At 39.2% G+C, this 71,872-nt stretch overlaps 2 protein-coding genes across 3 annotated transcripts; both read left to right on the forward strand.

Moving 5' to 3' along the window:
* The first annotated feature begins 727 nt into the window (after window positions 1-727).
* On the forward strand, window positions 728-43,479 carry NUP107 (nucleoporin 107). 2 transcript variants are annotated; one of them, XM_060657024.3, is made up of 28 exons: window positions 728-912; window positions 2,914-3,005; window positions 3,438-3,524; window positions 4,580-4,695; window positions 7,070-7,214; window positions 10,091-10,194; window positions 12,629-12,756; window positions 13,764-13,812; window positions 15,756-15,827; window positions 16,231-16,319; window positions 18,123-18,201; window positions 20,072-20,185; window positions 24,496-24,586; window positions 24,745-24,821; window positions 26,780-26,839; window positions 27,698-27,843; window positions 27,967-28,015; window positions 31,280-31,349; window positions 31,669-31,787; window positions 32,559-32,597; window positions 32,905-33,055; window positions 33,390-33,502; window positions 34,809-34,911; window positions 35,369-35,529; window positions 36,302-36,427; window positions 38,984-39,097; window positions 42,541-42,708; window positions 43,077-43,479. In XM_060657024.3, the coding sequence occupies exons 1-28, from the start codon at window positions 905-907 to the stop codon at window positions 43,182-43,184; spliced, it is 2,778 nt and encodes a 925-aa protein (XP_060513007.2). In that variant the 5' UTR covers window positions 728-904; the 3' UTR covers window positions 43,185-43,479. The 2 variants fall into 2 exon arrangements, with proteins under 2 accessions (XP_060513007.2, XP_081652336.1); XM_081796210.1 differs by lacking the exon at window positions 728-912 and adding an exon at window positions 2,498-2,667.
* A 6,378-nt stretch (window positions 43,480-49,857) lies between these two features.
* Window positions 49,858-66,169, forward strand: SLC35E3 (solute carrier family 35 member E3). Its single transcript, XM_060657028.3, has 5 exons — window positions 49,858-50,478; window positions 51,346-51,456; window positions 55,306-55,464; window positions 58,454-58,536; window positions 63,705-66,169. Exons 1-5 carry the CDS (start codon window positions 50,077-50,079, stop codon window positions 63,889-63,891), a joined length of 942 nt encoding a protein of 313 aa, XP_060513011.1. The 5' UTR covers window positions 49,858-50,076; the 3' UTR covers window positions 63,892-66,169.
* Window positions 66,170-71,872: the final 5,703 nt, after the last annotated feature.

Genomic DNA, 71,872 nt, shown 5'->3' on the forward strand with positions numbered 1-71,872 from the left:
GCGGAAGTCGGATGCTTAACCCACTGAGCCACCCTGGTGCCCCTTTTAATGTTTATTGTTGAGAGAGAGAGCGAGAGAACGAGAGGCTGAGCCAGCAGGGGAGGGGCAGAGAGAGAGAGGGAGTCAGAGGATCCGAAACCGGCTCAAACTTACAACACAGGAGATCATGCCCTGAGCCAAAGTTCAATGCTTAACCGACTGAGCCACCCAGGCACCCCACTCTTTATGGTTTCTAAGGCAAATGATCCTTTTCTCCTTAATAGGGAAAAATACCAAGTTAAAGAAAAACAAAGAGCCATTACGGAAAACAATATCAAGAACTGTAGGGGGTTTACGCTACAGTTCAAACAAGATTGAGTTGAGTGAGACTGGCAGGGACCCCGGAGGTGGAGGGGAGAGCCTGCATGTCTGAATTCAGGGTCCAGGTTCCTTCTCAGTCCCGGCCTCCTGAGAATACCAGGAAATGACCGCACACTTCTCTAGACTATCAATACAAGCCAAGTTTCCCTCTAGGATAACCTGGCGCCTGGACCACGCCCACAAATGCCAGTCAGGCAAAGCGGCAGCGTCGCCACACCGCTAAACCCACCGGCCCCGTCCTTGCCCCGCCCCCTGCTCCGCCCCCTCAGCCCTGCCCGGCTCAGCCCGGTCCCGTCAGACGCCATCACACTGAAGCACCGCCTTCGCGCCTGCGCAGACCGGACCTGCGGCAGGAAGGCGGAAGTCGTCGCGCGTGCGCTCAAGGGGAAAGGTGTTTCTTCCTCCCTCCCCTTTTTTTCTAAGACGGCTTAGCTAGGACATGCTTCCGGGTCGAAGGGTTTGCTTCCGGAGAGCGGGAAGGCTGAAACGCGGTGGTTAAGCTGGAGTCGAGTTGGCGAGCTTCTCGGTGGAGAAGGCCGTGGCCATGGACAGGTCAGTTGAGGTGGTAATGGTTAAGCTAGGACACTTGCCCTTCCTGCTTGTAGGGCGGAACTAAACAGTCGAAGCCCGACTCCCACAGGAAGCCGAGGAAGGCCCGGGTGCTAACCCTAGGACTCCTTCCCCGGGCTGGGAGTCTCTGCAGATGATGGAAGAAAGGCAGCTTGGGTCGGGAATGGATACGGACAGTGATCGTCCCTTGCGTTTTCGCGGCAGCTCTGCCATCTGTTCTGCGTTTGGGGGCAACGTTTTTCATTGCTGGGGTGGGCGGAATAGGAGGTGGTCTGGCTTTCGACATGCCGACTGACCTGACCGAGATCACAAAGCCAGACAGTGACGGAACTGGGATCTCAGCCCAGACTTTCTGATACAAGTTCCAGCATCAGGTAGTTACAGTATTAAAGTCTTTCTATGACCCTGGCACTATGCTAGCCTCCTGCTATACAGGTGAGTTTTTCGTGTTCTTGGCCTCTGGGAATTAGTTGTAGTGGAGGAGACAATGGAGCAGTGCAAAATGATGTGTTTTAACTTTTCTGTGGGAAGAGAAAATGAGGATGCGATAAAAGTCTCTCTGCCACGGGATCTATCAGGAAGACTTCTCAAAGGAGGTAACTCTCTAGTTGGCCTGAATAATAGCTAACATTGAGTGCCTTAAATGCTTTGTTATTACCATATATATTGTATTAGCTAATTTAGTCTTCCTACAATCCTATGAAGATAGGTACTCTGATCCTCTTTTCATAGATTACACTGGGGCTAAAAGAGTTTAAGAACTTAGTGACAGTTAGGAAGCTAATAAGTAGAAGAACCAAGTTGCCCACCTGATATATGTGTCTCCAGACTCCAGGAGGCTCTTTGGTGAGTAAGTGTTCACCAGGTGGATGAGAGGGGCAAATGTAGGCTTCTGTGGAAGAAACATCTACAGGGTGCAAGAATATGAAAAGGAAGGCATTGTGTAGCTGAATGGTCACATGCAATGTATGTTTGTATGGGGATGTTTGTGGTTGAGTATAAGACTGAACTGGTAAGTCGGGGGTTAGATTGTAAAAATAAAGGAAATTTGGACTTGATTCTGTAGGCTTCAGAGCTATCTTAAGATTTTGAGTGGAGGAAAAAGCATGTGAGATTCTTGTCTCAAAATACAGGTCTTTTTTTTTGTTTTTAATGTTTATTCTTTTGTTAGAGAGAGAGACAGAGCATGAGTGGGGGAGGGTCAGAGAGAAAGGGAGACACAGAATCTGAAGCAGGCTCCTAGCTCTGAGCTGTCAGCGCAGAGCTGGACACGGGGCTCAAACTCATGAACCATGAGACCGTGACCTGAGCCGAAGTCAGATGCTTAATTGACTGAGCCACCCGGGCGCCCCTCAAAATATAGGTCTTTTAATTCACACGATTTATTTTCTAGACCTTGAGCTGAGAACAACGGGAGATCAGGGCAACTGCAACAGTACTGAGACAGGAGATGCCATTAGTGTACTTTGTGGAGAAATGACTTGAAGAGTCATTTCTCCAATTTATTAGAATTCTTTTTTAGTTAGCTCCCCATCTCACCAGTCCCAACAACAGATTTTATTTTTCGTAGTACCCATGGTTTGAAGAATTTTGGAAACTGCGGAAGATTCTTTTAAGAGATGGTTCCTGCAATTTCAGGGAACTCCTCAATTCAACCAAGGAAAGACCTGCCTTCATGAAGCAATTATGTAAAACAGTGCTATGATATAGATGCCAAGTGTTGAAATCATTCCATAGGTGAGAATAACATAGTGAGTGCTAGAAACTCAAAGATGCCTGTGCAGGAAAAATTTGAGAAGTGGGCTTTGAGGGATAAGCAGGGTTTGGAATCAAAGAGCGCTGTTAACCAAAAGGTCAAAGACTTGGCTACTGGGATGATCTATGCTTTGACTGACCCAGGGTCTTTTGCTCCAGTCATGATAGAATTCTTTGCAAATGGTACATTGTCATTTCACTCACATGAACTTAATTATACTGTTTTAGGAGCGGCTATGGAGAGATGTCATCTCCTGTGATCCGAGAGGCAGAAGTGACTCGGACTGCACGGAAACAGAGTGCTCAAAAAAGAGTTTTAAGTATCCTTTACGTTGTAAGCATCATTATTCAAATTACAGCATGCTTGGAATCAGAATTATAGAATTGTCTTTTTATGAGAGATATTAGACATTCAGTATTATAATAAAATGATAGGGAAATTGTTAAAATTTGTGTTACCCTGAAAATAAGGACGTTCTTGCTATCCTGTTGTAGCTAGCTTCTGCTGAGATGAGGTATCCTTTTTTTATTTGAAATCTAAGTACTCTTAGTTCAGTGTGTAGTAATACAAGACTGATATCTGAGAAATTAAGCAGTAGAGGGAGTGATTTACTCTTTGCATAGAAAAAGTGGTAGCCATCAAAATCTTGTTGAAAAGTGTATTCAGATATTTTATGTATTCAGAATATGGTTGATTCTAACTTTAATGGTGTCTTTTTTGTATGGAAAACTTTTCTTAACTCTTCCTATAGTTCGGCCATCCCAAGATGAAATTTTTGCTAATACTACACCAAGAAACCAGGTTATCCCTCGAACTCCCAGTTCGTTTCGACCACCTTGTAAGATTTTTTTTTTTTTTTTTTTTTTTTTTACTGTTTTATTTATTTTCGAGAGACAGTGTGAGCCGGGGAAGGGCAGAAAGAAAGGGAGATAAAGGATCCAAATTGGGCTCTGCGCTGACAGCAGCAAGCCTGATGCGGGGCTCTGACTCATGAACTGTGAGATCATGACCTGAGCTGAAGTGTGATGCTCAAATGACTGAGCCACCCAGGTGCCTCATAAGAATTTTTGCTTTTAAAGCATTTAAGAATATAGTAATGTATATTAATATGTACAAATATATAACAAGTATTTGTTGTATATATAAATATTATGTACAATATATAATATATATATTTATATATAACAAGTATTTGTTATATATATTTGTATATGTTACATATACATAATATTTAATAACATTAATATAATATTTAATAATAGTAATAGCTATATGTTAAAGCTTACAGTACACATGATAATCTTTGGTTACAATATCAATAGTTAAGAACAAATAATAATGATTGCATTACTATTTGTTGAACCCTTACCATGTGTGAGGCACTATACTTTACATAAATACACAATAACTGTGATGTAGGTATTCTATCTCTATTTTACCAAAACTGAAATCGAGACGTGGAGAAGTTACTCAATGAGGATAGCATGGCTAAGCATATATGTAAGTGATGGAACCAAAATTCAGACAATGATCTGTTTACTTCAAAGCCTGTGCCCTTTACACTAAACTACCTCTTCAGTATTTGTAAAATTGGAATATGAATAATCCATGGACTCATTAGTGTCTTTCTTTTTTTTACTACTTAGTTATGTTATAATGAAAGCATCTGTGTTTGCAGTAAAAGATTTTCCTGCTGGGCTCACTAGTACCAAAAGATCAAATTTACAAAAATAAGTTAAATCTTCATATCATGGAAATGTTAATATTTAAAGGATTTACTTGGTTAGAATCTAAATAATTAGAAACAAAGTTATTTATTGGTTGTTTGATTGTTTTGTTTTCATGATCAATGTTCATGCACTTTGGATTCTTTTTCTAACCTCTTGTTTGTAGTTACTCCACCCAGCCGAAGCTTACTGAGGCATCCAGATGTTTCCTGCATTCTTGGAACAGGAGGGAGGTCTCCCCGGCTTACACAGTCTTCAGGGTTCTTGGGAAATCTGTCTATGGTATGTGGAAAAATGGGGTAAAAATTTCCCCCTTTTCATATAAGTAAGATATGGAGCTTAAAAGCCTTTAGTGAGGTTTGAAGTCATAGTCCTCAAAAGAGTTAACTAGGTTACGTAGATTGAAATTGTTTTTTGGTTAGGCTTTCAGAAAACTGAAAACCTTATGCATCTCCTGTCACAGTTGGAAACTGTAATACCAGCAACATTTGGGTGCAGGTAGAATGTGTTAATCTGACAGTCTGCTCCTCTGAAGAAATACTTGATTGGTTGCTGATGATCCCTGTTTTGAAGCATAGAAGAGTAGGAAGCCAAGAGAAATGGATGAAGAGTATCATAAGGAAGAGAGACAATGTATTAAAGGAAAGAAAAGAGAAAATGTTGGAAAAAGTAGATGAGACACTCTTTAGAAATCACTGTGTGGTACAGTATTGAAAATAGAAGAAATGTCGTATAAACATACAGAATGACTTGACCTAGGTGTTCAAAATACCCTATAAAAAAGAAAGGATTCAATCTAATAAGAGAAGGAAACAGAAGAGTTCTGTTGGAGTAGTAGAGGATGATGGAAAATTTAGTGCTAAAAACAAAATAAAAACAGTTCTGTGTTTGGCTCTGTGCTTATTAAAAGGGCACAGCGATTTTTTTTTTTAAGTTTATTTACATTGAGAGAGCAAGCAGAGGAGGGGCAGAGAAAGAATCCCAAGCAGGCTCCACACTTGTGAGTGCAGAGCCCGACATGGGCTCCATCTCACAAACCGCAGATCATGACCTGAGCCGAAATCAAGTCAAACACTTAACTGACTGAGCCACCCAGGCGCCCCAGAAAAGTCACAGGGATTTTTGCACACATTTGAAATTGTCTAGATTAGGTGTTTTCTGAAGAATGGTTTAGCTTGTTAAACCTCTCCTTGAAAGGATAAATTGATTTGTTAAATACTTCTTATTGTCTTACGGATTTTTAGAATGTTAATGTTTAACAATGATATAGTCATTGAATAATTTTACGCTGCTTTTGAATCTGGTTATGTTAGCAGCATTTATCTTATTTTGCTTAAAAACATGAGTGAATTGACTGCATCTGGGGTTAAACAAAAGAAGATGACTTATTATTTATTGCTTCAGAACTGCAAGATTAATAGTAAGATTTCTAGTCTCATAAAGCCCAAGACAGAGTAAATTATTAATAATATGGGCATTATTATAAAATGTTTGGGTTTAAATAAACATTTTTATTGTTGCTTGTGCCTGGATTTTAATAAAGACAAATTTTTAAACCTTCAGACAGCTTTCTCTGGCTTTCAGAAGATCTTAAATAAAGGTGATTTTAAGTAAAGGTGAATTTAAAAAAATGTGGGGGCGCCTGGGTGGCTCAGTCGGTTGTGCGACTGACTTCGGCTCGGGTCATGATCTCACGGTTTGTGAGTTCGAGCCCCACGTCGGGCTCTGCTGACAGCTCAGAGCCTGGAGCCTGCTTCGGATTCTGTGTCTCCCTCTCTCTTTGCCCCTCCCCCCCTTCATGCTCTGTCTCTCTCTGTCTCAGAAATAAATAAACATAAAAAAAATTTTTTTTTAAATGTGTGTGCACACACTTCAGACACGTCCGGAAATAGAATAAGCCCTCATGTGCTCTTTGCCCAGTTATTAATATATGGCTGATCCTATTTCATCTACACCCACAAGTGTTTCCCCTTTGTTACTTTACACCTCCCAGATTTCATACCATTTTACCCATAAATATTTTTGTGCATATCTCTGAGACATAAGACAATTCTTTCTTTAACACGATGCCATTAACACATCTAACATTCCACACACGCACATACGTACACACAGAGTAATTTGTTTATCATCTTAAATATCCATTTTGTGTATATATATGTTTTCATTATTGTATATATGTTACTAAGTGTTCACATTTCCTCGGCTGTGTCAAATTTTAAGTTGGTTTGTTTAAAATTTCCTCAGTTGTGTCATGTTTTCTTAAGTCAGTTTGTTTAAATCAGGATTCAAATAAGGTAAACACACTGCATTTGCTTGATGTGGCTCATCTTTTAATCTGTAAGTTCTTCCATCACCCTTTTTGTTAGCGTTTATATGTTGAAAAAACTGGATCATTTGTCCTGTACGTTTTCCCAATAGTGAAAAACCGATGTGAACTTAGAGCAGTATGACCGCCTTATTTTACATGTTAATATCAGCTTAAATGTTACAAAATGCAGTATTTATTGCCTTTTAAAAAAAGATACGGAGTGGTACAGAGAAGAAAACAGTATAAAAGCTGTGATTTCCTTAACAAAATAGCCATTAATGTCTTTTTTTGTACTCAATGGCAATAGCTCATTACTTTTCCGTATCTTCCTTTTTTTTTTTATAGGTAACTAATCTGGATGACAGTAATTGGGCTGCTGCATTCACATCACAGCGTTCAGGACTCCTCACAAGTACAGAGTCCCACAGTGTAACAGAGGATGTAACTCTCAGTGCCGTTATGTTACGTGAGGATGATCCTGGCGAAGCTGGTAAAATGGCGTTAACTCTTTAACAATGTAGCCTGTTGGCTTGACTGAGACCCAGGAAACTATCTCCTATTCCTGAGTGTCATTATAAAATATTTTTCCTTAAGCTGATTAGTTATGGTTATGGCTGAGCCGTTTGATGTAGTAGCTCTGGAAGGTTGAGAATCTCACCTTTGTTCTCAGTTGGAGCGGCATCTTGCCACTTCATTTTTCAGTTCAAATACCTTGTTAGGTTATTAGATAAGTCTCATATCTTCATTCTTTTCGTATTTCTGTTGAAAGGGCATCTCTTTTTCTCTAGGTTTAGTTTTTATCTAATATTGACATGTTTTCACCTGGATGCTAATGCTGTCTTTCTTTCAAATAGTATGAAGACCTTTCTAGTTTCAGGTTGGTTATTACCATTCCCCTTTGGAAAGAAAAGTTTGCTTTTCATGTGCCTGTATGTATTCATTACCACATGGGATCTTCATTTTATCATCATCGTCAGCTAACGTGCCAGAGTCCGTGTGCTTACCTCTGGGTGAACATTATCTTCTGTAGCGGTCCATTGAAGAGTTACAGTAGCTATTACCGTTAGAGGGGAAAGGGAACTGCTGCTCCGAATGGGTAGCTTGCGTAAGCTCACCTGGCTAGAAAGTGATGGCACCAGGATTTGAAACTAAGCAGTTTGATTATACAGCCCTTCTCTTAACACTGTGGTAACCACTGCTTCCTTATAGTATCTGCCAGTAATAAGTACTCAGATTTTGAGTGATTTAGATATCCTTTTTACTAAATAGATAAAATAGAAAGAAAAAAAGTTCATTTTTAGTATGAACACTGGATGAGACCTTCAATATGATACAGTACTGTAGTGGAGTGTGTATGTTTTCCCTGAGTAGAATATATCATCTTAGTATCTGTTACAACTTTCTCAGCTACTTTGTTATGTGTTTAAAATACAAATCAGATATTTTAAAATTTGGCTCATATTTTTGTAGTAATTGTTGACAGATTAATAGCCAACACATCCGTGTGCTCTTAAAAGACTTGTAGGTAACAAGAGAAAAAAATACATTGAACTACATCAAAATCTAAAATTTTCATGCATCAAAAGATACAGTCAGTAGAGTGAAAAGGCAGCCCACAGAATGGGAGAATGTATTTGCAAATCCTATGTCTGATAAAAGGGTAATATCTAGAATGTAGAAAGAACTATAACGTGGGGTGCCTGGGTGGCTCAGTGGGTTAAGCGTCTGACTTCAACTCAGGTCATGATCTCACAGTTCTTGAGTTTGAGTCAGACTTTTTGACTTTTGCTTTTGTTTCTTGTGCTTTTGGTGTCATATCCAAAAAGTTGTTACCAAGACCAATGTCAAGGAGCTCTTTGCCTATATCTTTTTCTAGGAGTTTTATGGTTTCAGGTCTTAAGTTTAAGTCTCCATTCCATTTCAAGTTAATTTTTTTTTAACATTTATTCATTTTTGAGAGACAGAGTACGTGAGCTGGGGAGGGGCAGAGAGAGAGAGGGATACACAGGATTTGAAGCAGACTCCAGGCTCTGAGATGTCAGCACAGAGCCCCATGTGGGGCTTGAACCCATGAACTGTGAGATCATGACCTGAGCCAAAGTCGGATGCTTAACCAACTGAGCCACTCAGTCGCCCCTTTAAAAAAATTTTTTTAGTGTTTATTTATTTTTGAGAGAAGCAGAGCACAAGTTGGGGAGGGGCAGAGAGAGAGGGAAACACAGAATCCAAAGCAGGCTCCAGGCTCTGAGCTGTCAGCACAGAGCCCGACACGGGAGTTTGAACCCACAAACCATGAGATCATGACCTGAACCAAAGTCAGATGCTTAACCGACTGAGCCACCCAGGTACCCCACAAGTTAATTTTTATGAGTGGTGTAATCTAGGGGGTCCAATTTCATTTTTCCATATGTGATCATCGGTTTTTCTAGCACCATTTATTGAAAAGGCTGTTCTTTCCCCAGTGAGTATTCTTGGCTCCCCTGTCAAATTTAGTTGACTATACATGCGGGAGTTTGTTTCTGGATCCTATTCTGTTCCATTGATCTATGTGTCTGTTTTTATGCCTTCTCATACTGCTTTTTTTTTTTTTTTTAACTTTATTTATTTTGAGAGAGAGCATGTGCACATGAGAGTGGGGGAGGGGGCGGGGAAGAGGGAGGGAGAGAGAAAATCTTAAGCAGGCTCTGTGCTGCTTGATCTCAAGAACTGTGAGATCATGACCTGAGCCCTAATCAAGGGTTGGACACTTAACAAGCTGAGCCACCCCAGGGGCCTCTCATACTGTTTTAATTACTCAAGCTTTGTAGTATAGTTTGAAATCAGGAAGTATAGTACCTCCAGCTTTGTTCCTTCTTAGGATCGCTTTGGCTGTCCTGAGTTGTAGTTCTGCAAGATGAAAAGAATTCTGTGGATGGATGATGGTGATGGTAGCACAGCATTGTGAATGTACTTAATGCCACTAACCTGTACACTTAAAAATGGTTAAGATGGTAAATTTTGTTATGTTTATCTTACCACAGTTACAATTTTTTTTAGGTTTAATTTATTTTGTTTGGGGGGGCGGGGGGAAGGATGGGGAGAGAGAGGGAGAGACAGAATTCCAAGCAGACTCCACACCACCAGCACGGAGCCTGATGTAGGGCTCCAACTCATGAACTGTGAGATCATGACCTGAGCCAAGATCAAGAGTCAGACACTTTAACTGACTGAGCCACCCAGGCACCCCACCACTGTTGTAATTTTTTAGAAAATACAGCAGAAAAAAAAGAGATATGTAGCTGTGTTGTTAAGTTTTCATAGAAACATAATTACCTAGGAGTATGTCACTTAACTTTTCCTGTTCCTTTTCTTTTTAATGTGTTCTAGCATCCATGAGTATGTTTTCTGATTTCCTGCAGTCTTACTTGAAGCACTCTTCAAATACGGTTTTTGACCTTGTAGAAGAATATGAAAACATCTGTAGTAGTCAGGTAAGTTACTTTCACTCCATTGTTGGTCAAACTTCAGTACTCTTAGTTTTTTGAACAGCATCAACCTGTGAATTTCCATACTGTATTTAAGGGGGGAGATGTCTTAAGGGTGTAGTGGCAGGGGTAGCATGGTTGGGAGGTTAGCCAGGGCAGCTCTGCTTTTTGCTTATTGAAGGTCCATATGAGATTTCTTTGGGAGACCGAAGGATTCTGCTACTTAAAAAAAAAGGAGAATCTAGAATATACAAAGAACTCTTTAAACCCAATAATTAGAAAATGAACATCCAATTAAAAAAACGGACAAAACACATTAACAGACACCTCACCAGAGAAAATCTACAGGTGGCAAAAAAGCATGTGAAAAGGTGTTCAACATCATATGTCATCGTGGAATTGCAAATTAAAATCATGAGATGTCATACGCCTAGTAGAATGGCAAAGGTCCCCAACACCTATCAATACCACACGCTGGCAAGGGTGTGGAGCAGCAGTAACTCTCATTCGTTGTTGGTGGGATTGCAAAACGGTGGAGTCACTTTGCAAGACACTTTCTCAGTTTCTTAGAAACCTGAACATAGTCTTATCATATGATTCCACAACATTCATACTGTGGCATTTACCAAAACGAGTTAAAAACTTAGGCCCACACAGAAACCTACATATAAATGTTTATAGCAGCTTTATTTGTCATCTCCTAAATTCAGAAGCAACCAGGTTGTCTTTTAGTAAGCGAATGGATAAATCAACTGTGTGTATCTAGACAATGGAATATTGTTGAATGCTAAAAAGAAATGAGCCATCAAGCCATGAAAAGACAAGGATGAACCCTAAGTGCATATCAGTAAGCCAAAGAAACCAATTCGAAAAGGCTACATATTACATGAATCCAACTAAACAATATTCTGGAAAAGGCAAAACTTTGGAGAGAGTGAAAAGATCAGTGGTTCCCAGAGGGTGGGGGAATATAAGGATGAAAAGTGGAACCTGGTAAATGTTTAGGGGAGTGAAACTGTAGGAGATAAATGGTGGTGGATACATGTCATTTATGTCAAAACCTGTAGAATATACAACACCAAGAATGAACCCTTATGTAAACTATGGACTTTGGATGATAATGACATGTCAGTGTAGGTTCATTGTTGTAATAAATGTTCCACTCTGGTGCTGGATCCTGATAGGCAGAAAGCAATGGGAACTCTGTACTTTCCACTCAGTGTTGCTGTAAACCTAAATCTGCTCTAAAACATTAAGTCTGTTTTTTTAAAAAGGAAGAGGAAGAGCATTTGGCTGGCTCAGTTGGAAAAGCATGTGACTCTTGATCCTTAGGGTCATGAGTTCAAGCCTCATGTTGGGTGTAGAGATTACTAAAAAAATAAGCAAATAAATAAATGGACTTTATTACATTCAAGAATGATTACAATATAATAGCCAACATTTCTTGATCGTTTAATATTGTTTCAATAATCAATCTCTGAATTGTTCCATTATAAAAGCAGTAACTTCATTAAATAACTGAAGCAGTAACAGTCACTTAGTGAATTACTAGAGTTAGGGTTCCAATAGAAAATAATGAGAAGTACTGATAACACTTTTATTAAACACTGGCCTTAAGACAAAAGTAACATTATTTTGTGAGTACTTTTTAAAGAGAGGGAAAAGGTGTTGTGGTGGTAATGATTCTTCATGTTCTGAATAAGAGCGATTCTGTGTCTGAATTTCACTTCAGAAGATTAAGAGGTACTGTTCAAAACCTTTGAGAAAGGTTTCCTTTACCCTGGATTCTTAAACCTTCTGATAAATAATTTTGTGTGTGTTTCTGGGGAGAACATCCATGCTGTTCGTTAGATTTTCACATAATGCCTCAACCTGAAAAAGGTTAAGAACTCTGGTTTTAGAACAAGGAGGGGACTTTGGTTAAGTTGTGGTTAGCAATGACAGTGTTTTAGTACCAATCTTAAAATATTTTTCTTGATTTGATATATGGTATAAATTTTCCAGGCATAAATTGAAGATAACTTTATTTTCAACTTTCATTGCTATGCTGTTAGTCCATGTTATCATTTTGTCAGGAATAGGTTAGATTTGGTTTATCTTCTGGTTAGATATAGGTTAGATTTGTCAGGAATAGGTTAGATTTAGCTTATAAAAGAAGAAAAAAATGTATCCATGGCTGTTCTTGTTTAATCTGAAATTTGGAGTATATTAAACTTTTACATATATACTCACATAAACACACCTTACTTCAAATTAAGACCGTTTCGAGTGGGAATGTTATATTTCCATTCAATTTAAAAAAGGCAATAGATAGGAAAAATTCATACTCTAAATGTGTGTGTGTGTGTGTATGTTTAGTTTTAGAGCTGTGCACTTGAAGAATATGCAGTTATGGCTCAGAATGATAGAAAACCTCTTTACATCTGTGTCTTTACGTTAGGTGAATATACTGAGTAAAATAGTGAGCCGAGCAACACCTGGACTTCAGAAGTTCTCAAAAACAGCCAGTATGCTCTGGCTTCTTCAACAGGAGATGGTCACATGGAGGCTGCTGGCTTCTCTGTATAGGTAAAGTTGTGTAGGCCTCATAAGTGAAATAAACACAAGGTAACCAATAGGCAAATTAATTTAATTAATTTAAACATGGTTTGTCTTTTTAATGTTTATTTATTTTACAGGGAGAGAGAGAGAGATAGAGAGAGAGAGAGAGAGAGAGAGAGAGAAAATCCCAAGCAGGCTCCACGCTGTCAGCACAGAGCCTGACATGGGGCTCAGTCCTAAGAACTGTGAGATCATGACCTGAGCCACCCAGGCCCCCAAATAGGCAAATTAATTTAAAAGTTAGAGTAGGATGTGTGGAAATAGGTTCTACTATCTTTGGTACTTACTGTTTCTAATGCCTCATCATTAGATGATTATCAGGAGTGAGTGAGGAGGGAAGAGAGGAATATTAGATCATAAAGCTGGTAGCTCCCAAAAATAAGATCAGGAAAGTACTGAAAATACTGTAGTACTTAGGATAGACAAGAAAAAGAACTCTGCTTTGGATTCTGTGTCTCCCTCTCTCTCTGCCCCTCCCCTGCTCATTCTCTCTCTCCCTCAAAAATAAATTAACAGTAAAAAATTTTAAAAGGAACTGAAAAATAGACTTTATATAAAGTGGCAGTTTGAAAGAAGTTAACCAAATATTCCTTCTCTCAGATGCTCAGTGGTTTTGCCTCTCATTCTCTGCTTTCTCACTGTGATGAGAAAATCCTGAAAGAAAATTAGATTATATAATTTTTGCCATGTGAAAACAAATATATTAGAAAGTTCAGTGTGTGCCTTAGCAGGTAGCCAGGAAAGACTTTTTGCAGTGTCTGTTTTTAGTAAATATCAGATTTGCTCAGATGTCAATATCCGATCCAGAAGGTACTTACTACTTGTATCTTTGTTTCAAAAGAATGATTAAGTTTATTGGAAGCTCAACTTGTTTATGCTGGAGAGAATGTAGGTTTGTGTATATATATAGTTTAAAAGGTGATTTCATATATTTATGCAATTTAAGCTTTTTTCATTTTGTTATTTTTCCTCAGAGACAGAATACAGTCTGCATTAGAAGATGAAAATATGTTTGTACTTAGTGTAAGTTTAAGATTAATTTTTTTCCTTTATAAATGTTTAAAACTTAAAATGGTTTTTAATAATAGGATTTGATTTCTGACCCTCCATCTTGAGTTTCTTCATTTAAAAAATTTTACAAGTAAAAGATACAATCTCATAAAGTAACCAAATATTGATTTATATTATAGGGTAAAAGGTAAAAGTCCTCTTTTATCCCTTACTGTTCTAATAATTTGCGACCAGACACTTTTCTGTGCATCTTTATATGTATATATACACATGGTTGTGTGTCTGTGTGTCTGTGTGTCTGTGTGTGTGTGTGTGTTTTAATGTTTACTTATTTTGAGAGTGTGTGCACACGAGAGGGAGAGAGTATGTGTGTGACGGGGCAGAGAGTATCTCAAGCATGCTGTCAGCACAGAGTTCCAGTTTGGGGCTCAAAATCAAGAGTCAGAGGCTTATCTGACTGAGCCACACAGGCGCCCCATGGGTTTGTTTTATTTTTTTAACATAGAGTATGATTTCATTTATACATTATACTAAGAGTTTCTTTTTTAATCACCAATATTTGTTTTTTCTGTCAGTTCATGTAGGTTTACCTTATTTTTTCATAATATGCCAGTACTGAAATTTTTTCAGACATTCTGATAGATATTTAGGTTGTTTCCACTGTTTCTGCTGTAGCAATCAGTAAGGCAGTGAACATTCTTCTTCGTATTTATCTATGTATTTCAATATTTCCTACATTTCTGGAAGTGAAATTGGGTCAAAATTTGATAGATTGTCATCTTGCCTTCCTAATGCAGTGTACTGACAATGGGTGAAAATGCTTCCTCTAACTCATTTGATGTTGCCAATTGGAGATTAGGTGTGTCACTTTAATGTGTATATTATCGATTATTAGCAAGGTGGAGTGTTCTTCATTTTTAAAAAAACATTTTTTTTTTAACGTTTATTTATTTTTGAGAGACCGAGTGCTAACAGGGGAGGGTCAGAGAGAGAGGGAGACACAGAATCTGAAGCAGGCTCCAGGCTCTGAACTGTCAGCACAGAGCCCGATGCGGGACTCAAACCCACGAACCATGAGATCTAGACCTGAGCTGAAGTCGGACGCTTCACCGACTGAGCCACCCAGGCACCCCTAGTATTCTTCATTCTTAAGCCTTAATATTCTTACATGAATTCTGTAATCATACACTTTGCTCATTTTCCAATTATTGTTTCCTCTTGTATATGTTAAAGATAGTCCTCCTTTTACTTGTCGTTCAGTTTTGTTTAAGGGGTCTTTGTCAAGTAGACATTCCCACTTTTATATGATCACATCTGTGAAGTTTTCCTTGATCATTCATTATCTTGTGTCTTGTTAAGGAAAGCCCTTGGATTGTGAAATTTTATTACCTATCAACTTCTGCTATGTAGAATGAAAGAGTTTCTATTATTTTTTTCAAATTTTTATTTAAATTCTCATCAGTTAACATATGGTGTAATAATTGTTTTCAGGAGTAGAATTGAGTGATTCGTCACTTATGTATAATACCCAGTGCTCCACACAGTTTTGTCCTTAATGGCCATCACCCATTTAGCCCACCCCCACCCAAGAGTTTAGAAGTTTTTAAATGTTCACTTTCTGATAATGTCACACGATTGCATCCTGCCCTTTACTATGATTTTTTTTGCTTGTTTCATTTTGTTCTGTGTTTTGTTTTCCCTAAACATCTCTGAGGAAGTAGAGTTTTAAAATTCCACGAATAGCTAAAGAATGAAAGTATCAAGAACAGCTGCAGATTGATCTAGCAGTTTGAAATTTGCTTAAGAAAAATTTTCACACATGAATGTACAGATCTGCTGTGTGGTTAAATGTTTATGGGTAATTGAATACATGTCAGGTTCACCTTTTCCTTTCTATTAAAATAATATTCTTAGAACATCTTTTTTTTTCTTTCTTTAAATAATTTTTTTAATAGGCTCTTAATGCCAGTGAGAAAGTGGTGGTGGAAACATTATTTCAGAGAGATCCACTTGTCCGACAAAGTCAGGTAAGATTAGAATTTTAAAATATTTTTTTATGAAGCATGGAGAAAAGGTAAATGACACACAAAGAACTGAAACTTTTATAAATTTAAAACTTAAAAAAACTGTTTTTCTTTTTGATGTTTTTACTTACAGTTAAAAGGAGTTAAGAACCTTGTTCTTCAGTTTTCAAATAAATAGCCCTAGCATTTCCAGGAATAGCTTTTTAAGAACTGTATTATTCCTATAGAAAATTTCATTCTTTTGCTATATTTATGTATCTTAAAAAAGCAAAAATAGTGGTTGGAAAAATTGTTAGTTGGTATTTTTTAATCAGAAACATTTTGAATTAAGGATGGAAGTACCATTTCAAGTAAAACAGTAACAGATTTTATAGTTAATGGTCTTTTTTTTTTTTTCCTTTCCTAGCTCGTGGTGGATTGGCTAGAGAGCATTGCCAAAGATGAAATTGGAGATTTTTCTGATAACATTGAGTTTTATGCAAAATCAGTTTATTGGTAAGTTACTAAACGCTTATTCTTGAAGTCACTCAGTGTTGGTTTTGTTTATCTTTCAACAAGTATTTAAATTCAGTCTGTCAGCAAAGCAGACAAAAACCCTGCCTTTATGGTGTTGACATTATTTAAGGGAGTTAGACCACAAATAAATATTTAGCCTGTTGGGCAATTAGAGCTTTGAAAAAAAGAGAGTTGATGGATAGAAGATGACAGTGGGTACAACTTTAAATAGAAGAGGTAATCAGGACAGGCCTCTTCTAAGGAAGTAACAGGTAATGAGTGAGAGGAGGCAAAACGTGCAAAAATTTGGGAGACAAGTTGTTCCAGACAGGAACAGAAACTGCAAAGATCCTGAAAACAAACTATGCAAGGAGGCCAGTCTGAACACAGCAAAGAAAAGTATGGTAGGAAATGAGATTGAAGAGAGTCAACTCATATGGGACTTTTATAGGCAGGCTAGGGTAAGGCTGTGGGACCTTATTTTAAATGTAATTTGATTATCAAGAAGATACTTCTGTTATGTTTCTAGCTACTTGTGCTTTTTTGAAAAACTTTGGTCACTACATCCTTTAATACTTCTAAATTATTTTAGGACCTTGAAACCAAAAAGCATCCCTAAGTTAAAGGGACAGTTTATATTAAGACTCGAAGAAACTGTTCAGATTGCATTTGAATTCAGTAACATTATGCCTGTACAAAATCTGCAAGTCAATTATTATATCTTTTCTGTGCTTAACTAGGAAATTAGTGCTATTCAGTGGTTGTCAAAAATTAAATCTTGAGTAGTTGTGATTTTTCTGGGAGAAAGAAATTTTCATTTAAAATTGAAAAAGTTAAGGTAAATGTCTTCGCACACTTTTTATGAGTTAGTCTTTTCTTACTGATCAGTGGAACAGAATAGAACTGTAAAACAGACCCACACTTTGATGGTCAGTTAGTGTTCAATAAAGGCGTTTAAGCAATCCAATGAGGGAATGAATGTCTTTTCAACAAACCTTGCAGAAAAACGAGATATCATGCAAAAAAACACCTCCCTCACACCATACCCAATATTTAATTCAAGATGGATCATAAAAGCTAAAACCACAGAGCTTTTAGAGGAAAACAGGATATCTTTGTGACTTGCGGATAGGCAAGAGTAAGAAAGATCATAGGAAGCAATAATTGGGAAAGATTGATTCGATTTCATAAAAATGAAAAACTACTCATTAAAGACATCATTAAGAAATGAGAGAGGGCGAGCCACAGACTAGAAGAAAAATATAAGACTTGTAGCTGATAAGAGAACTACAACTCAATAATAAAAATATAATAATATAGTAAAAGAAAAAAGGGCGGGGGACAAAGATTTGAACAGATAAGCTCACAAAAGCAGACAGATGAGTGGCCAATAAAGACATGAAAACATGTTTAGCATCATTAGTCATCTGAGCTAAAATGCCTCTTAAAAAAATTTTTTTTTTTAAATATTTATTTTGAGAGAGAGCAAGCGAGCATGAGTGGGGGAGGGGAGAGAGAGAGAGGGAGACACACAGCATCCGAAGCAGGCTCCAGGGTCTGAGCTGTAAGCACAGAGCCTGACATGGGGCTTGAACCCACGAACCTCAAGATCGTGACCTGAGCCGTAGTCAGTCACTTATCCGACTGAGCCACCCAGGTGCCCCTAAAATGCCTCTTTATATTTAGCATTTTTGCCTGATTTTCTGAGTTTGTACTCTCTTTTTCTACTTTGACTTGATTTTATTTCCTTAAATAAACATATTAAAGTTACTCCTTTTAAAAATGTTATATTTTTTCTTGCAGGGAAAATACTCTGCATACCCTGAAGCAGCGGCAGCTGCCTTCTTATATAGGAAGTGTCCGTCCCCTTGTCACTGAATTGGTAAGTTTCTTTGAAATGAAAGTTGTCTTCAAGGTTTTGTGTTTGTTTTTTATTTTTATTTTTATTTTTATTTTTTTTTTTATTTATTTTGTGTGTGTGTGTGTGTGTTTTTTAAAGGCTGAGAATTTTCTTCATAGGGATCCTTGTTTTGGTTTCCCAAAGACTGGTATATACCGTTTACCACTAACTACTTGGTTGCCTTTGAATTTGATGGAATGTATTTGAACATTTGAACCTATTGCCTATGAATTGTAAATTGTAAAAGAAGGTAGAGAAAGTGATTTGCCAGCTTTAAAAACAAATTAATTTTGGTCTTACAGTAAGGTTTGACTCTTCAACTTTAAAGTGATGACTCATGAAGCCTCTTACATATAAAAAGTGGCGGGGGGGGGGGGTGGGTGGGTGGTGGGGGAGGAGAGGGGAGCTTTGCATAAGCTTGAGGTTAGAAAGGCCATTCTAGGATATGAGTAATAGGAATAACAATAGATTTGAAAAGAACAGGAGTCTAATTCTTGTAGAAATAAAGAGAGAAAGAAATAAAGAAAGAGAAATGAAGAAACAGGAGTCTAATTCTTGTAGAAATAAAGAAAGAGAGAAATAAAGAAAGAGGAAATGTGCACTAAATGTTTATAATGAAAAGTAGGAGAAGTAAGTAACAGATGGAAAAATTGATAGAATTCTTTGGGAGCAAAAGTGGTTTTGATGAAAATTGTTTGGAAGCTACTGGAAGAGCTTGAAATAAATCATAGCTAAATCACCCTGTAGCAAACAACTAAAAATCGTTTACTTTTAACATGTGGAAAGTGGTGATTTCCTTTTTGCCAGAAAGAGACCATGTTCCAAAACTGAATGATTGTATCGGTCCACAAAATACTTATGAAAGTAGCCATTTCACCTAAAATGTACTTTATTTTCTGAATTGATGTATTACCATACATAAGAGTAGCATTTAAAATAAGAGTCACATTAAAATAGTTTTTCAGTTAGGGGCACCTGGCTCGCTCAGCTGGTTAAGCATCTGACTCTTGGTTTTAGCTCAGGTCATGATCTCACAGTTCGTGGGGTTGAGCCCTGCGTCAGGCTCTGTGCTGACAGCAAGGTGCCTGCTTGGGATTCTCTCCCTCTCTCTTTGCCCCTCCCCTGTTCGTGCATACGCGTGCTCTCTTTCTCAAAATAAATAAACGTTTTCAAAAACTAAAATAGTTTTTCATTTAAAATTCATCATGAAGACCACTTGTGATGTTTGCTGCAAAAGTGAGGACAATATGTTATCCCAAATGTTTAAAGGCACATTTCTTTATCCATGAAAAATAATAGGTGGGAATAAACTTCTAGGTAGATTTATTTATTAGAAATCTGTTCTTGAAAAATTATTTTATTGGACATCAGTGTGTTTTATATGGCCTTAATCCCACTATGGCTCTCCTCTCATGTGAGAAGCACTTTCAAGTCATAGAATGTATTATTGACTCTTCCTTCAGTGTTTCCTCTGTGCTCATTCTCCATCTAGACCTAATTCTGTTTAGGATTAACTTGGAGGTACAGTTGCTACAACAGGCTACAGCTCATGTTGTAGCATTTTTAAGAGTTGCCTGGTTTGGCTGCCATTGTGTTTCTGCCTTGTCTGAGGGAGGTATGTACCTTTGTGGGCCAACAGTCTTTTTTGAATGGGCAGCAGACAGTTCTATGGCTCTCTGGAATGCTTGTGTGATACTTCACTCCCTTTGTTACTTAACTAAATTGTAAATAAACTTATCTCAGTATATAAACTTGAGAGTTTTATCATCTCTTGGGGATGTTTAAAATGTATGTGGGTACAAAGAATTTATTGTTATTTGTTTATTTATTTGTTTGTTTGTTTGTTCAATAGGACCCTGATGCTCCCATTAGACAGAAAATGCCCCTTGATGATCTGGATAGAGAAGATGAAGTCAGATTACTCAAATATCTTTTCACTCTAATCCGTGCTGGAATGACAGAAGAGGTAAGTCATATACACCCTGCTAGTTCAGTTTCAGAAGTCATAGACTTTTTCAGTTGGAAAGGACCTTTGTGACTACCTCGTATGTCTCCTCGATGCTGTAATCTCTGCCACATTATTTCTGGATCTACTTTGTGTTTGAACATTTCCAGTGATGAGAAACACATTACTTCAGAAAGCAGTGCATTGTAGTTTATGCAACTCTAATAGAAAATCTTTTGTAAGAAGTCAGACTTTGCCTTCCCAAATTGTACTGCATACCCTAGGCATATCCCCATTATTTTTAGTTCTGATTTTTAAGAGTTAAGAATGAGTCTGACCGTAATTGCTCTTCTAGGTGACACTATTTACCTGTGAAAACTACAGTGGCCCTCAGACTTCTGCCTTTTAACTTCATGTTTTAAAATCTCTTTTGTTGGGAGGGTGCCTGGATGGCTTAGTCAGTTAAGCATCTGACTTTTGGCTAGGCTCAGGTCATGATCTTGTGGGTTTTGGAGTTCAGGGCCTATGTGCCGGGCTCTGCACTGGCAGCATGAAGCCTGCTTGGGATTCTCTCTCTCTGTCCCTCCCCACACTTGTATTATGTCTGTTTCTCTCAAAATAAATAAACTTAAAAAAAAAAAAAAAAAAAAAGATCTTTTGTGATAGTGAAGATATTCTATAGAGAATGTTTAGTATCTAAGTAGACAACATACTGGATGGCTTTGCTGACTCTTGAGGACATCCGGTGCCTAGGAGATCCAAGCTTACGGTAACAGCTTGTGCCTATTTTGCAGTCTCTTTGGCAATGTTCTTTAGAGAGACATATGTTCAAACTATTAGAATTTCTTATAGTAATAAGTGGTAATAAGCATCATTCCTTTTTTCTTCTTTTTAATTTTTTAATGTTTATTTTTGAGAGCGAGAGACAGAGCATGAGTTGGGTAGGGAAGAAAGAGAGGGAGACACAGAATCTGAAGCAGCCTCCAGGCTTTGAACTGTTTGCACAGAGCCCGACGCAGGGCTTGAACCTGCGAATCGTGAGATCATAACCTGAGCCAGAGTCAGACACTTAAACGACTGAGCCACCCAGGTGCCCCTCTTTTTTTTTTTTTTTTTCCAATTAAGAAAAGAAGTGTTTATTACATACTAATTTATTCAGAAAATAGTTAAGTTCCAGCCACTCTGCCAGGTGGTACGGAAAATAACTAGGAATCATAGTGGCAAATAGGGATGTATTTTAAAAAACAGAAAACAAAAATGTGATCACATTACTGAAGGTTTGAAAAACAAAAACCTTCAAGGTCCCACTGCCTTTACAAAACCATAGATAATGGGGTTTTTCTTTCTTCTTATTTTTTACTTCTAGCATTCTTTTTTTTCTTAGAGCTAGAAAGAGCTTCAGTATAGTCCGTGTTTTCCAGTGGTCTCATTTACAAGCAAACAGTAATACAACACTGAAACTTGGAGAAGTTTGGTGACTTTCAGGGTCACAGAATCAGTGAAATAATCAAGGCTGGAATCCAAGGCTGTGATCTCAGTTCAGTGCCTGTTCTATTACAATGTGGTCACTCTGGCTGTACCACTCACTGTCTGTGTGTCCATGAGTAAGCTAATCACCTTTGTGCCACGATTTTCTCATCCATTGAACAGGCACAGAATTAGCACCTCTCTTTGGGTTCATATGAGAAATGAGATAATTCCTGTGAAGTATCTAGCACATTGTCTGGCTTACAGTAAATACTCAATAAATGAGAACTTTCATTATTAACATTTTCATCTTACATATGATGAAAATTCTTTTTCTTTTTTCCTTTTTACCTTTTGACCCCCTTCATCCATTTCTCCCACTCCCAACCTCTGGCGACCACCAATCTGTTCTCTGTATTTATGATCATGTTTTGTTGTTTATTTTTTTAATTGCACGTATAATAAGAGCGGTCCTATGGTATTTGTCTTAGTCTGACTTCACTTAGCATAATGTCCTCTAGGTCCATCCATGTTGTTGCAAATGGCAAGATTTCATTCTTCTTTGAATGATATTCCATTGTGTATGTGTATTGGTATATGTATATATACCACATCTTTTTATCCATTCATCTGTCAGTGAACACTTATGTTGTTTCTATGTTTTGGCTACAGTATATAATGCTGCAGTGAACATGAAGGTGTATATATCTCTTCAAGTTAGTGTTTCTATTTTCTTTGGATAAATACTAGAAGTGGAATTGCTGGGTTGTAGGGTAGCTGTATTTTTAACTTTTTGAGGAACCTCCTCATTGGTTTTGGTGTTGTTTTTTTTTTGTTTTTTTGTTTTGTTTTTTTTTTTTTGAGAGAGAGAGGGAGCAGGTGAGCTAGGGGCAAAGAGAAAAGTGGGGCTTATCCCAAGCAGCGCTTATGTTACACCTAATGCAGGGCTCGTGCTCACTTGAAGCGGGACTCTAGCTCACCTGATACGGGACTTGAACTCATGAACCATGAGATCATGACCAGAGCTGAAGTCAGATGCTTAATGACTGAGTCACCCAGGTGCCCTCCTTATTATTTTCCTCAGTGGCTGCATCAGTTTACGTTGCCACCAACAGTGTGCAAGGGTTCCCTTTTCTTCACATCCTCACCAACACTTGTTATTTACTATCTTCGGACAAGACCTGTCTTTTATACCTCTTTTGAACATAATTGTAATCATAGTATACATTCAGGTTTTTTAATAACTTTATTTAGATACAATTCACCTACCGTACAATACATCCATTTAAAATATACAATTCAGGTGCACCTGGGTGGGTCAGTCAATTAAGCATTCAACTCCGGGTCAAGTCATGATCTCGCGGCTTGTGGGTTTGAGCCTCGCGTCGGGCTCTGTGCTGACAGCTCAGAGCCTGGAGCCTGCTTCAGATTCTGTGTCTCCCTCTCTCTCTCTGCCACTCCCCTGCTCACCCTCTGGCTGTTTCTTTGTCAAAAATAAAATAAACAGTAAAAAATTATTTTTAAATCTATAATTCAGTAGTTGGGTATATTGCATTATTCATTTTTTTTCACTGTGGTAAAATATAGATAACACCATTTGTCGTTTTAACCATTTTTAGTGTACATTTCAGTGCCATTAATTGCATTTCCAGTTTTGTGAAACCATTACCACTATCTATTCCCAAAACCTTTTCATCACACCAGACAGAAACTCTGTAACATTGTGTAATAACTCCCCGTTTCTCCCTTCCCTCAGCCCTTGATAACCTCTGATCTACTTTCTGTCTCTCTGAATTTGCCTATTCGAGCTATTTCATGCAAGTGGAATCATGCAATATTTGTTCTTTTGTATCTAATTTATTTTACTTAGAAAAATGTTTTCAAGATTCTATATTCAGTTTTTATCCTTCCTTTTTTAGATAGCATATCAAAGCATTTCCCCATGTTAATACATAGCTTTCATTATGTTTAATGGCTATAAATCCAGAATGATGTTTTGGGGTACGATATTCTTTAGTTACATTAGTTGGGTTCTCTAGGTTCAAGTGGTAGAAGCCCAACTCAAGTTACTTACATGGGGAAGAATTGATTGGCTTGTGGAACAGGGAAGTCTGTGGGGTCATAATCTGGTTTTAAGCAGGATCCAGGGATGGTATTGGGATACTGTCTCTTTCCCAGGCTCTTGGCCCTGTCCTCCTTTCTGTGGCTTCATTCTCAAGAAGCCGCTCCTTGTGTCTCTGATGGCCCCCAGCAGCTCCAGACTTGCATCCTCCTGCCAGCTAGCAATTCCAGCAAAAGGACTGTGTCCCTTTGCCAGTATTTCCAGCAAGAGTCCTAGGAATGATTCTTGTTCGATCACATGCCTAATCTTAGCGTTTGGAGGTGGGATCGTAGGATCTGGCCCAAACCATATGAAGTAAATGACGAAGAGATGGTTCCTAAAGAGGTGGTCTCTCTATCTCACTGATGTATCTTGCTGGTTACTCTAAGTTCATCTGATTCATCACAGTGCACACAAATATCAGTGGGCTGAATGAGCACTAGCACCCTGTCGTTATAGAGACTGACAATGTTTTTATAATACTTGAAGTCAAGGGTCATCAACCTCTTTAGCCCCATTTGTCTCTAGCAGAATTAAATGCCTGTGAGCCCCATGGGAGCCTCCTCTGCAAGCCCAGAACCAAAGAGCAAAGGGTAGCAAAGTGAAATGCCATGACTAGTTGTTGTCTGCATCTCCCTTTGAAGTATCATGCTTTAAGTTACCTAATCTTGATATGTATTGCTTGTACTTTTCTGTAAGGCACAGTGCTTTTCCAGTATCACACTTGGTTATAGGACTGACTGCTCTTTTTCTGTTTCTAAAGGCACAACGACTCTGTAAACGTTGTGGTCAGGCATGGAGAGCTGCGACACTTGAAGGCTGGAAACTCTATCATGACCCTAATGTTAATGGAGGTATTTTAGTAGATTTTATTCTGAGAATTTAATCTCTGGGTATGTATTTAGCTCTAAATGCCAATCTTTGTGAAGCACAGCTTTTGTTTTTAGAAATTGTTGAAATAAGGAGTTCTATATTTTATACTATAAATTTTATTTCTTTTACTGTTTTATAGGAACAGAATTAGAACCTGTGGAAGGGAATCCATATAGAGTGATTTGGAAAATAAGTTGTTGGAGAATGGCAGAAGACGTAAGATATTTACTGATACTCATTTTTACTCTAATTAATTGAAGGCCTGCTGAAGGTGCTTTGAAACATTCAGAGTAGTGTAAGACTAAAGTTTCTGTTTTCAAAAAACTTCTGATCAAATTGAAGAATAAGGATGGTCAGGCTTAACTACTAATCAAACACTGATAAAAGATGAAAATATGAAAGAGGTACCAAGTGAGTTCAGAGAATAAACATTTGGGCTAACCTGGCTTCCCAGGAGAGAGAACTGAATTGCACTTTAAAAAATTACTAGGATTTTGAGTTCTTGGGTGTGAAAAAAAGAGGAAGGAATTCTAGGTAGGATGTATAGGTTGGACAACTCAAGGGAGGTAGGTCTACCAGGTTGGAACAGAAGGCTCACAAAAGAATTACAGTCAGTCCTATTATGACATCATGTGACTTGTGCATTCCTAAAAAATCACTACAGCATGCAAAATCATGCAAAAAATCCACAGGGCTTTTGGGGAAAATGGAGTTGAGAGCACAATACTAAAAAATTCTCAGTGATACATAAAAGGGTAAAAACTCAATAAAGCACTGTTAAACAGGAAATACACAAATGCTACAATAACTACAGCATTTTACCTTGAAAAAGCACTGAAGTTTACTTGTGGAATTGAGGGCCAGAGGGTTGCAGCTTGTGAGTTACTGTGAAGTATAGAAGGAGGTCAGCTGAAATCAATCAAACTGAAAATTGTCACACAATGTGGATGGGTTTAGCTTATAACACATGTAATGAAGTGAGGTAGTAAGTAAATGTTTGAGGTATCTCAGTTTTGTGTAGTATTTCTAGGTGACATCATTCAACCAGGTGTAGTTTTCTGCATTCACCTAGTATTACTTTCGGATGAAATTGTATGTTATGGGAAATTTGCATCATGTTTAATAGTTCCTTAATAGATCAGTTGCATTGGAACCAATTCACAGTTTCAAAACAAACATTGTAACAGGACTAATGGGAAAGGTGATTGAAAAGGGTAAATTAAGAACAGGCATTGGTGGTCCTCAAGTGTTGCTCTAAAGAATGAGTATATCACAGATAGCAGTGAACCATCAAAACCTCAAGGCACATGACAGCAGTGTTTTCAGATTAGCATGACAGTGAAAAATAGGCTTAAAAATTGAATGGACTATAGATGTCTGGCTGGCTCAGTCGGTGCAGCATGTGACTCTTCATCTTGGGTCATGGGTTTGAGCCCCCACATTGAGTGTAGAGATTAACAAAAAAAGTAAAAAATAAATAAATAAATAAAAATGGAATGGACTAAAGGCTGAGAAACTAGTTAGGAGCCTGTTAGAATTATTCAGATCCTAAGTAATAAGGGCCTGTCCTAGAATAATATTGATAATAGAAAGGAAGAGAGCAAGAATGGTCAAGAGGGTGATTGGAAACAAAGGCAGAGGACTCAGAAATACAGTGATAGTCTCTCAGGTCACTGGATAATAAGAAGACTGGAAATGCCATCAATAGAATGTGGTAGTGAAATGGGCTAATTTGCTGAATATAATTAATTCTACTTAGGAATTAGATGCAAACTGGTGCACGACAGGTTCCATCCAGGTGCCTTGCTTGATGTTCTCAGAGAAGGATCAGGTGGTGTTAGGTATTTAGAAACTTCTTAGGGGAAAATGCCTACACCGGTTCTGGCTGAAATAAAATTTGACAGTGATACATAATCAAAGCATCCGCTACAGTTGGATCTGCTTTCATCCTGTATTCGAAATTTAGATGGTTGATTTTTCCTGAAGTTTTCAGCACTGACTGTATCATCGAATTAAAGGGTCCTTCCCCTTTTTTGCCTCACTAGATTTTTCACTAAAGTTTACAACTGTCAAGTGAATAAGTTCAGTTTAGAAGACATTGTAAAATTTCAGATTATGAAAAAAATTGACAAGCTGAGGAAAACTGTAGTTCAAATTTATATTCTGTATTTCAGGAGCTTTTTAATAGGTACGAGAGAGCAATTTATGCAGCTTTAAGTGGGAATCTCAAGCAGGTATGTAGTCTGTTTTAATTCTTTTTTCCCTGTGGAACAAAATCAGATATATAAAATATTCTAATCATATAGAATAAATTTTATAAGCTTTTTTTTTTTAATTTCTATCCAAGTTAGCATGTAGTGCAATAATGATTTCAGGTAAATTTTATAAGTTTAAGTTACTTTGTAAGAAGTAGCAGCGATAGCGATAATCGTGAAATGGGATAGTGACTTGAGCTGCTTAATTTCATGTATCCTGTACACCAAGTGATGTTTTAATACATGGAATCAGATTTTAATTTCTGAGAATTGTAAATTTAGTTACAACACACTTTTTTGCAATACACATTTATTGCTGACTTCTAGTGCCCATAGCTTTATACAGAAGTGTGCCCCTAAGGCACAGGAACTGTTTGGATTGTCTTACGTGTGTGGGCTTCTTGCAGACCCCACCATCCCCTGCACTTTATAGTTATTTGAGGGATGTTATAATAATTAGTTGAAACACCATCTTACATCAACATGGAAAATTGATGCTATTGTGAATTCAATAGGAAAAAGTCTCAGTACTTCAAACTTTTTAGGGGCGCCAGGCTGGCTCAGTCAGCAGAGCATGCGACTCTTGATCTCAGGGTTGTGAGTTTGAGCCCCATGTTGGGTGTGGAACCTACTTTGAAAAAAAAAGTTAATAGTTCGAGCTTTTTAGAAGATGTGGGGGGGGGGGTGGTAAAGGATTATTTGGTATGGTATGTTATAATCCACAGTGTTTTATGTTATTCTAATGATTTTATAGTCCATATCAATGGAAGTTAACTGTTTTTCCCTTTTTTTTTTCGTTGACTGTGTGTATGTTTCTGGTTTGGAATGGGGGAAAAGCTGCTTCCTGTCTGTGACACCTGGGAAGACACAGTGTGGGCCTACTTTCGGGTGATGGTGGACAGTTTGGTAGAACAGGAAATCCGGACATCAGTACTGACTCTGGATGAAACTGAAGAACTCCCCAGGGAATATTTGGAAGTAAAGTGAGTTTATTGGTTTGGTTTTTGTCCTGGTAATTTGTAATACGCTCTGTAAAGTTTTATTTTGTAGCCCTTGTTCATATTATTAATACTGTTTTATCCCTTTCTTGTACTTTCTTTTTAAAGTTGGACCTTAGAAAAGGTATTTGAAGAACTTCAAGCTACTGATAAAAAGGTAAATATTGGTAGGAACATTTTAGGATAATTGGAATAGGAAACACTGAATGTTATGTTGGTGTGCACTGTAGCTGAAAGGCAAAAAAATGTATGAAACTGTTCTATTCTCTTCTTTTCTTTACCTCTTACCCAAATGAGAGACATTCTTGAAAAGGAAGAGACTTAGCTGCATACTTAAATAATGTTTCATTTCTGTCTCTTTGGTTTAGGATTGGTTTTATCTAAAAATAAGAGTACGGAGGGGCTCCTGGGTGGCTCAGTTAGTTAAGCATCCAACTGCGGCTCAGGTCATGATCTGGCGGTTTGTGAGTTCGAGCCCCCTGTTGGGCTCTATGCTGACAGCTCAGAGCCTGGAGCCTGCTTCACATTCTGTGTCTCCCTGTCTATCTCTACTCCTCCCCCGCTCACACTCTATCTTTCTGTCTCAAAAATAAAAATAAGCATTAAAAATAAGGGTATGCATGTAAGCTAATTTATCCCTTTCTTTTTGAAAAGTAAAACTATTAATGGGAAATTAACAAGACTTTTCCTAGATCTTAAAATAATCTAATATTTTTAAGTATTATTCGCCTAACAAATTGTAAATAACTGAAGTATGTAACAAAATAATCCAAAAATATAAATAAGACCTATATAATGACTTCTTCCCAACCCCTTTATGGTTATTCTCATTCCCCAGAGATGATAAATATATAGCTCTGTATTCTTCCGTATCCTTCTCCATACCATTACAAATATGTGTAAATAATGTATACAGTTCAAGATAGGATTTTGATTTTTGTTGTTGTTTGCATCATACTACATACATTACAACTTGGTCGGGGGAGAGTTGTTTTGTCTTGTTTTTTCATTTAATGATACTTTATCCAAGGTAGTGGATATAGATTTAATGTAACCTAACTTACTCTTTTTAAGCATTCCTCTTTTGATGGTATTTAGGTTGTTTCTTAGCACTGCAGTGAACATTCTTTCATTCTAAAGTTGCTGTTAAGCTTATATACATATATGCTTATCTACCAAGCCTGTTATAGGATAAGTGTCCTGAAAGCAGGGTTGCTGAGTTAAAGGGTAGATGTATAATTACCTGATTGTAGCACTTCATTCACATTCCTGTAAATAATTTATTAGTGTGGTCATTTCCCTGAATTCTCACCAGTCTCAAATGTCACACTTCTAATTTTTTTTGCTAATCCAACAGGTTAGGTGGGAAATAGGAGCTCACTATTCTACTCTTATTTCCCTTCCTGTTCGTAAGGCTGAGCAAGTTTTCCTATGTTTATTGACCATTTGTGAATTTCCTGTTCAAATCTTTTACCTGTTGTTCTGTTGAGTTTTATTTTTTCCGTATTACTTTACTTTGTATAGTAAAGAAATTAGTGTTTCTTCTGTCAAGTATTCATTACCAGTCTGTTATTTTGGAGATTCCAGCTAATGAAAAATAAAAGAATAAACATAAATATTAGAAAGGGGGAATGTTTACATATGATAAAAGTATAAATCTAGAAACTCAAGATTCAATAAGTTATTAGGATTAATAAAAGAATTAATAAGAATAAGAGAATGTTGGGGGCTCCTGGGTGGCTCAGTTTGTTGGGCATCCGACTTCAGCTCAGGTCATGATCTCACGGTCCGTGGGTTCGAGCCCCGCGTCGGGCTCTGTGCTGACCACTCAGAGCCTGGAGCCTGCTTCAGATTCTGTGTCTCCCTCTCTCTCTGCCCCTCCCCTGCTCAAACTCTGTTTCTCTCTTTCAAAAATAAATAAACATTAAAAATTTTTTTTAATTAAAAAAAAAAAAAGAATAAGAGAATTTTTTAAGTATAAGTTCCAGACAAAGTTATCCCCCCAAAAATCATAGCCTGTCTGTACTTTCTACAACTAATTAGAAAAGTCCCATTTAAATTATTGACCGAAACTATAAGACACATAGGAATAAAATTAACTGGGGGTGTGAGGACCTTGGTAAAGAAACTTAGAATCTTATGGGAAGACTTGAATAGATACACCATGTTCCTGGATGAGAAGATTTGATGTAAATATTAGCTATTCAGAAATTAACATAGAAACTTAATACTTTCAGAAATTTTTCTGAACAGAAAAATTTACAAGTAAAATAAGTGAGAATGGCAAAAAAAAAAAACTGGAAAAAAACAGTATTATGCAGTACTTGTCTTATTCGATAATAAAGCAGCATAAAGATACAACAAAATAATATGCAGTTGGTATGGAATGAATAGATCAGTGAAGCACAGAAGTCCATATGAGATCCAAGTATGTATTAGAACTTAATGACAGTGGTGATCTTTTCATTTCAAAGGAAGAGAAATGGTTTATATACATACATGGTATGGGCATAATTGACTTTCCATCTGGATGAAAACAAAGCTAAATCACTACCTCATGCCATGTTTTAAAATCAATTCAGATGGAGCAAAGATTTGAATGTAAAAAAGAACAAATGTGGGGCACCTGGGTGGCTCAGTCAGTTGAGTGTCAGACTTTGGCTCAGGTCATGATCTCACAGTTCATGAGTTCAAGCCCCACGTCAGGCTCTGTGCTGACAGCTCAGAGCCTGGAGCCTGCTTCGGATTCTGTGTCTCCCTCTCTCTGCCCCTCTGCCACTCGTGCTCCGTCTCTGTCTTAAAAATAAACATTAAAAAACAATAATAATAAATGCTGAAAGAAAATTCAGATAATGAAATAAAAATTAAAACATATTCAACAAAAAAGAAATAAACTCTTTGCTTCTAAACACTCTAACAGGTTACTTGGTTTTTCTACTCTATCTAATCACTATTTTGGTGATTTCTGTTACGCTTGGTGCCATGTGCAGAAGAGAATACCCAAGGAATGCCTGCAGGAACTGCCGCTCACATTCGAAGGACTCGTAGGGTTTGTTTTGCTTAGGTTCCATGTGCCCTCCCTTTCTGGCTCACCGTGGAGTGCCAAGAAAAACAGTAGTAAAATATAAAAAGTAAAACTTTAATAATATTCATAGAGATTAAACCGTTTTGTCATAGTTCCCTGCTTTTTTTTTTTTTTTTTTTTTTTTTGATGTTAATTTTTGAGAGAGAGAGGGAGCACGAGCGAGCTAGGGAAGGGCAGAAAATATCCTTCTCATATTTTGTTTTGATCTCCTGAGACCCTTCATTAAAACTTTTTCTTTGTATATATTGTTTCAAAAGTTGACATTTTAGTTTGCCAGTGAACAATACTATAGAATGACCACTGGAAGATTTATGGAAAATGTAAACATTTTTTCAGAGAGTTCTGGAAGAGAATCAAGAACATTACCATATAGTTCAAAAATTCCTTATCCTGGGAGACATTGATGGTAAGGTACTATACTTTTCATTTTAGTTGGTATGAATTCTTTTTTTCTTATGGCAATTTTGTAAAAAGTCAACAAAACAATGCATGACTCACCACATCTTTTAATCTTTATATTGAATGCAAGTATTGTTAAAAAATGGAGTTTGAAAAAAAAAAATGGAGTTTGAATTTAATCCAGGATCTGTTTTATATGTCGCATATTAACAATGAGGTAGTGATTTAATAGCACTATAGGAATGCAGTAAAATGTCTTTGATAATGTTTATTTCTCCTTTTGATTTTTATCCCTATTGTTGAATCTTTGCTTTGATGGCTTGTAGGTTTGATGGGTGAATTTAACAAATGGCTTTCCAAAAGCAGAAACAATCTACCTGGACACCTCCTCCGCTTCATGACTCACCTCATTTTGTTTTTTCGCACACTGGGACTACAGACCAAAGTAAATAAAAAAGAACAATTTATTCTTCTTTGCAAGGCTGATGCTATATGCCTCTCATCAGGAAAACACACTTATTTTTTTGTTGTTGTTTTCTAGAAATGGTGGTTGCATTTCTAGAAATGCAAAAGTGTTCTGTATAGTCTCTTATGGTCACTTGGTGATAACCCACTGCAGGTAACCATTTAGGGCTCTAGTCTGTGAATGTAGAATGCTGGTGGTTATGTGGTTTTTGATAAATTCAAGAACTTTATCCCCATCAGCACCCAACTCTAAATCAGTCAACTAAGCTAACTGAACCAGACTCATTTTTGTGTGAGATTTAAAATTTCTGTTTTCTTTTTCTTTTTGTTACTTTTTTCCTAAATGATGATAACATTTTGGTCAGAGTACATGTAGAAGGCAGATGGTACAACAGTTGAAAGCTTGGGCTTTGGAGTAAGAATCCTGGGTTCACATCCTCACTCGGCAGCTTCTAGCTGTGTAATTCTGGGTAAATAAAACCTCCCTCGTTCCTTAGTTTAGAAATTCTTAATTCCCTCCTTGGTAAATTGTGAACAATAATAGTAACCGCCTACAAAAAGCTATGGTAAGGTTAAATCAGGCAATACATGAACTTTGCTAAGCACTTAGCCTAGCGTATAGTGATTGCTCAGTGGTAAATATTAAAGTCATTAAATCATTTGATAGAATTTTTATTAGATATATTGCTGGTACACATAAACATAAACAGTTGTGTTTATAATTGGGTTGTATACTTTTTTTTCTATCAAGGAAGAAGTCTCCATTGAAGTTTTAAAGGCATACATCCAGGTAAACTTTGAGAATCCACAATTTGATTTTTTTTCCCCACCATTTTGATGAAAACAAAAATCAGAACAGTAGTATGTTAATGCTCAGTGGCAGGAGAGCCATCAGAATCCATAAGAGATCTTTTAATTATTATAAGTACATTTTATTTGGAATTTTAAATTATCCTGTTTAGCAGCACAAATCCATGTCTATATGAATCTCTCATAAATATGTTTGAAATTTTGGAGTGAACTTTTTAAAAAGCACTGTTGATTCCAGAACCTGTTTTATTATTAACATCCTTTGATTTTTTTTTTCTGTTTTTTAGCTTTTAATAAATGAGAAACATACAAATCTGATTGCATTTTATACTTGTCACTTGCCACAAGACCTAGCTATTGCCCAGTATGCGTTATTTTTGGAAGGTGTTACAGAATTTGAGCAGCGTCACCATTGCCTGGAGCTGGCTAAGGAAGCAGGTAAAAATGGTTGAGAACTTTATCTGTTGGGCTTTGTAGGCAAGTTACCATTTTGGCATCAGTAACATTTATCTTTCCAGGTTTAAATTTTATTTCTTTTGAGAGAAAAAAAAAATAAAAATTTTCACGGAATTCTGTTTTAGGAATAAAATGACTTACAACTCGTGTGTAAAATGTCCTCATTTTGGCGTTTTCTTTTGTAACGTCTTTCATATTTTATGTGTTACATTTTTAAGGAAATTTTATCCCAGTTTACCAAATCATTGTGACCATTTAGAGAATATTAGTGTGAATGATTAGTTCTTATTTTTGTCTCTTAAAAAAAATTCCTTAGATTTGGATATTGCGGCTATAACAAAGACCGTAGTTGAGAATACCCGAAAGAAAGATAATGGTGAATTCAGTCATCATGACATGGCCCCAGCCCTAGATACTGGCACTACAGAGGTAATATGACTGGCAAGGGAGGTGTGTGTGTAACTCTGAATAATCCCTCATGTTGCTTTTTGGTCAACTTCCAACTTAGAATATTCTGGCGTCTTTTCTTTTTTTAAGAATTTTTCTTTGTCAGCCAAAACCTTTTAAATTATAAAAGCTGGCAGCAAAATGAAGGTCTTACGTAAGGGATTAAAATTACTTACAGTAGTACTGTGTTAAAGGAAGCTTCTTATTATTTTTTAATGTTTATTTTTTGAGAGACAGAGACAGAGTGCAAGTGGGGGAGGGGAGAGAGAGGGGGAGACACAGAATCCGAAGCAGGCTCCAGGCTCTGAGCTGTCAGGACAGAACCCGACACGGGGCTTGAAAGCATGAACGGTGAGATCATGACCTGTGACCTTAGCCAAAGTGGGATGAGCCGACTGAGCCACCCAGGTGCCCCGGGAAGCTTCTTTAACAGAAAAAAGTGAGCTTTGGGTTTTTGCTCTTCAGACTATTCTAGATACTTGACCAATCACTAACTCTTCAGTAGTTTACTTATCCTATTTTCAGACAGGATACCTGGGTGTCTCTGTTGGTTAAGCATCTGACTCTTGATTTTGGCTCAGGTCATGATCTCATGGTTTGTGGGATTGAGCCCCAAATTGGGCTCGGTGCTGCTATTGTAGAGTCTGCTTGGGATTCTCTCTCTCTCCCTTTCTTTCTGCCCTTCTCTTGCTCTCTCTTTCTCTCTCTCAAAATAAACATCTTTTTTAAAAGGGTTTTGTTTTGTTTTTTTTTTAATTTTTTTTTTTTAATGTTTATTTATTTTTGAGACAGAGAGAGACAGAGCATGAACGGGGGAGGGTCAGAGAGAGAGGGAGACACAGAATCTGAAGCAGGCTCCAGGCTCCAAGCTGTCAGCACAGAGCCCGACGCGGGGCTCGAACCCACGGACCGTGAGATCATGACCTGAGCCGAAGTCGGACGCCCAACCGACCGAGCCACCCAGGCGCCCCTGTTTTGTTTTTTTAAAGAAAGTTTTATCTAGGAAAGAAAAATGTTTTAGAATAACAGTTAAGTAATGACCTGGTTAAGTTGGTGGGACACAGAATATTTAATTCCAGATTCACACTCCAATAAGTTTTTTTGTAATTTAGTAGAGAGCTATTAAATGTGAAAAGAAACTAAGGAAAGGTAGATTCTTTCATAATTCTGTATAACTTGGGGGAAAATCATGTTTACTAGAAGTGCAGATGTAAGTTAATTCTACTAATTTGCAAAATATCTTAGAAAAATACCAAAATTGATGTCTTTTTTCCAATTAAATAAATAGGAGGACCGCTTAAAAATTGACGTAATTGACTGGTTGGTATTTGACCCAGCACAGAGGGCAGAAGCGCTAAAACAAGGCAATGCGATAATGAGAAAATTCTTGGGTATGCTTTATTTTAATACTTTTTAAAGTTTTTGTTTGAATCCATATATTCCTAAATTTAGTTTTAACTGGTTTTCTAATCCTTCCAATGGGCAGGGGAGGACAGATGACAAAACAGCCCTTCTTGTATATCAAATCTGATGTTATGAAACAAAACATGTGACAATGGATTTTCATTGTCTAATCAATTTTTCATATAATCTCAAGGCTTTGAAAAATATAATTGCTTTAAGACACAAAAGTGGGTAAAAGCAACTGCATTTAATGTATCCTTTTCTGGCTGTCACGTTGGAATAAGGAAAATCCTGGTCATTAGGTAGAAAGATCCCCCATACCTTTAATAGAAGTACATTGGGACTGGAGATGCTTATAGCTGACTGTAAAAGTTGCAAACCAATGATTTGGCTCCTTTATAAACGATTACACAGAAATTCACACGTGTACCATCTTTTTCACAGCATCAAAAAAGCATGAAGCTGCAAAAGAGGTATTTTTGAAAATTCCTCAGGATTCGATAGCAGAAATCTATAATCAGTGGGAGGAACAAGGAATGGACAGTCCACTTCCTGCTGAAGATGATAATGCTATCAGAGAACATTTATGCATTAGAGCTTATTTGGTGAGATTGTAAAGAAAATCACAAATGTGCCTATCTTCCTGATGACTTTTCTGATTCACTCTCAGACTTTGAACTGTTTTTCAGAAGTGGTGATTGACTTATTATCTTATTTCTCTTGTGACTGTGGTACTGACTGATCCACAGGAACATTGAAATCGTGATCTGGCCTTCATTGCCTTAAGTATCTAATCAATGCCAACCAACCAAGAACATCTCCTGCGGTAGTGTGTGTGATGTCTGAAACTTAGTTTTCTTAAGATTCTTTGAATGCATGTATCAACTTTAATATTTCTTTTTCTCTTTCTCTTTTTTGGCAAAAACAGAAAAGCGAAATATTCTAGAGTCTTTATAACTAAAATAACAACATACTCATTTAAAATTCATTCAGCAAATAACAATTACATTGGGCTAAGTTCTAGAGCTACATCTGTGGATAGCAGTCTATCCTTGCCCTCTAGAAGCTAATGGGCTAGTCAAGAAGACAGACAAGTAGACATATGTACATCACAGAATGGTAAAGGTCAAGATATGTGTATGACCAGGTGCTGAGATAGGAGTAGGTGCCAGGAAACACAATATATGCGTACCTTGCTGGTGTTTACCACTTGACAAAATATTTATTCACAATGATTTTTTTGTGTGCAAAAAATAAATATTGAACGGTTCTGTTTCTTGATGCCGCAAAATTACTTCTAAGAACCAGATTTTAAGTACTGTGTTGAACATATGGAAAACCTGTGGTTTTTTTGTATTTTTCTATTTTACATCTTAGGAAGCCCATGAAACCTTTAATGAGTGGTTTAAGCATATGAATTCAGCTCCACAAAAACCTACATTGATACATCAAGCAACTTTTACGGAGAAAGTGGCTCATGAACACAAAGAAAAGAAATATGAAGTAAGTTGAATATAGATAAGATGTATCTATTGCATCTTAAAAATACAGGTCATATGTTTCACATTTTTTTAAAAAATTTAATTCCAATATAGTGGACATACAGTGTTATGTTAGTTTCAGGTGTACAATATAGAAATTCAACACTTTCATATATCCCCCTGTGCTCATCACAAGTGCGCTCCTTAATCCTCATCACCTACTTCCCCCATTCCCCCCACCCCATTCCCCTCTGGTAACCATCAGTATGTTCTCTGTAAGAGGTTAAGAGTATGTCTCTTGGCTTGTCTCTCTTTTTTTTTCTTTGCTTGTTTTGTTTCTTAAATCCCACATATAAGTGAAATCATATGGTATTTGTCTTTCTCTGATTTATTTCACTTAGTGTTACACTCTCTAGCTCCATCCCTGTCGTTGCAAATGGCAAGATTTCATTCTTTTTTATGGTTGAGTAATTTTCCATCACACACACACACACACACACACACACACACATACACACATATATTCACATCACATCTTTATTCATCTATCAGTGGACATTTGTGCTGCTTCCATAATTTGGCTATTGTAAATAATGCTACTGTAAACATAGGGATACTGCATGTATCCCTTTGAATTAGTGTTTTTTTATTTTTTGGGTAAATATCCAGTGGTGTGATTTTTGAGGAACCTTCATACCATTTTCCACAGTGGCTGCCCCAGTTTGCTTACCCACCAGCAGTGCACAAGGGTTCCTTTTTCTCTACATCCTCGCCAACACTTGTTGTTTCTAGTGTTTTTGATTTTAGCCATTCTCACAGGTGTAAGGTGATATCTCATTGGAGTTAAGTTTTGATTTGTATTTCCCTGATAAGGAGTGATGTTGACCATCTTTTCATGTGTCTGTTGGCCATCAGGATGTCTTCTTTGGAGAAATGTCTGTTCATTTCTTCTGCCCATTTTTTAATTGGATTATTTATTTCGAGGATGTTATTTGTATAAGTTCTTTAATATATTTTGGATACTAGCCCTTTATCAGATGTGTCATTTGCAAATATCTTCTCCCATTCAGTGGGTTGCCTTTTAATTTTGTTGATTGTTTCCTTCACTGTGCAGAAGCTTTTTATTTGTTTGTTTATATTTTTTATTTTTTCTTCTTTTTTCTTTTCTTTTTTTTAATTTAAATTTTTTAAAAATTTACATCCAAATTAGTTAGCATATAGTGCAACAATGATTTCAGTAGATTCCTTAATGCCCTTTACCCATTTAGCCCATCCCCCCTCCCACAACCCCTCCAGTAACCCTCTGTTCTCCATATTTAAGAGTCTCTTATGTTTTGTCCCCCTCCCTGTTTTTATACTATTTTTGCTTCCCTCCCCTTATGTTCATCTGTTTTGTCTCTGATATTTGTCTTTCTCTGACTAATTTCACTTAGCATAATACCCTCCAGTTCCATCCATGTAGTTGCAAATGGCAAGATTTCATTCTTTTTGATTGCCGAGTAATACTCCATTGTGTGTGTGTGTGTGTGTGTGTGTGTACACACACACACACACACACACACACACACACACACATACACCACATCTTCTTTATCCATTAATCCATCGATAGACATTTGGGCTCTTTCCATACTTCGGCTATTGTTGATAGTGCTGCTATAAACATGAGGGTGCATGTGTGCCTTCAAAACAGCACACCTATGTCCCTTGGATAAATGCCTAGTAGTGCAATTGCTGGGTCGTAGGATAGTTCTGTTTTTAGTTTTTTGAGGAACCTCCATACTGTTTTCCAGAGTGACTGCACCAGCTTGCATTCCCACAGAAGCTTTTTATTTTGATGTGGTCCCAATAGTTTATTTTTGCTTGTATATCTAGAAAAATGTTGCTACAGCCAATGTCAGAGATAATACTACTGCCTGTGCTCTCTTCTAGGATTCTTGTGGTGTCAGTTCTCACATTTAGGTCTTTGAATGAATTTATTTTTGTGTGTGGTGCAGGAAAATGGTCCAGTTTCATTCTTTTGCATGCTGTTGTCCAGTTTTCCCAACACCATTCATTGAAGAGACTTTTTCCCATTAGATACTCTCTCCTGCTCTGTTGAAGATTAATTGACCATATAACTGTGTGTTTATCAGGTTATATATTTAAAGAAGCAGGTTTTTTGGCAGTTATATTCTTATTGTAATAGGTGATATTTCTGTTAATATTCTTTGAAAAAAAAAGCCATGTGTTTAGTTACTTTTCTGTAGGTTATTAACCAAACGTGAAAAATGCCTTCAGATGACATTAGTGTTCAGTTTTAGTGTTTTATTTAACTACAGTCTGTTGATACTTATTTTTGTATTTGGCTGATTAAAGTCAACTCTTTTTTTTTTTTTTTTTAAGTTTTATTTATTCGAGTAAGCTCTACACCGCACAGAGCTCAAACTCAAGGTCCCAAGATCAAGAGTCGCGTGTTCCTCTGTTAAGTCAACTCTTTAGAGTGATGTTCCATGTAAATATTCCTGTGTGTGCTTTAAAAATACATTATTTATTGGTTTTGGTCCGTTATATGTCTGCCCTTATGTTTGTTTTGCAGATGGATTATGTTATTTGGAAAGGGCATTTGGATGCCCTAACTGCTGACGTGAAGGAGAAAATGTACAATGTCTTGTTGTTTGTTGATGGAGGGTGGATGGTGGATGTTAGAGAGGTAAGCTTGTGCCTTGTGTACAGCTAAAAAAAAAGTCTTTTTTCAAAAGGCTCTTTCTCTGAATAGGAGCATCTACAGATCTTATATAACTGTTGTACTTATAACAGAACATCTCATAATTGAAACCTAAACTGAAAATACTAGCTAAGGAATAGAAATCTTGACTCTTGGATAAAGTGTTTCTTCAGATTTAATATGTTCATTCAGGATACTAAAATCTAATTTTTTTAAATTCTGGACCTGAAAATTTAATTATATGTCATATTCAACTCAATTTAAGGATATGAAGGTAGGTCTAATAACCGTGGCTCTCACCTCTGAGCTATTCATGTAAATGACTTGGGGAGCTTTTCAAAAACGGGGTGCAGCCTCAGAGATTCTGGTTTGATTGGCCAGAGGTAGGTCAGGGGAGGGTGGTGGTTTTCTGTTTGTTTTTTTTTAATCTGGCATGAGAGCTTAGATGTGTATCCTGGGCTGAGAACCAGTTACAAAAGTACTAAATGTCGTAACAAAGCACAGGTTAAGTATTTTGTGAGTTCAGAAAAAGAAAAGGTTGCTTCTCACTGGAAGAGGTCTAGATAGGATGCTTGAAATGTATAGCATTTGACTGATTCCTGAATGAATGGGGTAGAATCTGGATGAGTTGAGATAGGAGAAAGTAGGCATACTGCAGGTAACTATTCACGTGAGTGGAAGACGCTGAGGCCTGATCCTAGAGCGTAAAAGAAACCAGGAGTGACCAGCTTTGCCTCTATAGACTTCATGATCTGTCTAAGGGGAAGTGGAAATGCTGGATTTTTGGATGTATGGTGTAGTATTTTGAACAGAAAACCATAGAAGCATTCTCAGTATCTTTCCTTCTGCTATTCTCCATATCTTGATATATTCCCTTTTTTTTTTTTTAGGTACTATATTTTTCTAGCTCCTCTAGCTCCCCTTTTCTGACCAGAAGCAAAAAATGATAGGTTATAAGGCTAGATTAGAGCCCCTATTTACTACTATTCCTGATACTGTAGTTATCTTAAAATTCTCCCTGAAGTTCATAATAGAACTCTGCTGATTTCTTACATGGCTTTGAACCTTCAGTAGGTTGCTTGGGCTAAATTTTTCTCTTCAGATTCATGCTGGTATTCATGAAGATAAAATTTTAATGTTGCAAAATGCTACTTAAGTATTTAAATTTTGAAAAGACTTGAGTATTTATACATAAATCTTTGTTCTAAATTATTAATTTTAGTAGGTTAGATGATGAAAGTTACAAAATGGACGGTCTGGAGTATTGTAAAAATAGAATTGACAAGAGTCACTGGTTCTGAGTGACTGGGTTGCTCGCATCTTTGCCCCTGCAGCCTTGGGGACAGACGGCACGGGAGCACAGATAGCAGTCACTCAGAAGGAAGCAGGCTTCTCTCATTCTTAGCAGGCTCCAGCTGCTCATTTGACTTATGAGTAAGACCTTGATTTTAAATCCCCCTCTGAAAGTAGGGAGTGTCTATTTGAGGAAAGAAATGAAAGTGCTTTCCCTTTTAAAGCTAAGAAAGCATGAGGTATGCATTTTAATATTTACCGTTCTATATTTCTATCTCAAAACAAGACTAAAAGATTGATAGTAATGTTTCCTGTGTGTGGAAACCTGACCTAGGTCAGCATCAGTCAGTACAATTATTCATTGGTAGAATTACCACATTACATTTTATTGCTTCCTGCCACCACGTACATCTACCTTTGAAAAATGCTTTAGCAACTTAATACTCTAGTCTGTCACATGAAGATACTTTCACTGATTAATATAAGTGGTCCTAAAGGAAGAAAAATCCAAATTCTAAGAAGATTCTGCCTTTAAAAAAATTAGGTTTTTTAAAAAATTTTTTTTTAATTTTTAAAAATTAGGTATTTTATTAGGCTTTTCTAAAGATCAGTTATTTAGCTTGCCTTTTTTTTTTTTTTTTTTTAAAGTTTATTTTGAGAGAGAGTGAGAGCCAGGAAGGGGCAGAGAGAGATAGGGAGAGAGAGAAACCCAAGCAGGCTCCGTGCTATCAGTGCAGAGGCCAGTGTGGGGCTCAATCTCCTGAGCCGAGACCCAGAGTTCGGACGCTTAACTGACTGAACCACCTAGGAGCCCCTAGTTTGTCTTGTTTTCTGTTTTATCTTACACTGTGAGTTCTGTGGATTTCCTTCCTATATTTAAGATTATTTCATACATTTTAAAGTTGGATACTTTATTATTATTTTAATGATTCTAGTTTTCAAATCTGTTATGACAAAATGCCTTGGATATATTTCTGTACTCTTACTGCCCACATAATTTTTAGAAGATCCACGTATATTTAGAAATGCTAATTGTTTTCTCTACATTAAGTTTTCCTCATATATCTGTTAGTTCTCTCATTAATGGTATTTTTCAAATTTATAGGTTTTTTTAGTTATATATATGTATATATATAGATAGATGTTTATTTTTGAGAGAGAGAGAGGAGACAGAGTGTGAGCGGGGTAGGGGCAGAGAGAGGGAGACACTGTATCCGAAGCAGGCTCCAGGCTCTGAGCTGTCAGCACAGCGCCCTACATGGGGCTCAAACTCACGAACCATGAGATCATGACCTGAGTCGAAGTCAGACACTTAACCGACTTGAGACACGCAGGCACCCCTAGTTTTTATATTTTTGAAAAATTATACAAAGGAATCCTAAATTCTCATTGCTTAAAAACAAAGTTTGCAGTGACATTGTCCTGTGTATGCCTCTCCCCACCTTCCCCCACCCCCATCATGACCTTTCTCCCCAGCAGCAATCACCACTGTCAGTTTGGTGTCCTTTCTGGATGTTTTTCCATCTGTACATATACATCCAGGGGAAAGGGGCTTATTTTCTGTTCTGATTTTTGTTCTAGCAATATTTAGTCTCTAACTCTTACTGTTTTAAGCATTTTTTTTTTTTTTTAATGTTTATGAGAGAGTGACAGAGAGTGAGTCGGGGAGGAGCAAGACAGAGGGAGACACAGAATCTGAAGCAGGCTCCAGGTTCTGAGCTGTCAGCACAGAGCCCAATGCGGGGCTCAAACCCATGAACCTCAAGATCATGACCTGAGCCAAAGTCAGACGTTTAACCAACTAGCCACCCCAGGCGCCCCTAACCATGTTTTTATTCAAGACATAATTATTAGACATACAAATTCAGAAGCATTTTGTTTTCATTATCAGACCTGGGACTCCTCTAGTATATTTTGTTTACCTTCATGCTTTTTTACCAAAAAATGGTGTCTCTAGCTATCATGATTAAAATCCTGCCTTGTTTTATTTTGTTTTTAATGGGCGTCACAAGCTTTAGAGAAACCCCATTAGGTTCTACCTGTTACATTTTGGTTTTGATTTAGTACTTGATTTTTTTTTTGTGACACTACTTAGCTTAAACTTGTTAAGATGACAGCTTGATGTCTGTCTATAGGATGCTGAAGAAGACCATGAAAGAACACATCAAATGGTTTTATTGAGAAAGCTTTGTCTGCCCATGTTGTGTTTTCTGCTTCATACCATATTGCATAGTACCGGCCAGTATCAGGAATGCTTGCAGTTAGCAGACATGGTATCCTCTGAGCGCCACAAACTATATCTGGTAAGTTCTAGAGCATTTGCAGTTTTAAATTTTAGTGATTTGAGAAGCTCTGTAGTAATATTTGACTTTGCGAGATGTGTCTACATTTTTTAGATGTTCTTAGATTTTCTTAAAGTAATGGTCCAGTTCTAATGTTTGTTTTTTTCTCCAAAAATATGTACATATTTGTAAGCAGTTAGAAGTAAATAGATTGGCTCAAAGAAATAGCTTTGAAGTTCTTGGACCACGCTAACATACTGGCCTCCAGCTACATAAATCGTTTTAAAGAGGAATTTCTTCTTACATTAAGCTAATCTGGTTGATTAGGTGACTCCAAGTTCATAGATTCTTCCTTGTTCTCATTCTCTTTTTCCTTTTCTTAAAATCAGGTATTTTCTAAGGAAGAACTGAGGAAATTGCTACAGAAGTTAAGAGAATCCTCTCTAATGCTCCTAGACGAGGGACTTGATCCATTAGGATATGAAATTCAGTCATAATCCATCCACTCTTTGTGATCTCGCTAATTTCCATGATAAGTGGACTTTTCTGTAAAATATACATATTTGTAACTACTGGGTTTTTTTCTTTTGCATTGTCCTGGGGAAAATGCTTGAAAATTTAGACATTTGAATTTTGTATTTTTTGGAATATTATGGTGATATACTTTGAAATTTTAATGTATTATGTCAGTATTTCCCTGTGTTTATTAATAAAATTATGTAAAAATTAAAATTTTCTGTTCTTACAAGTTCCAGGATTGTCTATTATTTAATGAATGAGAAGTTGAATTTCTTATTATCATATTTTTCTTCTGTGATCATAAGTACTCTAATATCTCAAAATTATAAAGAGGATGAAAAGTAGATACGTTTCTAAGCCAGTTATGTAATTGCTCATAAAACGTAATACTTTTTAAATACTACAGGTAACATGAATATAGCAAGACTTTTGTCTAATATTATGCTCTTGTTTATTTTGAAAACATTTCTCTTTTCTTAACCTCTCAGCAAACTGGCTACTAAAATAAGTGGGGGGCGCCTGGGTGGCTCAGTCGGTTGAGCGTCTGACTTCAGCTTAGGTCACGATCTCGCGGTCCGTGAGTTCGAGCCCCGCGTCAGGCCCTGGGCTGATGGCTCAGAGCCTGGAGCCTGCTTCCGATTCTGTGTCTCCCTCTCTCTGGCCCTCCCCCGTTCATGCTCTGTCTCTCTCTGTCTCAAAAATAAATAAACGTTAAAAAAAAAATTTTTTTAATAAAATAAGTGGGATCTTGCAAAGACTTAATGTAGTATCTGGTACATAGAAAGCACTGAATAAACTAGGAAATACAAAATGAGTGGAATCTAGTCCAGCCCTTCTAGTAGGGGAAATAAAACAAATACATTTTTAAAATACCATCACAAAATGCAAGTAATCTGGGGCACCTGCGTGGCTAAATTGATTAAGTCTCCAACTCTTGGTTTTAGCTCAGGTCATGATCTCGTAGTTCGTGGGTTTGAGTCCTGCATCGGGCTCCATGTTGACAGTGTAGAGTCTGCTTGGGATTCTTTCTGTCCTCTCTCTGCCCTTCTCCCCCCACCCCCCACCAAAATAAATAAATAAACTTAAAAAAAAAACGCAAGTAATCTGAGCAGGAAGAAACTACTTCCAGCTAAGACGTCTCTGAGGACGAAGCACTGGAGTTGCCATTTGAGTGATGCACTGAATTTGCAAAGGCAAAGATACGGCCCAAGAAGGGTGAGGCACTGCATGTTGGGAATCAGTATGTGCAAGGCTCAGAAATGGTGCTGCCTGTTTATGAATCAGCAAATACGCCAAATTGACAAGAGCTTAGGACTTACAAGGGGGAATAACTAAGATAATGTGACTCTAAAAGAAAACACGGTCCAGATTAGTAACTCCTAAAGCTGGCTGAACATCTGAGTTACCTGAGGAATTTCTTAAATATATATTTATAGATGCCACCTCTACAGATGTCTGGCAAGGGGGCCTGGGATAGTGTCTTAGAACTTGTACTTTTAAGTAGAATATGCCATAGGTGATTCTAATTAGTTTGGGATATTCTGGCTTAAATGATCCTCCCCTTGTACCCAAGGCAGACAGCAGTAGTTGTCCTAACATTGTTCTGTCATCAGCTGGGGAAAGGTGGAGAAGCAGTGGACTCTGCCTCAAGTTTTTACTGATGCTAGTGAAACTGATCCAAAGATGAAACATTTACTTCCCAAAACCTCTTTCATTTTTAGACATTAAAAAAATGAGATGGGGCACCTGGCTGGTTCAGTAGGCTAAGCGTCCGACTCTTGGTTTTGGCTCAGGTCATGATCTTGCAGCATCATGGGTTCAAGCCCTATGTCGGGGTCTGTGCTGACAATGCGGAGCCTGCTTGGGATTCTCTCTCTCCCTCCCTCTCTCCCTCCCCCACTCGTGCTCGGTCTTTCTCAAAATAAATAAATAAAATTTTTAAAAATTAGAGCATTACGAACGGACTTGAAAATCTAAATCTTAAACTATGTATAAGACTTGTATGCTAAAAACTACAAAATACTGATAAAGGAAATGGAAAAAGACCAAAATAAATGGAGAGGCACACCATGTTCATTAAATGGAAGACTCAACATAGTGAAGATGCCATTTCTCCCCAAATTGATAATCAGGTTTAACACAGTTCTTACCAATATTTCAGCAAGAAAATAGATTGTATATTAGTTGCTGTGCTTGAATTAATTTACTTAGGTGTGATTGTTGTATTGCAGCCAGATAGGAGAGCATCCTTATTCTTATTCTTTTTCTTTTTCTTTTTTAATGTTTATTCTTGAGAGAGAGAGAGAGACAGAGCTTGAGCAGGGGAAGGGCAGAGAGAGAGAGGGAGACACAGAATCCGAAGTAGATTCCAGGCTCCAAGCTGTCAGCCCAGAGCCCTACATGGGGCTCAAACCCACGGACCACAAGATCATGACCTGGACTGAAGTCAGACGCTTAACCGGCTGAACCACCCAGGCGCCCCGAGAGTATACTTATTAAGAGATACACACTAAACTATTTAGAGATGAAAGGTCGTGAAGTCTGCATTTTACTTTAAAATGGCTTAGCTTTAAAATAAAAGTCTACACTGGGGCGCCTGGGTGGCTCAGTCAGTAAGCGTCCAACTTCAGCTCAGGTCATGATCTCGTGGTCTGTGGGTTCGAGCCCCGCATCGGGCTCTATGCTGACAGCTCGGAGCCTGGAGCTTGCTTCAGATTCTGTGTCTCCCTCTCTCTCTGCCCCTCCCCCGCTTGTGCTCTCTGTCTCTCAAAAATGAATAAATGTAAAAAAAAAATTAAAAAAATAAAAGTCTACACAGATAAATATGTCAAAATATTAACTAGGGACTCTGTGAAGGGCACAGGAGTGTTTATTATACTAACCTTTCAACTTTTCTGTAGATGTAAAAATCTTCAAAATAGAAGATTTGGGTGGAGTTAAATAATGACAGGACAACTGAATATCCATATGGAAAAGAACTGTGACCCCCACTTTATACCATTAATAAAAATTAGAGATGGATTATAAAGCTCAATATTAAAGCTAAAACTAAAGCTTTGAAGAAAAGGAATACCTTTATGACCTGCAGATAGGCAAAGATTTCCTATACAAGAAAAAAATGACAGAAAGCCATAAGCATAAAGGAAAAAATTTAATCCTTAGACTTCACCAAAATACAAAACCACTCATCAAAGACACCGTTATGAAAATAAATAAGGTAGACACAGACTAGGAGAATATATTTGCAAAAATATATCAGATCTTTGGTCAGAAAAAACTCCCACTCAGAATATATAAAGAAATCTTACAACTCAATAAAGCAAAAAGTGGGCCAAAGAATAGATGATTCATAAAGGAAGATAATGCATAACCAATAAGCCCACGAAAAAGTGCTCAAATCAATGGAGAATGCAAATGAAAACCACAATGAGATATCACCACACGTCCATCAAAATGGCTAAAATCAAAAAAGACTGACACAACCAAATTGTGAGGTTGTGGAACAGCTGTGATACACCTGCTGGGGGAATATAAAATGGTGCAATCTTTGGGGAAAGTTTTGACTTTCCTATAACCACCTATCCTTTAACCTAGAAATTTCACTCCTCTGTATTTATCCAAGAAAATGAAAATAAATTCTACAAAAACATGATGCACACATATTCATAGCAGCATTATTTATAATAGTCCAAAACTGGAAATGCCCCAAATGTCCATAAACAGATGACTATAAACAAATTGTGGAATGTTCATACAAAACAATACTACTCAGCAATATGAAAATGGAAAAACCGATCTACTCAACAAAAGAACCTAGGGGCGCCTGGCTGGCTGAATTGGAAGAGCATGGGAGTCTTAATTACAGGGTTGTGAGTTTGAGCCCCATGTTGGGTGTAGAGATTACTAAAAAAATAAATAATTTTAAAAAATATTTTGAGAGAGAGCAAGCAGGGCAGGGGCAGAGAGAGAGAAAATCACAAGCAGGCTCTGCACTGTGCCTGACACGGGGCTCGAACTCACAAACCGTGAGATCATGCCCTGAGCCGAAAATCAAGAGTCAGACACTTAACTGGGAAAAAAACAAAAACCTAGATACAGGGGCACCTGGGTGCCTGGGTGGCACGACTGGTAGCTCAGTCGGTTAAGTGTCCAACTTCAGCTCAGGTCATGATCTCGCAGTTCGTGAGTTCATGCCCCACACTGGTTTCACTGCTGTCAGCCTGTCAGCGCAGAGCCCGCTTTGGATCCTCTGTCCCGTCTCTCTGCCCGCCCCCCCCCCCCAAAAAAAACACACAAAAACAAAACCTAGATGCAAAAAGTACATACTGTATGATCCATTTATATGAAGTTCTAGAACAGTCGGAACTATGGTGAAGAAAAAATGAGAACAGGGGCGCCTGGGTGGCTTGGTCGGTTAAGCATCCGACTTCGGCTCAGGTCACGATCTCGCGGTCCGTGAGTTCGAGCCCCGCGTCGGGCTCTGTGTGGACAGCTCAGAGCCTGGAGCCTGTTTCAGATTCTGTGTCTCCCTCTCTCTGTGACCCTCCCCCGTTCATGCTCTGTCTCTCTCTGTCTCAAAAATAAATAAACGTTAAAAAAAAAAATTAAAAAAAAAATGAGAACAGTGGTTTCTTTGGGCGTTGGGGAGTGGGGATTTTCTAGGGAATTTTGTGAGGTGATGGATATGTACTGTATCTTGACAGGGGTGTGGGTTACATAGGTGCATACACTTACCACAAAATGTACAGTTTATTGCATTTGAATGAATGCAAATTTGCTTTTGAAAGATCAAATGGAGAAGTGAAGGGGCGCCTGGGTGGCTCAGTTGCTTAAGCATCTGACTTCCGGCTCTGGTTATGATCTCTTGGCTCTCGTGGATTCAAGCCTCCCAGTCGGGCTCTGTGCTGACAGCACAGACAGAGCCTGGAGCCTGCTTCTGATTCTGTGACTCCCTCTCTCTTTGCACTTCCCCTGCTCACACTTTATCTCTCGCTCCCCAAAATAAATAAGCAACAACAACAACAAATGGAGAAGTGAAGAGCAGGTACACATGAAAATGGCAGTTGGTGAAACCAGGTGATGGGTACAGGAGGGTTCACAATACTATTTTAACTTTGCACAAGTTTTCAATTCTCCATACTTAAAAGAAGGGGCAGTGGTCCCAGAGCCAGAGAAATTGGGGTTGGAATCTTACTCTCATCCCATTCTAGCTGCAAGGTAACAGCCACAAACCTCTATAGTCAACATCTGTAAATGAGCAATAAGGCTAATAATCACATTTCAGGACAAGTAAGGATTAGGACTCCTGTGCTTTGGTAGAGAAAGCCACTTAACCAATTAAATCGGTCTGGAGAAGGGCAGGTTCCAGAACAGCAGAAAACTGGTTGAATGGCAAAGATGGAGTCAGACTCAGGAAGGTCTTGAATGGCAGGATTAGTAACCCTAACCCAACAGGCAGTTGGAATCCACTAGATGCTATTATATCTTAACCCGAAGTTCAGAGTTCATATTGTAACTATTTTCAAATATTGCAAGAGAAATAGATGAATGATAAAAAGATAATGTATCATCCATGCTAAGATTATCAGTCCAAATCTACAACCACAAGGAGACAATGAATTGAATAGACTAAATGAAGACAGGGTGCCACAGCTCTTAAGTGGGGACCAGGTGAGGGTTAACGTTGTAAATCATTGACCAGACAGTTCTGTAGGTCCAAACTGGACCAGAGGATGGCAATATAAACATACAATGGAAAAGGCACGCAGTATGGTAAGAATCAGTAGAATTTGGTAGCATGATAGGAAGAAAAGCTTATCAGGAAGACTATGTTAGGAAAACTAGACTGTAGACTTTGCCTTATTAACTTCTACTCATTCTCAAATCTTCACAGTCATTTCCTTGGGGAAGCCCTTGACCGCCTTGCTCTCCCTAAGTTTAGATCTGATTCTTTTATTATACATTCACAGGACCACATTTTGTTACTTTGGAGAAGTAGACAAATTGCTGGCAGCCTAATCAAGGGACAAAGAAAACCCAAATGCATAGCTTTTAGAATAAGTGATAGAACAACAGATGAAATAAATTTCAAATATGTTAGATTACTATATAAAACTCTAACCAAGTATATTAGGACATTTAAGCTAAACGGGCAGTTTTCTAGAACAATTAAAAGGCCAAACATTGATTCAAAAAGAAGAAAATCTTAATAGTGTACTAACCATGAGTTTACGAGAGTTCATCATATTGTCTACTTTTTTGTATGTTTTGATTTTTAAAATAAAATGTTTAAAAACATGCTTTGAAAAAGTAATTCCTCCCCCTCTCTGGCCATGACTACATTTGCTCAGCACCTGTCTCATACATAAACCGGCCGATAGCGTGTGCACTCCACTAACTTGAGAGCAGCTGTCTAGCAAGTAAATCAAATGACACACAGGAAATATCCAACCCCAAGAGAGAGGTCCCATATTCACCCAACCAGAGTCCAAGTTAAGGGACCAAGCAAATAAGGGACCGAGAAAGCAATTTTCCCTCACGCAGAGCCCAACGCGCCTGCGCAGGGTAGAGACTGCTCCGCCCACACCTCGGGGACGGAAGCACTGGAGCCCCGAACCACGTGGTCGCGAGCGGAGGTGGGCGGGGCGCGCGGGACGTGCTGCCGCGTCGTCACCAGCTGAATGGGCGGCGGCGGAGCATGTGTGTGTGTGGCTGAGGCTGCTGCTCGCCAGGGACGCGGAGAGTGCATGCCTCTCCCGGGTCGGACCGTGAAGCCGGCGAGGACGTGGAGGCAGCGGAGGAGGGGAAGAGCAGCCGGAGACAGACTGGCATCCCTCTCGGGAGCTTAAGGGCCCCGGCTCGGCCGGGGTTATGGCATCGCTTGCGGACCGAATGCGAGGCAACGGGCGCATCGCCGCTGGGCTCCTGCTTAACCTGCTGGTGTCCATCTGCATCGTGTTCCTAAACAAATGGATCTATGTGCACCACGGCTTCCCTAACATGAGCCTGACCCTGGTGCACTTCGTGGTCACCTGGCTGGGCTTGTACATCTGCCAGAAACTGGACATCTTTGCCCCCAAGAGTCTGCCGCCTTCCAAACTCCTCCTCCTGGCCCTCAGCTTCTGTGGCTTCGTGGTCTTCACCAATCTCTCTCTGCAGAACAACACCATAGGCACCTATCAGCTGGCCAAGGCCATGACCACGCCGGTCATCATAGTCATCCAGACCCTGTGCTACAAGAAAACCTTCTCTACCAAAATACAGCTCACGCTGGTGAGTAGCTTTAGCTTCGCAAGGCGCACCTCTAGCAACCTACCTCCTGGATCGTCTTTCTCCCCGGGAAATTTGAATGTTTAACCTTGCGCCAAGCTCTTTCCAGTCATCTTGAAATGCACAGATGAGTCATCTGTGAGTTTGTGAACTTCAGGCTTATTTGGGAGAGGTGAAAAAAGTCATCTTGGCACTCTGTTGGGCTCTTAGCCCAGAAGAGTGTGCTTGTGTGAGCTTTAGTAACTGCTGTTTGATGGAAATCCTTAAATGCTGTGATTGGTAAGAAAAGAACGCTGCATTACATTATGCAATTCAGTGTATTGGAATATCTGCAAAATCTCAAACTGAAAAACGGCCCTCCTTCGACCCAGGGGATTCAAACCATGTATGAATTAACGTTAAGGGTTAAGGGTTCAGCATAAAACGTCTCCGAATATGTCTGCAGCGAGATACTGCAGAGGTTTCTGTGTCTTTAAATAAGAGAACATACTTTTAGCACTTAATGACTTACAGTGTTTAAATTCTTAATGCTTTTGCTATACGTTCATGCTTATATGTTGTTTAGACGCTAGTTTTGGGGGTCTGTTTACTCCTATGTGCATGCACGTTGTATGCCTTTGTTGCAATTTGCAATGTATTGATTCATTTTACCCGGAATTTTAAATAGAATTAAATATGAACATAAATATAGAATTCACATATTTCACTTTGAGGAAATCGGTTTAACTGTTTTTTTCAGATGGAAAAAAAAATTACAGAGGTTGTTTCCCAGTGATGCTTTTATGATTAACTTTGTAAGACAACATGAAAGGAATACTAAATTTGTGTCTCATGAATTTAATCTGAACATTTACCTCTTTTTCTTTACAGATTCCTATAACTTTAGGTGTAATCCTAAATTCTTATTACGATGTGAAGTTTAATTTCCTTGGAATGGTGTTTGCTGCTCTTGGTGTTTTAGTTACATCCCTTTATCAAGTGGTTGGTAATTTTTTTTTTCTTTATGTGCCTTTTTAGCAGATTTCATAAATTTTGAAGCTGTATCCCAAGGTTTAGAAAATACAGTATAGAGACAATAGACTGTTGGGAAGAAAGCCTAATTGCATAAATTGGCTCAAGGTGAAGAGAAGAAAGGAGACAGAGAAACTTGGGTGTGATGCTCACCAAATACCTACCTACCTGGTGTAAGTGTATAATACCCATGCTTGACAGTCTGAGTTTGGGGTGATGCTATACTATCATCTGGGAAATCTTTACAAAATGAGTAGGAAGACTTTGTTCTTGAGACCGAGATCATTGGTTAAATTTATGATTGACTCTTTAATTATTAAGATTGCTGTGAAGGAATGAGTACATTTCCGAAATTTGAGCAGGAGAGGAAAATTTCAGATTTATAAATCTTTGTCTCAGAACATACGCTGCTGTTACAACTTGTATATCAGCTCCCAATAATTTGTCTCTCTCAGTATTTTATAGCAATGGGTATTTCACTTCTTGTACTATAGCAGCAGTGCGTTGCCTTTAGCAGGCGTTCATTAAAAATTTGTGCATGGATTCACTTACTTCATTACCATAAAGTCTCAACAAGTATGTTTTTTGTTTCTTGTACAGTGGGGAAAAATAACTTGGTGTAGGGCTCAGCGAAACAGTATTTTCTCTATACTGGAAACCTTGGCCTGGAGATTCTGGGTGAGCCTGCATGGGGAGTCAGAGCCAAAATGTGTAACCGATTTTACCTTTTTCGCATATGTCTGCTGGTTATAAACTAAGGCATTTCTTGTTATGAATGTTGGAAGTTTACTAACACAGCCTTAGCATATGAAGCTTCCTAGTACTGATCATTTCAGAAATACTGTTATGTGAAAATTCTGGGGTTGAGGACATTTGTAAGTGGCAAGAAGCGGTGTTAACAAGAGACCAGTGGCACGAAAGGAAAGAGCACCCACTCAGTGTTGTCACTGGTCGCCAGGATACTGTGTCTTTCACTACAGAGAGTAATCAGAGGAAGTTCGGCTTTGTGCTCTAAGAAGGTTGTATTTAGGTATACTTCAGTGAGCTTAAATTTTGTTACTAGAAACAGTGAACATTCCTATTCATCCTTTTTGTGAAACTGATTTTGTGTGGCCCAGGAAGGATTAAATGTTTATTAAATATAGCAAGGAATTTTATTTATCGAACATCAGAATTTCTTACTTCCTTATATGTAATTTCAGTTCAGAGTATTAAGTGTCCCTGCCAATATGACCATTTTTGTTCCCACAAGTCTCAAAATTGCTACAGATTAGAACCAAAGGATTCTGTATCCCTCAGGCGCATATTTGAAATGGGATTGACCAAGGAATGATTGTTCACAGACTAATAAACAGAGTTTTCTATTAGTAAACAGTACATGTACTGTTAAGGAATAGGTATATTCCCCCAGAAATTCATTTTAAAGTTGTTTCCCATTGTATCCAGGTGTAATCTCTAAGCTATTTCTGCCTTTACTGCTAGGGCATTGGAGTTAAAAGGGGCATAGGAGTTAAAAGATGAGTGATTGGGTATTAGCTTTAGTTGCGGAAAGGCTCACTTATTCAGCAGACATTTCTTTTGCTTGTTGCTCGAAGATAACAAAGATGAAAAACGGCTGTAATGCAGCATGGTAGAAACACATGTAGACAGCTGGTCGCAAGTAGGATAGCTCAGGATGTGAGGAAGGTTCTGAGGAACACCAGAGAGGAAGTGGCTGTTCTTCAAGGGGGTGGTGAGGTAAGACTTTATGGGCAAGTTAACGATTGAAATGGAAGGGCCCACAGGAATCTGCTGAGCAGAGAAATACAGCAGACGTCTTTCTTTGCGGTGATGTGTGAAAGTACAGAGCATTTTTGGAGAACTTGATTTATTTGGTGAGACTCTTGTTGCGTTGTGGAAGGACAAGGTCTAGGGGCGGATGAGACCAGATGGCACAGTCTTGAATGTCATGCGCTTTATCCTGCAGGGGCCAGGAAAGGGGCTTAGATAGGGGAGTGACTTGACCGTCCCCTGTGCTTGAGAAAATTAACTCCGGTGGCAGTGAAGGGTGAGTAGGAGGGGGACAAAGGGTGAAGGCAGAGCAATTAGGAAGCTCTTCGTGGCTCAGGAGGAAGACAGGAAGGCGCTGAACAGACAGTGGTAGTTGATAGAGACCCCAGAAGCCTTTTGGAGAAGGAATCAGCAGGACCTGACCGAATGTGGAATGACGAAAGTAAGGAGTCTCATCCTTGGGGGAGATTATGTGTTTAATTATGGGAGCAACACAGGAGGAGCTAATTTGGGGAAGTGAGTACTGAGCTGCTTTTAAAACAGTCCCTGCAGATTGTGTGAGTTAAGGCGTCCGGGCAAGCTGTGGAAGTTTGAGCACGCCCTGAGAAGGAGGTCAGAGCTGGAGAGGTCTTCGGGTGTCAGTGACGTCAGTCAGGGAGATAAAAGAGAAAAAAGGCCAGACATCTACCTTAAGAATAGTAAATGGAGGAAGAGGTAAGTGAGTGCAAACCAGAAGTCAAGTTCTTCCACAAGAAACCTGTCAGGTCTGTCGAGAGCCCCCACAGGAAGAAGGCAGAGGGGTAGCCATTGGGTGTGGCTGTTGGAGGTGTGTGCCCTTTGGGAGAGCAGTTTCATTCACGGTGGGCAGAAGCCAGGGTGCACTGCAGTGAGGGAAAGTGGAGGCCCTGAGAGTTACCACCCTTCCAGGCGGTTCAATGTCAGAGACATGCAGCTGCCTCGTGAGGTTGCTAAAAGAACCGAGGAGCGGGCATCCATGCTCTGCACTCATTTTTGCTCTCTGCAGCACCCCCGGGAGCGGGCAGCAGAAGAATCGATTCTTTGTCCTTCATATTCACAGAAGACTCTTAGTTGAGGCTGGCAGGGGTATGTTTCAAATTTCCTGCTCTTCTATTTTTGTCTTGGTGAATTTCTATAGACTTCACGTTTGTGTAACAGGATACCCAGATCTACAGGAAAAAGAATTATGTAGGAGTAGTTATTCAAAAGCCTGGCTGTTCTCTGCCAGATCTTATTCAAACGGTCTTGTCAAGCTTTCTTGAAAGTCTCCTTTTTATTCATATTTGTGCAACGTTTTGAGGGCTGATGGGATCTGAGGTTTCGAGGTGTTGGTTCTCCTGAATGATGTAGTCTTTGAAAAGGGTCTGTGACTATCTAATTTCTTCCAGTGCATCAGTGCGAGATTAGCCACAGAAAAATCAGTCATCGAGAGGAAAATTCCTTCTGCCATTGATTGGGTTTTCTAAAGTGGATGAGAAGACCTCACATACTTTTCTAGCTACACACACTGGCAGCCACCTGGGGCAGCTGAGGTTTCCGTCAATCCCTAGTTAGTCTGCCCTGCCCACCCCTCATCTTCTCTTGCCTGGGGTGGGGGGGGCAGTTTTAGAAAGAAATGAAGTCTAGCACTGTATTTCCGGTTCCTGCTTATCACCTAAATCTCCATTCCCGTCTCTTTCCCAAGATCTCTGATACTCCTGGGCCCCTGCGTGCATTCATTGATTCCCCCCATTTACTAGGGCCAGCAGGGAAGAGAGGACTCTTTTTTCTCTCTCTTCAAAGCTGAGAAGAAAACAGATTGTCACATATTGAATTTGTAAAGCTCCTTTCATCCAGGGTGCTTAAAGGACATTCGTATATATTATTGATCTTTGGCATCAAGTAGAATAATCAGGGGTTTCCTCTTCCCCGAGCACCACCCCCCCCAACCCGCCCCGCCAGGTCCCCATCCTTGTGACTAGAGTTGCATCATTTGTTTACTAAGTGATGCTATTTTTTTCTATCTAACTTGTTTTGTCTCCTAATTTTCAGTGGGTAGGAGCCAAACAGCATGAATTGCAAGTGAACTCAATGCAGCTGTTGTACTACCAGGCTCCGATGTCCTCCGCCATGTTACTGGTGGCCGTGCCCTTCTTTGAGCCCGTGTTTGGAGAAGGGGGAATATTTGGCCCCTGGTCAGTTTCTGCTTTGGTAAGTTCTAATTGTTATGGTGCCTAAGAACCAAGATAATCCTCCCTTTGCTATTAAGTGTGATTTTTAGTTTTCAGAGCATGATCTCAGAGCCGTTCTCACATTTATCTGTATAATCACCCTTTAAGGGAAGCAAGCTAAGGATTATTTTTTAGATGAAGAAACCAAGGCACTGTGTGTGTGTGTTCATATACATGGTTTCATGGATTCCTTCTCGCCAGCCCTCCTCCCCGTACACATTCCACACTTCATTCCTGGTCCCTGCCCCTTGAGGTGAGTCAGGTTAACATTCTAGTGTGTGTTCTTCCGTATTTTTCTCTGTGTTGTACATACCCATGTAAACACAATACACACACACCTGTATAAACATAAATTACACATTTGTTTCTTTTACAAAAGTGGGATCATAACATAAATAATTTTCTGCATCTTGCTTTTCCCACTTAATATCTCATGCAGATCTCTCCAGCTCATTCTTTTTAGTGTCTACAAAATAGATCTAGTTCTTGACCACTATGAACAGTGTTGTAGTAAACATCCTTACACGTATGTCTTCAGGAACTGGTACTTTTTCCCTTTGGAATAGAGTCCCAAGAGTAGAATTGCCAGATCAAAGGGATATGCACTTTGGGGACATTTTAAGTTAGAAAGTATAGTCTCCCTGCTTAGGGAAGGAATTTCTGCCTCCCACAACTTTAACCTTTGGAACACTGTCAGTGGAAAAGTCTTGTTTGTTGGTGCTGGTAACTTATCAAACTTGGATAGCCCTTACTCTGTTCCAAGAACTATTCCAACACTTTGCAAATATTAATTTATTTAATCCTCACATTTTATTTTTTTAATCTACTTTATTAGTTGGATACTATTATTATCCTCATATTTAGGATATAGGATGAGGAAGCTGAGGGACAGAGTTAAGGAGCTGACTCAAGATCCCACAGCCAGTAGGCGGAGCCAGAGCCTGAGTCCAGGCATGCTAGCTCCAGAACCCCTGTTCTTAAGTGCTCTGCTTTGCTCCCTGTGAGCAGAATGCCAGTTATTTCAAGTGCGTAGACTCTGGCATATAACCTTTCTTCCACAGTAGAAATCCCTTGACCATCCCTCAGATAATATTTCCTTTTAATTTAGTTCTAGCCATCTTGGTTACCTGCTTTTCAAATTTAGTGCAGCTTAGAGACCTTAAACTAGAAGGAGGGGGTCTTATGCAATAGACCCTCTGACAGATTCAAAACAGAGAAAAGCAGCAGGAAGTCCCTCCCTCCCCAAAAGTCAGAGGAACTAAGACCATAGCAGTTGCAGTCCATTTAATATGAAAAAGTCACTTTCATTCCTTAATATCTCTAGAAGGCATCATTGCCTCAAAGTAAAGCATGCAATTGTGTTTTTAATGATATGCCAAGTCATCAAGAATTATGTAACATTCTGTCAACTCAATAAAATTAACAATGGTATATTTCTAGAAGGATTTTTTAAGAAGCCCTAGTAGCCTAATGGATAAGGCATTGGCCTCCTAGAAGCAGTTTTTAAAATCTTTAGTGAACAAGGTTCTCTTAGTTGAAAATGTAACAGACCTCACTGTTGTAAAACTAATGAGGTATTACTGTTTTTACCTAAATAGGACACAAATCCAGCTCCTTTAGTCCTGACTGCAGTGATCTAAAAACTGATAAAAGCCCCAGGGGACAGAAGGAATCTTCAAATACAACATGTTTTCTTTGGAATGTAGATTTCTTACATTCCACAGAAAATGTTTTATCTAAATTCTCTTATTTTAGAAATAGAAAATGACTTTATAACTCTTTAAATACAATTGTGGGAAAGGTTTGGACAGATGTCCTATGTGCATACAGTGGTACAACCACTTTGTCCCCCGTCCTCAGCCGGGTTGGCTTATTCACATCCCATGCACAGCCTTGTGTTCTCATGCCTCTGTGCTTTGGCCCCTACTGTTCCCTCTGCTTGGGACCCTACCACTACTTCTGCCTCTAATCTGTACGTACATTCAAGATCCAAACAGTCGTTCCCTATCCCAGCCCCAAATGACATCTGTCTAGAGATTCATATAAAACCTGTCGTGTGTTTGCCTGGCAACGCTCAAGACTTTTCTATTTCCAGAGCTCACTCTCTTTCATGTGGTTATAGAGGTAGCCTAGCAGAGTCGGTTACCAACAGAGACTTTAGAATCAGGCTGCCCTGGCCTTAAATCTCAGCCCTACCACTTACTGTCTGTGTGATCGAAGGCCAGTCACTTTTCTTCTCTGTGTTCATCTGTAAAAAGGGATGGTATTTACTACCTCATGGGCATTTGTGAGGGTTAAATGAATTAATATATGTAAAACATTTAGGACAATTCTTGGCATGTAGTGAGTACTATGTAAGCGTAAGCTATGATTATCATGGTTTTTATTATGTCCTCAAGTGGTTTCTGAGCTCTTTGAAGACAAGACCCTACTCTGTTCCTCAGAAGGTGTGGCCTAGCTTCATAGATACTCAATGAATTCTTAGCGATTTAATTTAAATAAGAATATACATGAGCTATTAACTAGAAAAATCTCTGGAAAGGATATGTGCAAAGGTATTAACAGTGGTGGGTAGTTAGGATTGTAAGAAGTCCTTATGTGCTTTTTGCTTATCTTTGTTTTCTGATTTTTCTATAAGCAGTCTGTATTACTTTTATAACTAGAAATTATTACAGAATAATTTTTCTTCAGATGGATAAGAAAAATGAACCTGGAAATTCACATTCAGAGGCAGGATGTTACTGGAGAATTTTCCATTGCGTTTTGTAGACAAAATTACATTTCTGAATACTATTCATTCTGCTATTTTACCCTCCGTTCTTGTTGTCTCCAAAATGGATTCTTTTAAAAATCTTGTTCTAATGGTTGTCATTTACGTTTTTAGAAATGCCTAACAAAGTGTATTTTTACTAGGTGACTATAATGATCGCAACTGCTTTACATGAATAATTCTTTGGGTTTGTTTGTAGCTTATGGTGCTGCTGTCTGGAGTAATAGCTTTCATGGTGAACTTATCAATTTATTGGATCATTGGGAACACTTCACCAGTCACGTATCCTTTTCCTAGTAACTTACAAATGCATCATCTTCTATTTTCTAAAACTCTGTCACATTCGTTTCCTTCTAGGAGTCTTGCACTAACTATTGCGTGGCCTACTTTGAGTAGATAGACTTATCTTTAGTCTTTTACCGTATCTTTCCACTCTGGACTCTATGGAAACTTAAAGAAATGTGAGCTGGGGAAATGTGTTAGTTTTCTGTATCATGAATGCTTTTGAATTTTCTTAAGTAGTAAGTGACCTTTTCCCTTATCAAAATTAACATGGAGCACCAATCCTTGCACATAGTGGAGTTCAATAAATATTTGTTGAGTGAATAATGGACTGGACACCAGGTTTTAAAATCACTTTTCAGTCTCTTTGGTAATAAAGTAGGGGTACAGCTAATCCAAAAACAAAAGATAATTTCAGACCATTGACATCTGACTTTGGAACCTGTTTTTGTACTTACTTGGATATTGGTGTGCCTGTTTTTCTCATTACTTTCAATCAAGAAATGAATCAGGCCTTGAAGAAGTGAATCTGAATGACTAGCATTTTGCTTGTAGTTCTGTTTCTCTTCTCATTTATCTCTGCCTCCACTCTTTTTTTAAAAAAATTTTTTTAATGTGTGGTTTTTTGTTTTTTGGGTTTTTTTTGAGAGAGAGAGACAGAGCAAGCAGTGGAGGGACAGAGACAGAGGGAGACACTGAATCAGAAGCAGGCTTCAGGCTTTGAGCTATCAGCACAGAGCCCGATGTGGGGCTCAAACCCACAGACCACGAGATCATGACCTGAGCTGAAGTCGGCCACTCAACCAACTCAGCCACCCTGGCGCCCCCCTCTGCCTCCACTCTTAAGCAGATGCAAAGAAAGATTTCCCCAGGGGCACCTGGGTCACTCAGTCAGTGAAGCATCTGACTCTTGATTTCTGCTCAGGTCATGATCTCACAGTTTGTCAGTTCGAGCCCCATGTCAGGCTCTGCACTGACAGTGCAGAGCCGGTTTGGGATTCTATCCCTCCCTCTCTCTGTGCCTCTCTACCATGTTCTCTGTCTCTCTCAAGAAATAAACTTTTAAAAAGTCTTAAAAAAACAATTTACTGAAAAAAAAAAAAAAGGATTTCCCCAAATGAGAGAGGTAGTTTAGTAATGTTATGTCCAAGTGTGCTGATTGATTTAAATGAGTGAACACTGAGATGCCAGCAAAGTAAAAAAGCAACATATTTACCAACTATCAATAAATACCAACAAGTTATAATAAGAATTATATTTTTATTTTCATTTTAATGTTTTATTTGTTTTTGAGAGCACGCAAGCGGGGGAGGCACAGAGAGAGAGGGAGACGGAAGATCCAAAGTGGGGTCTGCACTGATAGCAGAGAGCCTGATGCGGGGCTCGAACTCATGAACCGTGACCTCATGACCTAAGCCAAAGTCAGATTCTCAACCGACTGAGCCACCCAGGTGCCCTAAGAATAATATTTTTGAAGAACCAACACTAAATAAATATTTCTTTGTACCAGGCACTGTTAGAAAGAAACACCTAAGGTGTATTAGGCATCACACTCTCAAAGCAGCTCTGTGAGTTAAATTCTATCATTTTATGTTGTAAAGGCGGAAACGGAGGTGCAGAGAGGTTAAATAACTCACTGACAGTCATATGTGTAGTATTCAGATTTGAACCCATGGCAGTCTAGTCCCAGAACTTGTGCACCATGCTGCCAAATCAAGGCATTCGATGATGTGCCCTGGTTTAAGAACATTCATTCATTCAACAAATATTTATTGAACAATTCACTGTAAACCATGCATTGACTTAGTAAGTATTTACATGATGGCATATGTACTCTATGTTCGGCACTGGAGGTACTGTGGTGAACCAAATAGACAAAACTCTTTGTTCTCACAAGTTTCAATTCTGGCGAGGAAGGCTATAAACAAGAAAATATTTAACATACCCATCTAGAGCGTTAGATTGTGCTAAGTGCCGAGGAGAAAAAGTAGAGCCGGAAAGAGGATCCAAAATGCTGGGGACTGGGTTGCAACCTCGGAGGGGGTAGTCAGGAAGGCATCTACAGAAAGGGGACTTGTAAATGAAAACCCGAAGGAAGTGAAGTCGCCCCATGCAGATTGGGATGAAGAGTGTTCCCGGTGGTGAGAGGCCCTGGGGAAACAAGGAAGCCTTGTAGAGTGGCAGCAGGAAGAGTACAGGGTGGAGAATAGTAAGGCTCTGAGAGGAACCGGGCGCCGGGCTGAGCAGAGCTTTTACATACAGACTGTGACTGTGACTTTTACATACAGACCGGGTGAGATGGGAAGCTGTGGGCGCTTGGAGCAGGAAAATGACGTGATTTTACTTATGTTCTAATAGGATCAGTCTGGGATGCTGTGGTTTTTTTTTTTTTTTTTTTTTTTTTTAACGTTTATTTATTTTTGAGACAGAGAGAGACAGAGCATGAACGGGGGAGGGGCAGAGAGAGAGGGAGACACAGAATCGGAAACAGGCTCCAGGCTCCGAGCCATCAGCCCAGAGCCCGACGCGGGGCTCGAACTCACGGACCGCGAGATCGTGACCTGAGCCGAAGTCGGCCGCCTAACCGACTGAGCCACCCAGGCGCCCCTGGGATGCTGTGTTGAGAACGGACTGAAGCACGGTTTTTCAGACTCAGTGCTGTTGACCTTGGGGGTTGGACAGTCCTTTGTGGCAGAGGCCTGTCCTACACATTGTAAGATGTCTAGCAGCGTCCTGGCTTCTACCCGCTAGATGCCCCAAGTATGACGGCCGAAAATGTGTCCGGACCTTTCTGGTGGCAAAATCACCCCGGTTGAGAACCGCTGCACTAAAAAAGGCAGGAGAAGAAGGGAGCCCAGAGAAGTAATGGTGGTTTGGTACCAGGATGGTAGCAGTGGATATAGTGAGAAGTGATTGGATTCTGGGTATATTTTCCAGTGGCACCAGGAGGTTTTGCTGACAAATTGTGAACAGTATATTGGAGAGGGAGCAGGTTGGCTCACATGGTTTTGGCCCGAGTACCTGGTAGAATGGCGCTGCCGTCAGCTGAAATTGGACAGCCCAAAGGAAGCTTTGGGGTAGCGAGCTGCGGGTAGAACAAGCCTGAGCGTCCAGGATCGAGGTTCTCAGATGCAGATATTCCAGAGAGAGTTGTGTGTCGCGTGTAGATGTTTAAAGCAGTGGGGCTGGTTGAGATTAGCAAGCAAACAAGCAGAAGAAGAACCGCCCAAAGATGGAGTCCCTGGTCGTGTCAGCATTTACTCCTCCACAGATGAGAGGAGCTGGCAGCAGAGGCCGAGGAGGAGCAACCGAAGGAGGGGAGGGAAGTGATTCAGACCCCACGTAAGGAGAAGGGGTCAGCTGTGCCGACAGGCCAAGTCAGGGAAGGCCGGGAATTGAGGAGGGGGCTTGGTAAAGTGGGGTGCGGACATTCTGACGAGAGCTGGGTGTCAAGGTGAAAACCTGACCGGAGCAGAGAGCAGAATTAGAGAGGGGAATCGGAAATACCAGGTATAGACTGTTCCTTTTTGATTTAATTGAATGTATTATTATTATTTTTTTTTACCTCACTGAAGAATTTCTTTAAATTTGGCTCCCCTCCAGTATAAACATCTTCCACAGATCGTGAACTCCTTAAAAAGAGAGGCTGTGGTGTAAGGCAACACTGAGCGTGTTAGAGCCACTGCACTTTGAGATCGTTCATAATGGGCAACGAAGCATGTGTTGTGGTGGTTACAACTAATGTCCTGGGGAAGACCCTCTGCCCTCCAGGATATCACTTCCAGTGGCTCAGGCAGCTGCAGGTACCCTGGCGCGCGGCCTGCGCCCTCCTGCCCAGAAGAAGCTTCCGGGCTGCTTGGCTGGCCCCCCAACGGGGGCCGGAGCCCGGGTTTCGAGGTCAGACAGCTCGAGGGCTGCACCCCCGGGCCCACCGCTCCCTGTGCACCTGAGCCGCCTGTGAGTGCTGTCGGCTGTCACCGCCCTCTCTTAGGAATCGGGGGTGATAACATCTACAGCATCAGGCTGCCGGGAGTGTTTGAGAGAATACGCGCCAAGCACCTGGCAGATGTTGACTCTGCATCAGCACTGCTGTTGACAGCTGCTGACACGTGTGGGGCTTGCCACGTGCTGGAAAGTTTGTACACACTCTCTAGTTCGTCCCCTCGGTAGCACTGTGAGGGAGCTTTTATCCATTTCCGTCCTATAGACGCAGAAACTGAGGCACAGAGCACTGGCTGCTTCTGTTAGCATTATCCGAAGAGTCGCGGGGTACACATCAAACCTCTGAACAAATAGTCGTAAAATACGGTAAGAACAACTTTTAAAGGAGTGAGGTGTGTGTGTGTGTGGTCTGTTTTTTAAGGACAGTGATTTGGAAACCCCTAATCCAGCAGCACTTTACTGCTGGCTACGCACCAGACTAGAACATGGGCTTGGAGTTAAATAGACCCGTCCGTGTTTGGACTCCAGCTCTGCCACTTACTAACTCTGTGATCTAAGTTACTTGAAGTCCTTGGGCCCCGACAGTTACAGGACGGGAAGAGTGATACTGTGGTGAAGGTAAATGTCATGCTTAATACAGTGGGGTGACCCACACATCTAGCATAGCGCCTAGCATGTCGTTGGTGCTGGGTCTTACTCCCGATACTGTCCCTGTTTCCCTCCTAAACTTAAGCATACTGGATGTGTTCACCTTGAGTCTGGTCTCCGGGGCCGCACACACCTCCCCTCATGTGCCAAGGGAAGTTTATTAGAAATAGCACTAGGAAATATAAGTGGCTCAGCAAAATATCTTCTCTGTACCTTGTTCTGAATTCCTTTTCTAACCTTATCGTATAGCCCCTTTTCTTTTCTTTTCTTTTCTTTTCTTTTCTTTTCTTTTCTTTTCTTTTGGGAGAGAAAGAGTTGAGGCGCTCTCCTGTCACTGTTGCTGAAGTCTACTGAAGGAACTAGGATTGATCCAGATTGAAGTTCTCGTTTCTCAGATGGGGGGGCCAATTCAATCCATGCTCCATGAGGCTCTTCCAGCCACAGGAAGGCTTTGCTTCGTATGTACGTGTGTGCGTGTGTGTGAATATGACCTCTAGCTTGCTTTTCCTTCTGTGTGTGTGTATGTGAATAGAACAGTCTAGCTTGTTGGGTTTTTTATCCTTATCCACAAACTTCAGCTATAACATGTTCGGACACTTCAAGTTCTGCATCACTTTATTTGGAGGATATGTTTTATTTAAGGATCCATTGTCAATTAATCAGGGTCTTGGCATGTTATGCACGTTATTTGGCATTCTCGCTTATACCCATTTTAAACTCAGTGAACAGGAAGGAAGTAAGAGTAAATTGGTACAGCGTCCTTAATTGGGTTTTGGTGGAGAAAAGAAAGCCACCCCAAGAAGATAAAAGGCGTTAAGTGTGCAAGTTACCTTCAAAGAAGAAGAAAAAATTACATTGCCAAATTTGTTGAATGATGGTTTGCAAGAAGTAACACAAAGGAAATTTTGTTCATAAATACAACTTTCTCTTTTAGAGTACCTCTAAAACAATGGCTTGTGCTTCTTTTCAAGGATTGGTTATATGAAGTCTGTAGGATGGTTTGGTTATACCAAATGAAATACAGGAAATTAAAATTCTATAATAGTGACAAAGGAATCCGTATCACTGTACTACAGAGGTGTCATGGTTTTTAAGTGTTCCAGCCCTTCTGAGGAAGGACACAGAGGACTCCTCTCCTTGCTCGTAGGTGGCCTGCAGTGTGAGCTCTTTTAGAATTTCAGCCAAAATGTGCAAGTCAGAAGTTAAATCCAGCATTTCTGTTTTAGTTGCTTTAGTATAACCTCCTGATCATTTAACTTACAGAAATGAAATATCATTTATAGAAAACAAAGTATAGGAAAGAAGACCATCAGACAAAATCCAATTCTAAAAGCGCTATATTTCTGGTAGAAAATAGATATGAGAAGTTATATGTTATCCAGAAAACCACAGTTGCCACAGGTATTCTCTTATTTCTGAGCTCTCTCTGAGCTCTAGAGACACTATGGGAAGTTAAAAAACAAAATAGCTCCGTGTTGAAACAGTCCAAAGAGAAGATAATGGATGGAATTGAGCAGGTGTCTCCTCCCATTCTCCTGGCCTCTTTGAGCATTTCACGTTGGTAATTTCCTAATACCACCTCCCTGCTATCACCCCCTACCTACCACATTGGAGGTATCCGTAGAGCTTCCGTTGGCATTGAACTATTTGCAGTGAACTACGTTCGATCTTTCTAAGGTGGCTGAGGAAAATTTTCAGGCAACAAGTCAGGGCAAATAGTGTCCAAACATTTGGCAGAAACTTGGTGAAAATATGAGGGAAGGTTTTAAAGAGAAGCAGAAGAATAATCAATATTTAGCGAGTTCTGCTAGTTTTTAAAGGGATAATTTTCTAAAAAATTAGGTTGCAGGGGAAGTACAGGGTTTCCACTTAAGGAAATACAGTGCTACATATTTACTTGCAAAGTGTCTTTCTGCCTTCCAGCTTCTTGACATTGGAGGGTTAAAAGCTGTCATTAATAACGTCTCACAAGAAATTGACTGAGACAGATAACCCCTCTTGTAATAAATGGTTCTTTTAAAAAATATTACTTATAAACGTTAAATGAAAAAACAACTCTTAAGAGGACAAAGAGCCACGTGAATAAAATGTACCTTCTAAGATTTTTTTTTTCCCCTGGCCTGTTTGAAATGAAAAGCCTCACTGAAAATCTATTTTGACAGAATTTTAGTGTATCGGTCCATTAGTTGTGTGACTGGTACGTATGATTTTCTGTTTTTGTTTTAAATATTCTTTGGTTCTGGGGCTCAGTCAGTTGAGCGTTGACTCGTGAGTTCGGCTCAGGTCATGATCCCAGGGTCGTGGGATTGAGCCATGTGTTGGGCTCTGTGCTGAGTGTGGAATCTGCTTGAGAGTCTCTCTCTTCCTCTGCCCCTCTCCCCAGCTTGCACTCTCTCTCTCTGTCCAAAAATATAAATAAATGAATGAATAGTAAATATTCTTTGGTTCTCAGTTTCTAAAGATATATTTTATTGTGCTAAGAATTACAAAGCAATTTGTCTTACCAGATGAGCCTTAGGCATTATGTTTGTCTAAGAAATGTTGTCTGTGTGTGTTCAAACCAACATACAATTATTTCCCCAAAGCTGGAGAAAAATATTTCAGCGCCGTGAGGATTATGTGACTTCTGTACACTGACAGCTGAGTTGATTTGTGCTATGTGCAAATTCTTTTTCATTGTAAACACTTGGGGTATAGTAAATGTCGGGGGAGGGCTATAATAAACGACTGATGTCAGGAATGCAATGAGAAGGTTGGCTCAAGATCGAGTAGGGGTACGTGTATATAGAAGTGAATAAAATATGTACTACTGGAACTAGAGTCTGATAAACATTTTTTGCCCTGAAAATGATCTTCCCATTGAAAAGGAAATTCCTGGGGAAATGAGGAGGCCCGACCACAGAAACAAACCAGAAACACAGTGCTGTGGATGAACGCCCACTGTCCTTTCGTTACAGATGTAACTACACTTGTTTTTAATCTTGTGTTAAATGGCTGAACTTCAGTTTTATCTGTTACAAATAAAGAGAACCTGTTATTTTTACTTTCCTGTTGTGTGTCAGAACTTATTAGAACCAGTGGAAAAAGGATGGCATCCATGTGTATATGCATTGGTAATGCTGGCCTGTCCAGCTCCCAAAAATGCAGAATCTAATAAAGTAAAATTTTTAAATAACACAGGGGCGTCTGTCTGGCTCAGTGGTGCACGCGACTCTTGATCTTGGGGTTTTGCGTTCGAGCCCCATGTTGGGTATAAACATTACTTAAAAATAAAATCTTAAATGACGTAAAGGAGAAATCTGTCTCTGAAATGAGGCAAGCTTTCTCCTGTTTCATTTTTAAAATGCTTTTTAAACCTTGCCGTTTTTAAGTCTTAGCTGTCTTTTTAATTTATTTAAAAGCAACAGCATTAATCAGGCACTGCACATTGACTCCATCAGTAAACAGTTGTTGGGTGAATTCGTGTACAGAATGGCCAAAGGTGAAAGTCTGAGTAAAAGAATGGAGACCAGATTTATTAGATGTATTCTGTTTTGCATTTCCGTTTCTAAACTTGAACTGGGTTTTACTTGCCAACCTCAGGAATATGATGATCATTTTATTCACTCGGCAGAAGTTTATTGAACATATGTGCCAGATACTCTAGGAGGCACTGTGCAAAGCTAGTCCTTTTATGCCAAAACAGTCTTGTATTCCCTGTGATCTTAAACTTCTGTCAAGCGGAAAAGATAGACATTAAATAAAAACAGTGAATTTATGATTACAAATACAGGTAAATGCTAAAAACCTAGTTCTCTAAAGCATGTAGCAAGAATCTGGCCCAGGTTGGCTGTCCGTGAAGGTGTCTGTGAAGAAAAGATGACTGAGATGGGATGTGATGAATTTATGGAAGTTAGGTAAGTGAAGAGAGGGGATCACACTCTCGTAAAAAGGGAAGGCACGTTCAAAGACCCATTGGTTGGAGGACTTATAATGAGTCTAAAGAACTGCAAACAGGATGGAGGATAAAGGCTACATTTCAAGGAGGGAAGGTAAGGTGGAACATGAGACTGGAAAGGAAGGCCGGCCTCAGACCATGGGACACCTTGCAGGCTATGTTAGGAATCTAGTACGAGCAAAGGGGAGTGTTCTGAGTGTTTTCGCAGGCAACCCCTTTGTCTTGAAACTAATGGAGGAGAACCAGAGGGATGCTGGGAGACAATGTACAGAGATATGATAGCTTGAGAGGGAGGAGTGGCGGTGAGATGTTAGAGCGGGACAGTCCAAGAGAATTTAATAGATGGCATCAACCGGGCTTGAGATGGATTGGAAATGGAGGGCACGGAGGAGGTGACGTCGGGAATCACATGTGTCTGGTGTAGCTGGAGAGAGAATGGTGCCATTCGTGAAATAAACACAAGACGGGGTGTGACACGGGAAGGAGGAAGATTATGAGTTCGTACATAGCCATCCAGATTTTGAGGTGTCTTTGAGACATCCAGTTAAAAATGGAAGGTCTAGAAGGCAGGAAGTTTTTTAGTTGGAGTGGAGATAACACATGGGGAGTTCACAGAGTGTGCCTGATATGGAAGAAAACATAGATCAGGATGGGCTTCCCCAGGAGGCTCATATAAAGCAAGAAGACCGTTTACTACTGCGCCTTGAGGAACTCCAGCATAGACTGGTGGAGGAATAGAATTCTGAGAAGGAAAAAAAGAGGTAGGAGAAAAACGATAATGTAATGGGAGAGAGGGTGGGCAAATGCGACAACACTACTGAGAAGGTTAAGGTAGGTGTGTACAGAAAAGTAGCCATTGCATTTACTGACAATTCACTGTTGACCTTAGCAAGGCTGTTTCAGTGCAGTGATGGTGGCAAAAAGCAGATTGGAGCAGGCAGAGACATTTGTGGGTGAGAGGAAAGGATATGGAATCCTAGAGTAAAGACAATTCTGTTTCTTTTGCAACATGCAATATTGCAAGTGATATTGAATGTAGGTTGACATGAGCTGGGAGCTTTTTGTGTGTAAGTCAAAGACTTTAATGGTAAATTATTATTATAAATAAAATTGGAAACCACCTTGTAAGTAGTATACATACTTCTTTCTGTAAAAGGGATGATCTTTTGCCCTGAAAAGGAGTTTCATTTTTGGCTCCTGAAGGTATTCTTGAAATATGGGTTGCTATTAATAAAATTGTTTGCAAGCCTATTAAGGAATGATCCGTTGTGCATTTTTTGGTTTCTGTTATTGCTAAGGTTAGAAAAAGATAAACCTGCTGAGAGAAAGACCAGTCTCAGTTTGGGAGCTAGCATGGCACGATGGAATGGGTTAGCCTGGAAATCAAGGCTAACCATGACTTTCAGTCCAGGCTCTGCAATTAAATAGTCTTTGACTTTGGGCAAACTGCTTGACTCTTGGCTCTCAGTTTCGTCATCTACAAAATGAGGGCCTGGATCCAGATAATTTCCAAGGGACTCTTCATCTCCAAAATTCCCTGGTTCTGCTTTTTCAGATCAAAATTAAAATTTCTCATTTGTTTATGTTGAGAGCAGATGTGATTAACTGAGAAAGATTTTGTTTGACCCCTATAAGAATTCTTCTTGTTCATGTGCATTTTTTTTTTAACTGATGGATTGTTTTTAGAAATTATCTTCAAAACATTAAAGGTAATTTATTTTCATGTTATGTTAGAAGGCATGATTTCATTTGATTTATCAAAATTGCTTCACACTCTATATGAAGTGATTGGAAGGTAAATTATTGCCCATTCACTGAATTTTTTATGGCTATTTGGGGGATATTTTTTGCTACGCTGTTTTTAATTTGGAAAAGAGCCCATCACCCAAGCCACAGTAATTCACATTTTTCTATTTAAAAATCCCATAAATACTATGTACCCCACAAGAACAAGCCTGCTTATTTATTTAACCAGCCAGGATTATGTGCTCTTTTTTTTTAAGGACTTTAAAGTTTAAAGCAACTTTAGGTTCATATACATTTCTAAATTTTGAATTTTTTAATATCCATAAAAAATATTTTTTGTTTTTTTTCAACGTTTTTTTTTTTTTTTTTTGGGGGGACAGAGAGAGACAGAGCATGAACGGGGGAGGGGCAGAGAGAGAGGGAGACACAGAATCGGAAACAGGCTCCAGGCTCCGAGCCATCAGCCCAGAGCCTGACGCGGGGCTCGAACTCACGGACCGCGAGATCGTGACCTGGCTGAAGTCGGACGCTTAACCGACTGTGCCACCCAGGCGCCCCAAAAATATTTTTTCTTTTACAATCAAATGATCTGTATCAACCAAATGTTTTCATTTTCCTTTTCCTATTTGTTCTTATACTCCCCAAAGTCAGCTTCCTGTTTTCTCAACTCTTCTCTCATTTAAAATTAGTGCTGGATGGGGTGCCAGGGTGGCTCAGTCAGCTGAACATCTGACTCTTGATTTCAGCTCAGGTCATGGTCTCGTTCGGGAGATCAAGCCCTGTGTCGGGCTCTGTACTGACAGCACAAAGCCTGCTTGGGATTCTGTCTCTCCCTCAGCCCCTCTCCTGCTCTCTCTCTTTGAAAATAAATAAACATTAAAAAAATATATAAAAATAAATAAGATTAGTGCTGGCAGTTTGGTGCCGAACAGTGATGAGGGCGGTGTCTTACCAGGAGATGGAATGCTCGGAATCAATTAGTCTGTTGGGATCTGGGGTCTCCAAAACTGGGATTTACTACGGGAACATTCAGACTCTCCAGGTTTTTCTCTGCCTGGGGTTCAGAAGAAAGACTAATCTCTTTCGACTAGAGTTCTTAGAGAATCATGGAGTGGCTCACTGACCATATTTGTTAGAATCAGAATGTTTTATACAACTGAACAAAAAGTTATACAGGAGTGAAAAAAGGCACAAAATGCCATGGAAGACACTGTTGGTTTCTTAACGGAACACCCATTCCTATTCTTTGTTTGCTTCTACTCCAGAGGCTAGAAATGCTAAATCCTCTTTTCACTATGTTGCCCTATAGTTAGGGATGGTCATGTAAGGTATCGCCACTGAAACATAATTGGAGGTCTGTCGAGGACTTATGGGGAATTTTTTGCTTTCCTACTAAAAGGAGTGGTTACGGCTGGCGCTGCCTTTTCCTGCCTCAAACATAGCTGTGGATGTCTGGAATTGTACTAACTGGCGAAGGACAGGTGAGGAGAACATGATCTGAAAGTACTGAGCTGCTAAAACAATGCCATCAGGTGCCTGTTTCCGGGCTTCTTGTTCTAGATGAAATGTAAACACTGATTAGCTTAAGCCACTTTGAATTGCAACCTGCTGCTCCGTGTGACAAGGGCCAAGGATGGAGGACTTGCTCTATCCGTTGGACTTTAAAACTCAGGAAGAAACAAGTAAATGTAGCTGGTTAAAAACAGAAAAGGAGTAGTTGCTAGCCTGACCCCAGGCATCTTTGCATTCCATAGAACACCAAACTCTGGGGGGCCCGGGGGATGGGAGACAAGAAGTGCTTTGGTGGACATGAGGACACATAGATGGAGTCCACACATGGGGCTATTGGTACCTTGGGGTGAGTGAACCAGTTCTAACAGGAGCAAACTTTCTGCTCAAGTGGGAGGGGGTCTACTTGGCCCTCCACCATCTTCTTTTTGCTCCTTGACTTTGATCATCCCTAATTACCCAATACCCCCCTTGCCCCAGCCACAGCCTTCTACCTATTCAGTAACTACCTTATTCCCAGTATTTCCCCTAATTAATAAATAAATATGGATTGCCACTAAGCATAAAGGGAGTGAGCAGGAGGGACATTTGGGGCCCCTTCTTGGCCCCAGTTTCTATCATTTCTTTTTTTTTTTCTTTCAAGTGTATTTATTTATTTATTTATTTATTTAGTAATCTCTACACCCAACTCATGGGGCTCAAACTCATGACCCCGAGATCAAGAGTTGCATACTCTTATGGCTGAGCCAACCAGGCTCCCCATCTTTCTATCATTTCTAATATTATTCCTAATGCAGGACATCTGGGTTGTCCTGAATTAGTTTGTATGTTTTTGAGAGAAAGCATGAGTGAGAGAGGGGCAGGGAGAGAGAGAACCCCAAGCAGGTTCTGCACTGTCAGCTCAAAGCCCAACATGGGGGTCAAACCCACAAACCGCGAGATCGTGACCTGAGCTGAAGTCGAACGTTCAACCAACTGATCCACCCAGGTGCCCCAGTTACTCTTTTCATTTAAATTCGTTCTAAATTTTGTTCTAAAATCTCAGTGCGTAATTTCTAAAGTCACACTTTTTGTTAAAAGTTTAAAATGTTCTATATGCTATTCTGAGAGCTTTGCTGCTTTTCCAGTTGGAGCACTTTTTCCCTCATACCTGAGATTGAAGGAATGCAATTTGGTGCCCTCAGCCTATGAAAAGGAGGCTTGTCTTCTCTGGCATTTATGACTTAGAGCATTGGTTCAGAGGGAACAGCCCCGGCCTCGGTCCAACACAGAATGAATGTAGAGTGAGGACACAGAGGGGAGAAAGCAGGAAAGCCTTGTTTAAACTTGGGTTGCGGCGAGCGTCTTTGGGGGAAGAAGAATTCAAGTTGAGTTTATTAAGAGCATTATTTTAAAGGTATAAGATTCACGATTGCAATATGAACTTAAGTGACTTTGGGAGCGAACAATGTATATGGCACAGGGATGAAAAGTTAGTCATCATTCTCATTGTAAATTTGACAGGGTATTTGGTTGGAATCAGGGTGATCTGTGATATTGCCACTTGCCAGTTAA

This window comes from Panthera onca, chromosome B4 (assembly GCF_046562875.1).
Source record: "Panthera onca isolate mPanOnc1 chromosome B4, mPanOnc1 haplotype 2, whole genome shotgun sequence".
NCBI classification, from domain to species: Eukaryota; Metazoa; Chordata; class Mammalia; order Carnivora; family Felidae; genus Panthera; species Panthera onca.

Coding starts and splice junctions, on each gene's coding strand:
- NUP107 (XM_060657024.3), top strand. Junction 3,525..4,579: donor CAGTTCGTTTCGACCACCTT/GTAAGATTTTTT, acceptor TCTTGTTTGTAG/TTACTCCACCCAGCCGAAGC. Junction 4,696..7,069: donor TCTTGGGAAATCTGTCTATG/GTATGTGGAAAA, acceptor TTTTTTTTATAG/GTAACTAATCTGGATGACAG.
- SLC35E3 (XM_060657028.3), top strand. CDS start 50,077: ATGGCATCGCTTGCGGACCGAATGCGAGGCAACGGGCGCATCGCCGCT. Junction 50,479..51,345: donor CCAAAATACAGCTCACGCTG/GTGAGTAGCTTT, acceptor TTTTCTTTACAG/ATTCCTATAACTTTAGGTGT. Junction 51,457..55,305: donor TTACATCCCTTTATCAAGTG/GTTGGTAATTTT, acceptor CCTAATTTTCAG/TGGGTAGGAGCCAAACAGCA.